A 72,089-nucleotide genomic window follows, 5' to 3' on the forward strand; every position below is an offset into this window, starting at 1 on the left:
ATGTCATTGAATTGCTTTCTGAAAGGTTATATCTACTTACAAGACCACTAGGAGTATGCAACAGAAACAGTTTGAGATATTGGAATGAAACAAACTTTTAAAGGTTTATTTATGTATGTGAATTCACATGTATGTATATGCACATGTATGTATATGTACATGTATGTATATGCATGTGTGTGTATATGTATATATGTGTGTGTGCAAATAGAAACTGGAAGAGGCCATCAGACCTCCTGGAGTTGCATTGTTTCTGGGATATCTGGCCTGTTATATGGGGGCTAAAATCTGGAGTGCCCATGATTATACACCAAGAACTCTTAACCACTTTGCTATCTCTCCAGCTTCCACCCACCCACCAACGCAATTTTTTTTTTTAGAATAGTTATCTATCAGGACATGGTGATACACCATGTAATTTCAGCACTGTGGAGGCAGAGGCAAGATTATTGACCCAAGTTCAAGGCCAACCTGATCTAAAATAGTGAGTCTCAAGCCAACTAGATTGTTGTCTGCACACACATGCATCATTTAATGCACAAAATGAAGACGTTTTAGAAAAAAGTTAAATTCTGCTTAACTCCCTGCTACTCTAGGACTGAAATGCTATGTGCCCTAAAAACATTAACCCAATATTAGTATGGCTGACAGGTTGGTAAGTTAAACCAAGTACAAAAAACCCGAGATGATAATATAGAAAACACTGAAAGGCTTGGTTTAACTGGCGGGGCTTGTGAAGTAAATGTAGTTTAAGTAACATTTTTGATTTCTAATAAGGTTGAGTAATGAGTAAACTTTCATTTACTGATTTTATTTCTTATTCTAGGATACACACACACACACACACACACTTGGGGTACAATGTATGTATAAACATATACTTTATAGTTTGTGGAAACATTGTATGTTCTTATTAAGTAACATAATTGTAAATAATGAAGAGACTAACCCTTTATCATACTGGCTACAGTACTTTGCTTTTACAACATAGATATTTTGTTGTTCTATGTAGCCAAATCTGCCCCTCTCTTCCTCTAACAGTTTCTATATTGCTTCCAAGCAAAACAGAAATTATTTACAATCCTCTCTCCTGAGGCTTGACAAATGGTAGATTAAGTTTTTCTTCTACATTTTTCACAAGGCTTAAAAATAATTATCATGGTAACATATATAATTTATATTGCTATATAATGGAGTATATGATCCTAAGAAGACATTTTCAACTTGATACCATAATTTAAGTGAAATATTCTATGAAGGCAGCACAAGACTGAACCTAAATTAATCTCAAAATGACACTAATGTCCTATTCCATTCACCATTCCTAGCTATCATGTGCATTTAATATGGGTGATCTATAAGCAGTGGCTAACCCCCACCCCCAGTGTTGAAACAGCGGAGAGATGTTCCAGAGACTGACTGGGCCCTATTTGGAATCAGATGGTCTCTCTGGGTCTCATACTGTGTCCCACATTTTTAACTCTCGTAAACTCCCAGAGATCGATATTGCATAGCCAGAGTCACTCTGGAAACTCTGGTGTCTAGGATACCCAGCCTCTAGAATTAACCCCTGGGCTGTCAGGAGCAGCCTCCCTGGCCTTTTTTTTAAAATCCATTGTATCCCATTGTTCATTCTATTAGTCTGTTGATGTTGGAAGCAAGCAATAACTCTCCTGTCTCAACCCAGGGCAGGCAAGCCTTTTCTACACTGCAGTCTGCAGTTGACTGTGTCTTTGTTTGTTTGTTTGTTTGTTTGTTTGTTGGACTCTTCGGACAAGACATGGAGCAAATTCCCTCACATAGAAAGAGCCTTTTCTTAGACTAAGACCTTCTGAATGAGCAGGGGCCTGCCCAATGCCCCCATTTTGAACAGATAAAAGAAATGATGTCATATCCTAGAGTTATGCTGGGACTGAACATCCCCTGAAAATCCACTGGGAAACTGCAGAGAGCACGCGAGTGGCAGACAGCGGTTCACTGAACCGCAGCCCCTCTCACCCCATCCCAATCAAGACGAAGAGGCACGGGGGCCGCAGAGCAGATTCACGGTTGAGGCACCGTCTCCTCCTAAAGGGCACAGGAGCAGGCCAAGGGGGCAGAAGCAGGAAGGAGCCCAGCCTCTCCATCTAAATGAGGCAGGCTCTCCTCGGGGGCTGTCAGAGCACTCAGTGTTTAGTTAAAAACGCTCCAAAAGAAAGAGAGAGCGTTAAGGCAGAGAGCTTGAAGTGGATCCCGAGTAATTAAGTGTATAAATTAATTCTTCCCCCAAGAAATGTGCCTCTCCTATTATTAGATTCTGTTCTCGAAGGAGCTACATCCAAGGAGTGGGTTTCCAAGAGAGATAGAGTGAGAGAGCGAGAGAGCGAGAAGAGAGAAAGAGAGAGAGAGAGAGAGAAAAACACATTCTGGGCTTTGCTGCCTGAAGCCTACATTAAAATAAGTGTGGCATGGTGTGTCTTTAAAAGAGAGATCTGTGGGAAACTAACGGATTGTCTGTCAGAAGGGAGGGAAAAGATGAAATATGGCCACCTCAGCCCACCAAACGAACGGATGAATAGGAAAGCGCTTGTCCAGCCAAGTACCCAAAGGGATAAAGTCCAATGATAGCCTTATCAACTGCTTAGCGCATAATGCATGTGCTGTTTGGATGGTAGTAACGTGTTTTGACTTCTCCCTATCTAGAAGGAATGAATCAAATACGAGGAGAGCTGGAACATGATTTTCAACCCATTGCTTTTGATTAAGTGCCCGAGCAGGCAGGTCCTGAGACTTGCAGTAATACTAATGGGGCATAAAGAGCTATAAAAAGGATGGGGAGCACAGAAAGGATGGGGGGCTACTTTTGTCCAAATGCCATTATCCTGGAATCAGAGACCCTGGGTGTAATATGTCCGCAGTTAACCTTTTTTCTCTGACAGGAAATTTTCCCCGTCTACTCACACCATCAATTACGCAGCATTGGGCCAGAGTGGTGAGTGATCGCTTTATTTCCAGTGGAAAAGACACATATGCCAGGCTCCCAAGCGCAGAACGCCTAAGGCCCCCGAGGGCCTTGGCCAGGGGCGAGCAGGAAGTGAGGGTCTGTTCTACTCAACATCAGGCTTTGGACCAAACTGTTGATTGTTTTCTCTTTGTTCGCTCCTTGGCTTGCTTTGGGAGGCTGAGATGGACTAACCGAAACCAAAATATTATCATTTTGATCCTAAAAGTAGTTGTCTAGCTGAGGCAGGCCACCCAGAGAGGAGCCTGCAGCTAACACTTAATCCAAGAAGCAGGATTAGGCTGGAAGCTTTGAAATGCTGGAATCCGCAGTGTAAGGAGACAAGCTATAGAAGGACCAGTTTTCTGGAATTTTTAGCTGAGCTACCTATTTGGCAGGGGAGGTCATTTGGTATCCATGCCCAGAGAATCAGGAGTCAGACTCTTGCTCTCCTCTTAGCTCTACCCTAAGGAAACGGCTCTACTAGAGATCCTCTGGCTACCACTGCAGCATCCAAACTTCACGGTACATTTTTTCTTTTCTTTTTTTCTTTTGTAATCAGCGAGTTGCAGATTGTCCAACTGTTCTGTCATTTATTGTAAACGGCTGCAAAAAGAAAAAAAAAAAAAAGGAAAAGGAAAAGAAAAAAAATTCCACGACGCTATAACACAGTCCTGAGTGTAAATCAAACATTCCTTGTCATGTTGATAGCTTGTGTTAGTCTAATGTATTTTATATTACTCAAAAGCTTTGAAACCCTGCAGCTTTCTTCATATAGGCCATTATGCGGTTATCATTAAATTGTCTTGCAAAGAACATTATCGGTAATTATAGCAGACACTAAAATCAAATGATCAGAGTGGGACCTTTAACACCAAGAGGAACCATTAGAAGTTAATCAAATAAAAGGATGAGAATAATTATGTTAGGATTAAGCAGTAATATGCCAGAAGTTATATACTTTGCTGACTATATATCTTTACTCCCAGCTTCCTGAATCTCCTTTTCGTTGATGTGTTTTTATATAATACTTTGGCACAGGATGGAAACGGGTAAACGGCAATATTTTTGTCGTGCCACAATTGGGCTCGAAGGTTCATAGGCTGTTCATATCTAAATGCCATCGGAGGCAGGGAGGTAATGACGAAGATAAAAATAATAGTAATAAAAAACATGCAAAGCTGGGAAAAAAAACCATTGGTCAATGAAGCACAGCAAAGATAAAAAAAAATGCCTGCAACAGGCACAGGTGCAGAGAGGGGTAATTGGCTGGCTGCTCCGTCTTGGAGCCTAAGTGGTTTTTATGCAGGCTTTGCAGCAAGCCAGTGGTCCCGTAGACTCTCATCTGCCCCAGCCAATGTTCATGGGAGAATTACAAAGTAGGGGACAGTCATGGTACTAGGGAGAGGAGAGCTTCATAACTCGTCACTCTCAAGTCCATCAAAGCATGCACCTCTGGCACCTTGAAGACAATCAACTCTGCTTTGCAATGAGCTGGCAGGAACACGTGACCTCAGTGACTGAGAACTGGGCTCCTGTGGGAGAAAGGTGCCTCCCCCCAAATATGGCCCATCTTAACAACCACATAAAACTGGAGCCACAGGGCAAATAGTATCCTTGTAAGCAACTAGGAAGACAGAGATTGTTTATAAAATATCCATTAAGAAATAAAAGATAGCACTCCACTTTTGCCCTCTTATACTTAAAAACTGGTTCCTACTAACAGGTTTGCCTGTTTTCTGAGTTAATGATGCACACTGGGATATGTATGTTGATCACAAAACATCCTGCTTAAAATGCTGCTGCTTTAACACAAAGATACACGCGGCACAGTCATTTAAATGTCAGTGCCTGACCTAACACCTGTACAATGTTTATGGCTCGACCTTTTTTGAGGCTTCGTAAGATTTAAAAACGAAGGTACTGTTCCATTACACAGTAGTCAAAACTGAGGTCATTCAGATATGGTTAGAGAGTTGGGAGCAGAGGTCAGAATGAGTCTCTTTTGGGTATGAAGATGGGTTTCTCTGCTACTCTCATATCGGGGGTGGGGAAGGGGAGGTATCCGATCCCAATCCCAGAACTAGCAGTGCATATCACCTTGACCACATGTGGGGTCAAGGCTGTGAGAACTTGAAAGTAGGCTTTTCAAGCCATTGCAGCTATTCTCTGGGGAGAGTGTTTTTCTGTTGCTTTGGATGTTTCCAGGCTACAAACGCATACCTCAGTGTGGGACTCAAGAGAGGGGTCCACCTAGGAAAAGAAGGCAAGGACACACTTTAAGTGGCAGAGGAGAGTGGGCTTGAGTGGATGGTAAGGCTGAACTAGGAGGCTTAGACTCAAAACATCTCCATGACCTGTTTGGCCAAGGAACTGCAAATTGCAAGTCACTCAGGGTAGAAATGAGAATTTAGTGGGGATTTAGACACAAGCATAGGCAGCTAAATGTCACAGCTGATGAAGAGGCCCCTAGTCACATAGTCAAGCATGAACAGATGGTACCTCGCTCAATATTACATGGTACTTAGTCAGATCAAGTCCAGAAACCAGTAAAGAACCAAAGATCTAGGAATCCCAGTCTTATCAACAATAAAGGATGTGTATAGGGAACTCCTTATCAGGGTTCACAACTGTGAGTTCAAAGCAAGTCTTAGGACTGGTCTTGCCTTCGCCTCAGAAGAGCTGGCCTTGGAACTTGAGACACCAGTGTCCAGAAAGAACTGAGAATCCCCCAGTTGTAGCTGCTACGCCAGGCTGCTCTCATCTCGGGCGTCATTGGAGCATCCCAGGCAGGCAGAACACTGAGGGCAGACCTGGAGGTGAGAACCAGAGACCACAGTGGTCAGGACAGACACAATGGAGGGTTGGCCTGGCTACCAAACAGTTCACAGGTAAGGGACAACATCTAGAATGTGGTCTCTGAACTTTGGGGCTGTTCTATTTATTTGGTCTTGGGTGTTTGTTTATGGTGTTATCTTGGTTTTTTTTAAAGAACCGAATAAAATCCCATTTCTCTGTTTGTTAAAGATGATGTAAGAGTGTGGCCAGGAAAATGACAACCATTTCTTAAAATAATCCCCAGAAAGAAAATTAGGTGAGGTAGGGTAATCTAGGGGTTAGGGACAAATATGCCAGATTCTCTGAACCTCAAGAGCAGAAGGAAAATCTGCTTGAGGAATTGCCTTCACTTGAAGGTGTGTCGTTTGGGCTAGGGAGATGGCTCAGCAGGTAAAGACCATTACTGCCAAGCCTGAGTTCAACCCCCAGGACCACATGGTGGAAAGAGAACCAACCGGCTCTGACAAGTTGTTCTCTGACCTCCACAAGTGCATCGTAGCACTAACACGACAACCTCTCCTAACAAAGTAAATAAATGTAAGGGAAATCAAGTATTCTGGGACATGGCTGGGGACACTTTGCTTTGTCACTGGGTTTCAACAACAGAAGCCACAGGAGGGAGAACCAGAGGTTATCTGGGGGCACCTTACAAAGTTTAGCAATCACTTGATCAATCCATCAGACATGGGGGGGGGAGAGAAAGCCCCAACTTCCAGAGAACACTGTGGAAGTTTCCTACCCACCTGAGAGATGGGATGAGCCCAGTTGATGTTCTCCTTAGGCCTCTGTACTTTTACACAGACATAATATTTTATAAATTTAAAAAAATAAAGCTTCTGCCCCATTATTTTATCAAAAATTCACAGTAATCACATTGGATAGAAAGTGACACTTTTATGTCATCTTATAGATGAAGAAACTAAAATGAAGGAGCCAGGGTTCTTTCTCATGGTGACAGCTCATTTTGCCATATAGCAGGGACTGGATTCAACTCTCCTGACCTGCCTCTGACCACTATCTGTCTGGTTTAGTGTGCACACTCCTTGGAGCAGAGCCATCCCTTCCAAGGATAATCTAAACAGGGGATGGTGTCGGGGACGTTAGTATGGGGAGTCTTATTAAATTCAAACCAACTTCAAGCCTCCATCTGCGAATGAATTCTTACATTTAGAAGCATGGCCCTTGAACCGTGGGGTCATTCACCATTCCTTTCTCCTCTGACTCTTTCCCACGACTAACAGTACACAAGTCCAGTTAAGCCGTGACCATGTCACCTGTTCATGTGCTGTTTTCAAGGACACAGCCCTGAAGGCTACTTCCGGATAACAGCCCTGCTATTCAGGGGAATTAGAGGTGGGCAGGAACTCTTGCAGATATGGCCAAGCATCGTTATCTGTGAGGTTGGGGCAGGAGCCAAAAAGGTATCCTATTCGGCCCCTCCCCCACTCCTTCTACTGAGCTCTTAAATTAGCTGTGAAAACCCAGGTGTCAGCTGTCCCCCTGGTACAAGCCAGATGAGCCATTAAAAATGCCAGGAAGAAATGAATACCTAAATCACTGTCTCTCCGAAGCCAGAGGCTTCCCTGATCACATATCCCATCCTGGGTTTTTTTTTTTGTTGTTGTTTTTTTTTTTTTTTTCTTCTGCAGATGGATGTCTTCTTTCAAAATCTGATGGCCACAGTGACAAAGGTATGGCTTTCGCCTTAAATAACCGTTGGAGTCTTAGGCCGATAGATTACCATTTTTTAAGGGTAATATTTGGTTTCATCTTGCAACTACTTGGGGAAATTTAGCACTGAGTCAGAAAGGCAGGCCAACAAGTAGCACTTCATAAATTGCTGGAGCCCTAATCAATACATATTGTCATCCACTCTAGTCCTTCAGGCGGATTTCTCTCTGTCCTGAGTCGTCGGTGTATTTTATGAGGTTGTTGCAGTCTGGGCTTGCATGGCTTGGGCCTAATGAACCTGTCACCGCCGCTATTGATTGACATGCCAGTGTAAGTGAGACAGGCGATTCCGATTGACTTCCTAATTACTGCTGCTGGGCTGCCTCGCCAACTGCTAAGGCCAGAGGTTAATAGTTTTGATGTTCAGCCGCTCCTAGCGATGGAGGCAGGCTCCTCAGTAGTCAATACCCGAATCAGGTTCTCAAGGCTACTGCCGGGCCTGATCAATTAAGGCCTTCACCTTCCTCCGGGTGCTGGTTGACAAGAGGCTGATGGGTGGAGGTCAGAAGCAAATAGTTTAAGGGAGTTTAGCAGGCTCGGGACGCACCACCCATGGTCAAGGACTGGGCCAGTAAGCAGGCTACTATCTGGTGAGAAGTGCTGCGGGGTGGAAGCAACCGGAAGCTGGGGGGTGGGGTGTGGGGGGGTGGAAGCAACCGGAAGCCCTTTGCCAGGTGTTGATTTGCTTTCCTGTGTCCTCACCTTTGCGGCAGACGGACTGAAGATTGAGTGATCATTTTTTCCCTCCCACAACCAGCTCCGCCAGGTGCCACAGACTCTCAGAAACTTAGCAGCCTCGTCCAGGCTGCTCTAACCCTGAGCCATAAACAGACTCTTATTTCTCAGCCCTGGAAGCTGAAGATCAAGGTAGACTGTATCTACGTCATGGCAAGAGGCTTTTGGGTGTTCTCACGTGGCAGAAGGAGGAGGGGAAGGCAGCTGTTTGGGGCCTCTCTTATGAATCATTAATCCCCTGTGACCTTATGACCCCCCCAGGCCCCACCCCGGACATTACCACATCCGTCACTGGGTTTCAACATATAAGTTCAGAGCTGGACACAAACATTAGAATTGTAGGGCGCGTGGAACCTTGTTACCAGGCAGGCATAAGAAACGGTTGGGAGTGGAGCCATTCCCTCCATGCCTCTACCTGCCCTGGAACACGTAACCATGACAACCCATGGAGGACCTTGGGCATTGGGTCATGCAGCATAAACACCTGGAGTTCTTCTCTATGCTAATGAGGTATCTAGACAGCCCGAGCCTTCAGCCAATAAGCTTCCCTTCCTGGGTATTCCTTCCCCGAATAAAGTTCACCTTGAATAAAGTGTATGCATGTACATCCACCATTAAATAAACCAGTATGAACAAGCAAGTGTCGTCTTAGAGAGCTGTTTATTAAGGATGATCACGGGTAAGGCCTTTGTTTTAAATAGCCGCACCTAGAACTCACGAGTAAAGCTTTCTCTCCTCCAGCTGCTTCTTTACATCAGACCCGATTCCAGTTGTGCTGGGCTCTGCCTTTTCTCTCCCCACCTAGCACGCTGACACTGCGAGAGGAAAGGTAGACCTCTGACCTCTGGCTCTCGACTTCCTCTCTCAGTGCTATGCGGGTGGCACTCAGGTACCCAAAGCGGAGACTGGAAATCACTGTGAACCCTGGTTTTGGGACCTTGCTCTGCCACCCACGGCCAGCAAGCTGGCAGCACCCAGGCATCCCAGCAGAGAGGCAGGACACAGTATGACAGAAAATGAAATGACTTACACAGTTTTCATCCATCCAGCGGAAACAGATTGGATATTTACCCTACCCAAGGGAGAGTGGGGGTGTGCTGACTCGCAGTTGGTTTCACTAATCACAACACTTGCTTTCAGCGTTGATGATGCTAATACATCTTTAATAAAAACCTCCCAATACGCCATGCCGTAGGTATGTATAGGAGTCAAATTATCAATTTTTGATGAGAAAATGAAGGCTCAGCAAGAGGCAAGTCATGCGAAGCAAAGATGCCCAATGCCTGCACCTAGCAACTCGCAGACCAATTGAGGCAGGTCAGACTGGTGGACCAGTCTGCCGAGCATCCCTCTAACCACCAGGACCACCAACTGACAAGGGGGTCTCCAAAAGCTAAGGATACAGTCTGAGGAAGAGCAGGAGGCAACATTAGTGCTATTGATGACTTCAAACTCATGGTTGAGAATAAAAGACATTGAAGGATTTTTTGTGACACACCCCCCTTTCCAAAACCGAAACAGTCTAGACAGGAAGCCATTGCAGAGAGGGCCCTTACAAATGTGACAAGGATGCTGAAGTGTATGTAGGTCTTCACCGCTTCTGGCAGTGTGGTGAAGGACGCGAAGTTATGCCAAGGGCTGGCCACAGAGAATTTGACCATGCTCCAGTGGGTACATGGGCAACACAAACTGGAACTGGTGGGGCTTTTGTTTGTTTGTTTGTTTGTTTGTTTGGGGGAAGGGCCCAAGGGTGAGAGTGTAAACCTGGGAAGAATGGGAAATGAGTGTGATCAGTACACATTGTGTAAGATTCCCAAATAATCAATACAAATGTTATGTTGGTTTTTAAAACATAAAGGAGTATGGAGAGCCGGGCAGACGCTTCCAAAAGGCCTCACCCAGCAGAGTCACACAGAACAGACTTAATTTTACAGAAATGAGTTTTGACACTTGTACAAAGTTGTTTATCATGGAGGTGCCCTAGAGACTCAGTGCCCGAGGGGTTTATTGGGAACTGGATTGCCTAGCTAGCGTCTGCCTGGCAATGTCAGATTCCACTAAGGAAAGCAGGTGTTCAGCATAAGCATATAGTTTGTAAGAGCTGCTCAAGAAGGGCTTGGAATGGGGGGAACTCTCCTTTAACTGCGCAGGCCTTGAAAAGGACAGTGGTCTTGGGCCTGAGATAGTAGCTCTCGTCTGCAACCAAGAACAAAGGTGCAAGGTTAGAGATGGGAAGCACCATGAGGAGTGGGGAACACAGCCAGAGCCTCTGGCTCTGGGATGGAAGGCTGCAAAATGAGCAAACACTTACAGAAGGTCTCACCATTGTATCCAGTAGCCCAGTACCTGTTTTACCATGCTACCTCTGTGTGTGCACACATGTATGTGTGTGCATGTGTGAAAGATGGCCTTGGGTACATGGCTAGGCAAGCATTCTACTTTTGAGCTACATCCTCAACTCTTGATTTTCTTAGCTAGGGTTATTTTCACAGTCCAGACTGTCCTTGAACTTGTGACCCTTCTCCTTCACCCTTCCAGGAGCAGGTATGCAGACATGTATCACTTTGTCTATTTTCTATGTTTTTTGAGACTTTCTAGACACTGTCCCTTCTAGGGTGAGAAGTTCTTGGGAGCAATACAGAACTCCCTGTACATACACACACACACACACACACACATGTCTCCTGTCCATATGTGCTAATTCTACCTCTTTTGTGTTACACAGAGCATGGCACGGTGCCTTCCTCATTCTCGTTTGCTCTAACAACCAATGATCATAAAGGGAAACTCCTTATCTGTTTCCCTCTGTAGCTGGATTAATCTGAAATTTAACCAGGCCCATTCCCATGTAAAAGAACAGTAAAGAACTCTGAGCCTTAAAATATGAACTTGGAGAGAAATGCCACTGAAGCTTCAACCCTCCCAAGGTCCTCCTGAAGGAAGACATGTTCCACCCCCCCGAAGTACTCTTCCTGCAAGCTCCCTCCCTCTCCCTCTTTTTCCATATCCAGCTTGATGCAACCTTCACAAGCTTCATTCTTTTATTTAAAAGTAGGAGGAAAAGGAAAAAGAATAGGCCAAGATGGAAGCTAGCCTCTGAATATCAGGTTCTTTGCTGTTATAGGTGATAAGCCAGATTCAGAGACCAACATGTCCTGGAAAACCTGGGACTGTCCTAGTTTTATACTGAAGTCCATGTCCTGGGTATATATGATGGTTTGCACCATAGCCAAGGCAGAGGCACTTGTGCAGAAATGGGAGGATTTTACCTGTTACCCTGGAGAAAGGTGCAAAGAGGGGAAACAGAAGAGAAAGGTGGCTGAAGTGGCTGGGACTGCACAAGAGGGATGCTTGCTCTCATGGTGTGAATGTGTGTGTGTGTACATGTGTGTGTATGTGTGTGTATGTATGTGTATGCATGTGCATATGCATGTGTGTGTATATGTGTGCATGTGTGTATGCATGTGCTTGCATGTGTGTATGCATGTATGTATATGTATGTGTATGCATGTGTGTGCATGTGTGTATGCATGTGTGTATGTGTATGTATGTGTGTATGCATGTGCATGTTGTATGCATGTATGTTTGCATGTGTATAGGTATGTGTGTCCATGTGTGTATGCATGTGTATGCGTGTGTGTTTGCATGTGTGTGTATGCATGTGTGTGTGTGTTCCATCCTCAGCCCTTGCTCGTCTGTTTCAACTAGCTGGTAGATCGGCAGTATACTCCCTTCAATCTCCTTAGCCAGTAATAAGCTTGACACGAATGCTTTCCTCTTTTCCCTTTTCCCTATTTCCTATTTGTGCTCGGTAGACTAAGGAAAAGCCCTGACTTTTTCATTCAGGTTGATGTGGTCTGAAACAAGAACAGCAGACATGAAGATGACCCACAAGTTGGACCAAATCAGTATCAGCGTGATTCGGGGCCAACGTGGCCTCCACAGATGAGCCACCTGGGAAGTCATTTGAACTTCAGTGGATTTTGGACTCTTTTGCAACATGGACAGTGGATGGTCCATGTATACTGACAGCCAACCACTTTAGGGCCAGCTCAGGAAGATGGTGAGACAGGGGGACTAAGCTTAGTGGGACTTACTGCTGCAAGCAGAAAATGTTGCTTTTGACTAAGCTCTTGTTCCCTTAGTGTCTGGTACTTATGGCTCCTCTTCCTGCCCCCCTCCTCCTGCTCCATGGACGCTCAGATAGGTCCAATTTTCTCAACTGATTTTTGACATTTTCCGGGAGCTCAATTTGATCTTACTCTGATTGATTGTAGGAATTCTTGGGGTGACCCAACTGTGCTCTGCACTTCCAAAGCCACACTCATCTGTTCTCTATAGGTTGGGGACCCCTTGAATCCAAGAATGCTCTCTCTGATTCCTAACAAAATCGAGCAGCTCACCATCGGTTTATTGGCCATACAAGGTTTTCTTTCTCTTGAATGGTGTGCTTAAGCTTTATACTAGTGCCTGACTTTTAAATTCTCTTCCTTCCCTAGAGCATTCCACAGTCCATTGTCAGGGATACATAGCATGTATTCAGTAACCAGCTGCATAATTCTTCAGCAACATGAAATCAAGTAAGAGTCCTGCCCACTTTCAAGGCTCCCACCTTGACCAGCAAACCTAGTTTTAACCTTTGTGGTTCAAATATCCCATTATTGGATTATTTCAATCAAGGTTAGATAACTAGGAGACACAGGTAAAAGCCTAAACGTGTTTTATGTCTTCTCTGGCCCAAAAGAATGGGTCCATATTTCTTGTTCTAGTCACACCATAGACTATTTTGCAGCAATAGGAAGGAACCAACCCGTGCTTAAATAAATCAGCTTTTCTGTTTTGGCATAACATCTTTATCAAGATGATAGGAAGCAGAGAATCTCTCTGGGCCTTGGTTTCCTCCAGTCCCAGGCTGCTGCACAATACATATTTTACTCAAGCAGGGCACAGGGCTCCAAATCTTTTAGCAGCTGGAAATGCGATGCTCAGAAAGTACAGCAGTCACAGATGGATGGATACCTTGCGTACTCAGCCACACAGCCAGCAAACACTCCCCTTGGAAGTAACTCTGATCTTCCACATGGGTTCATTTGCCATCCAGAACATGGGGGCCAACCCCAAACCTAAGAACAGCAGTGGATCCAGGTCATCACTGATCACGAGGTGAGAATCTGCGTTGTACACTTTTTCAGGCCCCTGATCTGCCTGCCCCTAGCTCCTTCTCTCATTGTGCCTATGAGGGTTCTGTAGGCTGCCCATCCAAAGGGGCTTAAGGATATTTACTTACTTATTATTAACTGTGTTTTAATCCTAAAGATCATTTTGCAAGACTGCCCCAGAGTTGGTTCATTCAGCATCTTGTGGTCTTGACCTTGTGGTCCTGACATCTCACATGCAGAATCTGGAGAGCAGGCGCTTCTCACTAGTCTTTCACATGAGGGATGCAATCTTCCTCTGACGCTTAGATGGGGCAACACTGGGCATGCGAGACACACTAGCCAAGAGACACACTCACCTGGTATCCTTCTTTGTCTCTTTGTTGCTGTCTTCAAACAGCAACCAGAAACTACTTGGGGAGGAATGGGTTGATTTCATCATGAAGGCCAAGACAGGAAGTCAAGACAGTCACCTGAAGACAAGAGCTGAAGAAGAAACCATGAACAAATGTTACTCACTGGTTTGCTCCCTTTGGTTTTCTTAGCTACCTTTCTTATACAGCAAGGCCCACCTGCATAGGGATGGTACCATCTGCATTGGACTGGGTCCTCCTACAATAGTTAGACCTCAAGGAAATGACCCACAGATATGTCCTCAAGCCAGTGTGGTGGAGGCAATACCTCTTCCAAAGGTCCTTCTTTCCAGGTGTCTCAAATGGACAGCCAAGTCACCACACCTATGGAGACTCTAAGACGCTCACATCTCTTCACTAGAGCTGAAGTCAGGTTTTCCTCCAAGGAACTTGGACAGGATAATTCTGTCTCGCCTTGGACCATCTGCCTCCAAGGAAGGAGGATGACTCAAGTTGGCGGGTTGTTCCAGAGCCTGACATAAACAGCTTCAAGCAGGGAGGAAACTCAGCCTCTTGAGTTTCTGACTTCTCCTTGGTTTAAGGAGCTGTCACGTTTGAATAAGCATCTCTGTACTTGCGTTTTGTATTTGACCAGCAAATCCTTCAGCCAGCTCGGACCGCATGCACCTGCTACTCACTCTCAGCTTGGCCACAGTTGACTTCGTATCTTCCACAACTCCTCACAGCAAACACTGCTTAGTCTGTCTGTGTCAGTTCCCTCCAACACTGAGAATGTGTTAGCCATTAGCAATGGCACACTTGAGGTCTAGCTCATCCAAACGGAGAGGCATGTATAAAATGCTCACTTTGAAAACATGGTAAACTAGCCTGTTAATTTTTATAATGATCACCCATTGGCATTAGATCCTGGCGATAACTACCTGAGCCAAACACTGTTAAAATAAACACTACCTGCTTCTTTTATTATTTTGATGGAGTTACTAGAACATTTTAAAATAACATATGTTTTTCTGTTAATTTTTTTTTTTATTGGACAGCACTGGCCTAGAATAATTCCTTTTCTATCGTGACTATTATGGCCTGAATCTGAAATGTCTGCCAGTCTCATGTGTTGAACTTGGTCCCTGTTTTGTGGTACTACTTTGAAAGCTGTGGAGCCTTCTGGAGGTCTGGCCTGAGTGGTAGAATAGATCAGGAGGAACAACCATTTGAAGTCTATCCCTGCCCCTGGTCCTAGCCAGCTTCCCAGTCAACTGTCATTTGAGTAGTCTCTGCTGCCAACTCAAGCCACCACCAGCTTCACCAGGATGGGCAGAAACCATGAGGCAAAGGAAACATTTTCACTCTTGTTTCTGTTCGGGGTTTAGTCAGAATGACACAAAAGTAGTATACTTCCCATACTTCCCAGCCTTGTGATTTTGGGTTCCTTTCAAGAACAGCCAGGAATTTTTCTGTTCTCTCTTCGCTGACATTTCAACATTTGGGAGACCGGTTGTTTGCCCTTGCACAACACCAGGAACCAACAACTACCTCCTTTCTGCGGCAGCCCGAGCAGCACCTAGGTCTCTGCCCTGGACTTGGTGGGTCTCAGTAAAAGAATTGCTTGTGGGAGCCATGATTCTCCTGATTAATTTCTTTTCCCACTCACTTCCCCTGTCCCTGCTCAGGAAGAAATTTAGGATAGTTGTTTCCAGGAAACTAAAGCTTGGACTCTTTCCTTTGGTAGAGACTCCCGACCTTAGGTGCACCTTGGAAGCCTTTGGAAAGCTTTAAAATGACTGGCACTCAAGTCCCACCCCTAGAGATTTGGATTTAATTGGCCTTGGGTGGAATCTTGACCTAAGGGAGGTTGAGAAGATCCCCCAGCCAAGTGAATTTGCCTTAGGGAACCAAAGGCCCTGCCCTGTTAAGCTTTCCAGCCACTTCTGTTGGGCCTCACGTTACAGAAGATGGAAGAGAGACTGGAGAGCAGCAAACACTGCCTCCAAGACCACACAAGCATCCCTACCATCAAAAGAGACGAGGGTCCGTCCCTTCTATCAGGCCTCTCTCAAGAACCCCCTCCTGCCACATCGTAAGAACTCTGCTGGGCCACTGTTGTATTTTGCAGATGCCACCAAGCAGCCGTCAACTGGTAATGATTTCTGGTCAGATGCAAACAATTAAGTTAGGGAAAAAAAGAATCCACATTCCATTATAAACCCCCCGAAATGACTCGCTCCCTGGCCTAATTGCCTTCTGAGTTCCCCTGACAGCAATGGCTAATAAGGCAAGTGCCCCAAAGAGCCAAAACTTCAACTTAGAAGGAAAAGAGGCTGGAGGGGGTCTGAATGTTCAGTCAGTCACAGAGGTGAGCCAGGAGCTCTGCCGGCCCAGCAAGGATGTGCAAAGTCACTGAACGCCTCCACTCTGCACCATCCAGCTCTCTATTTCCCAAACTCTTCTCCTCCCCTTTCATCTCTTCCCCCCCAAAATCTCAAGGCAACGGCAGCCCCATTTTTGATGGATTGGCCACTGTGTTTTATTCGACAATGTATATCACTCTGCCAATATGAATTTGCAAGATGGTAAAAATACAACCCCCCCCTGAAAAGATTACATGAAAGGGGAAAAATCATTAGGCAATTAAGAATGGCAATAATTCACTCATATCTATGCTTTGGGAAGAAATATTGCCCCAGGGAATTAGCTCTGCGTATCACTCTGTCATCTGTCTGGGTAGGAGTGAGCAGAGGTTCCGTATGCAGCACTCATGGTCTCGTGCAGTGCTTCTAAGCGTGATCAAAATAAATGCCAGGCTTTTAATAGAACTCTGTCTCTCCTGGGGTAGCCATAATTTGTACATATGAAGCCAAGTTACTAAATTAACTAAATACATGCATTCTTTAAACACCTCTACACAAATCCCTTTCATAAATCCTAAAGAAGAAATTTGGAGGCTGGGTAAGACCTTAGAGGTCATTGACCAGTCTTCTCATTTAATGAATGAGGTCATTTGAGGCCTTTGCAAAGAAAAAAAGATAATTCTTTAAAGGTCACACATCCCACACAGACACAAAGATATGGTTCGTGTATCTGCAACTCTCATGAGTCCTCGACCTGAACAGCTTCTTGTCCTTCCCATATACTCTGTGGCTATGTCCCTGACCAGCCTCCAGCTACTCTGGCTGTTCTGTTTGTCCACTCTCGGCAGCACTTGGTCTGTGTCACTCTTGCCAGGATTATGTTACTAACAATCACACCTTGTTTGCACTTGTCACATGTGTGATATTGATATCCCAGTAAGAGTGTGAGTACTTCAAGATGGGACAAGTTACCTTCTATATATCACAGAGCATCTTCTATATAAATCGATCAGTCAAACAAGGAGGGTATTCATTGAATAACTGGGACTTAAAAAAATAAGTCCCACACCTCCAGAGGACCTCTCCAGTAATCCATGGGTGGGCTGGGCAATCCATTAGCACTGCAGGTCTCCTACGGCAGCCCAGAGACAGGAGAGTGAAGCGATCCCTGCACAATCAACTAGCGCTGTCCCAGAAACCTGGTAAGAGTGCTGCAGCAGGCTGTATTCTATAAAAATGGCCGCAGCCATATTTCTGATCCCACATTTGGAGTCCACATAGTCTACTCCCACCTGGCAATTAGGATAACCTTTGTGGCCGCTTCAAAGAACAGATAGCGACCAGGCAGCAGTGTCTGCTAGCTGAAGTTAGGTTGTGAAAGATAGGCTGGCTTCCGCCCAGATGCCCCTCTCATGACAGGTTTGACCTTGGAGTCCTGAAGCCACATCTTGAGGAAGCAGAACCTCACAGAAGAGTCACATTAGGGAATTCTTACAGTGACTTTAGCTTAGATCCCATTTTTGCAGCAGCATCAGTCCCGGGACATAAGAGGGAACTGACCTTCAGACACTCCAACTCCCTGTCCTCCAAGCTGCCTCAAGTGATGCTGAGGACAGAACAGCAAGAGATAGGCTGTCTGCATCTTCCCAGGCTCCATGTTAAGTCATGAAGTTATGAGGCAGTTTGTAATTAGTTTACCCAACAGGTGTTTACCAAACAAGGTGCTGTTCCCCTCGTGTGACAGTCTGGTGTGCTGTACCCAAAGAACAGACTTGCCTTTCTTTCTCCTGAACTGCCCCTAATGATCACGTGACTTTGCTGTCTGTCTTCGTTACGCTTCTATGGCTGTGATGAAGCACGATGACCAAGGCAACTTTTAGAACGAAAAGTTTGTTTACGCCCATAGTTCCAGGGTCCTCCGTGGCAAAACAAAGGCCTGAGTAGAAAGTGGAGGCTCACATCTTAGACCATAATAGTGAAACAAAGAACACACTAGGAATGCATGAGGCTTTGAAAACTCCAAACCCACCCCCCTGAAACATTTGGATCGAGTAGTCATGCATCTGGGCCTGTAGAGGCCATTCTTGCTCAAACTTCCACAGTTCTGAGGGCTTCTTTCCTTTTTAGACCTTTATTAACAGGCAGTTGCAGTTTGTTGACTCTTGGGGAAAAAAAATCAAGCTGTAAACTTTTATTACAAGCTAAAAATCTAGTTCTTAAGAATCTCAACTTGAGCAGATATGAAAGAATTTAAAAACTCCTAAAAGAAAAAAGCAGGCTTAAAAAAAAAACATGTTTGTCATTTCCAAAAAGAGACATCTTTAGGCTATGATGATAATAATAATAATAATAATAATACCTATGCTACAAGGATAATGCAGATAGCCCTAATATATCTGGATAATGGGCAAAAACCAAATTTCCATGGCTTCATTTCTAGTCTTTGTTCATCTCTTATTGCTGTTGGAAGACCGAGACTATGGTCTTGGCATTTACTCAGCCTTGGGTGGAGACTCTCAGTGGATGGATTGGTTGCTCTTGTCTCTGCCATCTTATGATTCAGGAATCTCTGGGTTTCTTCCTCAGTAACTGAAGCATCATTGACCCTGAGGTGGCTGCTGACGTTGGGTCTCATCTCCTTGATTTTCAGTGTCTTCTCCACTGCTGTCCTAGGCTGTCTTTGCCAAGGAAGAATCGTATAAAATCATGGTATGTAATCCCAACACCTGATAGCCCCTCTGCTAATCATGGGATGAGGGTTTGTATGTGTCTTTCCAGAAGGAGCAGATAAGACCATTTGGGTTCCGGGCAGATCCATCAAGCCTTTCAGCCATGGCAGCAGCTGAGGACAGTCTTGCAGAAGGACCACCTCTCACAGAGCATCCTCCTCCTGGCAGCTGACCTACAAGAGGAGGCCTACATCCAAGACAATGACAAGGAAGTCCCTAGTCAACCACTCCAGTGACCTAGCAGGGAGCCTTTTGTAAACTAGGTGCAGAGATTGTCTCCAAAAGGACCAGAGATAGGATTGCATACCCATTTCTAATTCTCAAGTGCATGCTCAGCTACTCTTGTGGGCTGCCATCAGAAATCTGCCCATTTTCCTCCCTGTTAGTTGCAATTCATGTTGCCTATATCATGTACAGTGACATTCCAGAAGTGGGAGAGAAACAATTCCCTGTCAACTTTACCCTGATACTTCCATTTAACAGGTCAGTCATTCAACCTGGGATGGTGGGTTTTTGTCTAACAAAAAATATATGCCCAGAGGATTTCATCCTACTGGCTCAGGTGGTTGCCGGGACTTCTCCAGTTGGGTTAAGGCTCATCGAGAGGTGGTGGCCAATATGCTTTTCCTCCATCTCCCTCCAAAGGGGAACCCCAACAGACACTTACCAACAGGGATAATTGGGACATTTCCCATCCCTTGAAATGTCAAGGCTCAGCAATTGTGCACCAAGGCACTCCTCTTGGAAGTCCTTAGCCTTGAAATAAAAACAGAAGGGAGACCTGTGGGGGATGTGGACGTCAACCTTATAAAGGGAAAATGGAATGGAGAGCGAGGTGCCACACACAGCATTATATCTAAAATGGCTCCTGGTGCAGCAGTGAGAAACAGAAAGGAACTGAGGCCCCAGGCAGCACTTCTTCCGTGTTCCCGGAAGTCCACACACAGGATGATATCTCTCCCCACTCCTTCTGAGCTACCTCATTAGGCAGGGCTTTCATTGGGGAATGGTGAGAGTGTGGGCGAGATATGATTGGCCAAGGATTTAGAGGCTTGCGATTGGCTTAAACTCTGTATATGGGTAGGGCAATAAACACAGATCTGCACCCGATGCTGGTCTCTGGAGTCGGATTTTCTGGGATTCGCCACATTACTCTGTTGTCTATCACCCCCAAACTCCATCCTGTTCCCACACCTTCTCCCATAGGAGAGTTGGGAAAACGTGGTCAGTATACACAGGGTCTCTGCATTATGGGGGTGTGTGGGGGGGTGGGAACCTTTGCCTGCAGTAGGGCTGGTAGGGCAGGCATTATTGTTGGGCTAGGCTTCAGGAGCCTCTCCAATCCCTCGTTCTTTGACTCACTCTCAGTATCCTGGAAATTTTGCAGGCAATTGTTTGAACAACCCCTACCATGTGGATAACGCCTTGTAATGGTTAAGGTCCACTGCATATTTACTGACTTGAACTGGAACTCCACCAGGTTTGTAACATTTGAGGCCTCTGCCCATCCTACCGTCTCACCATTCCCTAAGCTGGGAAAGTAGTTCCTGGGGTTATTTTAGAGCAGTCTGATGTACAAACATGTCTTCCTAGGTGTCTTTCCTGTTGATGAAACTGTATCTGTTCTGTTCCTGACATTGAACAGTTTTACTGTCCCCAAAATCTTCCTTGCAATGACCTTCTTGTCCCCAAGGATAGGGCCTTGCTCTAAATTAGCACTGAGTATCATTACTCCTGCCCATTTGCTTAGTCATTGCTTTTTCCCTGTTTAGGTGCAATATTTATGGGCTGAGGTTTATTTTGCTTTGATGTACAGTTCATTTCTAATGCATCTTTCTAGTGCCACCAGCAATGAGCCAACATTCAGATGCATGGTAGAGCAAGAGGCAGCGCCCCATTCCTGCCACTCATGAATCTCCGCTTTGGTCAAAGAACATCACTCAGTTTGCATCCTAGCCCATGCACATGCTTAACCCTGTTTGAGCCTCTGGGGCAATAGCTGAGTTTCCTGTTACAAACACATCCGCAGTTAAAGGTAATATATTGTGGAATTTAATTTGAATTGTCAACTTGGGTGGGCCATAATGGCCAGAAATGTGTCACACATTTTGAATGTGTCTATGATGTGCCTTCACATGAGAGTAACATGTAAACTGGTTGACTTGGAAGGTACACAACTCTTCCATAAAGTGTATAGGTCTCATCCAATTAGTATTGCAGGTCTGAATGGAAGATGGGTCTGGGTTTTCTCTGAGCAAGCAGGGACTCTTCTGGCAGAACCAGTGTCTTGACTCAGACTGCGGCTCTACCCAGCCTGCTGGCCCACCTGCAGATTGTACTTGTCAAGCCTTGCCAATCCATGCGCCAATTCTTAAAATAAGACTCAAATAATTCCCCCATCTCTCCTTGTCTTTCTTTCTCCCTCTAGAATCTATGACTGTATCTATAAGGAGTTGTCACTAGAAACCCCTATGACTACCAGGATCTACAGATGTTCAAGTTCAGTATCTTTAAGCACATTACATCATCCCAGCCTCTTCTGTCAATGCCTTATAGTGCCTAATGCAGTGTCAAGGCAGGGTAGGTAGTTGCTATACTGTATTTTGGAGAAGTAATGACAAGAGCACCTTTTGACTATTTGGTAAAGCCATGTGGATGTGTATACGTAAGTGTGAACGTGTGCTAAGGAGCACACAAAGGCTACAGGCTGAGCTGGATGTCTTTCTCCACCTTACCTTTTTAAAAATGAGAATTTCATACATGCATAAGATAGGTTTTGAACATATTTACACCCTCCCCCTCTCCCTAACTCCTCCCCGAGCTCTCTTCCACTTCCTTACCTTTCTCTCCTTCATGGCTTCCTTTTGTTTTAACCCACAGAGGAGCTCTGTTTGTGCTTCTCATATACTCATAGGTGAGGGGCCAGTCACTGGAACTTGGTCGACCTACTAGGGACCCAATAAGAAAACTGGCAGCAGCTGACAATTGTCAATAGCTTCTTGGCTATAGGTGAAGGGTCATGAACCCACCACCACCATCTCCGTGCTACAATGTTGACTGGATTAATTCTGTGCTGGTCTTCTGCAGGCAAACACCGCTGTTGTGAATTCATGACCTCGGGGATCCAGTCACATCCAGGGGACACTGTCTCTTTCCACCCCCTCTTTTACAATAGTCCATGAGTCTTGGGAGGAGAGGTATCATGTAGATGTACCATACCTGTCCATCTGCATAAGGAACCCCTCGACGAGCATTCTGTACTTGGCTCAGTTGTGAATCCCTATATTAATTACTTTCTTCCTGATGAGGTCTGAAAATGATACTAATGTGTTCCACCTCATCTTTTAAGACAGATGCGCGTTCTCTCTCTCTCTCTCTCTCACACACACACACACACACACACACACACACACACACACAAAGTGGAGCTCATTGGCTGCCTACACTAGTTAGTCATGGAACTCTGGGGACCCTCCCCATCTGTAAGACTAGGATTACAGTCCATGCAACTATGCCTAGCTTTTACATATGTAGTAAGGATCTGAACTCAGCTTCTCATGTTGTGTGCACTCAGTTTATGAGCTTTGCCATCTCCTCAACCCCAAATAACATGTTAAATAAATATTTCTGACCATACATGTAACACACACACACACACACAGAGAGAGAGAGAGAGAGAAAGAAAGAGAGAGAGAGCTTGTTTCTCTGTAGAATCCTCACTAAAATATGCATCAAGATTCTTTAAAGTAACCCTTTCTTGAAATGCCAAATCAAAAAGAACACTTTCTCTGCCACCCTTTACTTTTCTATTGTGGTGGAACTGCATTAGGAATTAGGGAAACGATCATGAAGACAGGCCAGGCTCTGCTCATGAGGTTCTCATCTATGGACTGGGTCACAAAACAACTAGCATGTCTTAAAGTGTGATCCACAGCTGGAATATGTTCCTTGGCAGAAGGTCTCTTGGTCTGAGAAGTCTGGGAAACACTACTTGTAGAGATTTGAATTCAGTTGGCCACATGCCCTAGAGGGTGGGATGGTTCCAGTTTGTACCTGTTATCACTCTGTGTCACCACTAATGTCATTTCTCAGTGTCGTAGTGAGGGTTTTACTGCTGTGCACAGACACCATGACCAAGGCAACTCTTATAAAGGACAACATTTAGTTGGGCCTGGCTTACAGGTTCAGAGGTTCAGTCCATGATCATCATGGCGAGAAGCATGGTAGTGTCCAGGAAGGCATGGTGGTGGTGGAGCTAAGACTTCTACATTTTGTTCTGATGGCAAACAGGAGAAGACTGGCATCCTCAGGCAGCTAGGAGGAAGCTCTCAAACCTTACCCCCACAGTGACACACTTCCTCCAACAAGGCCACACCTTCCAATAGTGCAACTCTCTGAGCCAAGCATATTCAAATGACCATACTAAGCATCCTCAGTTGGTTCATAAATAATAGTCAGTCCCCGAGTATAAGTATATGAATGAAGTAAAGGTTCTGAGTCAACTTGCCTCAAAGACAAGAAACTCGTTTAAGTTGGTAAGTGAGGTGCTTCCAGAACATCTGGGTGACAAAGACATGGCTTTTTCAATTGGTGTCTATTAACTCTTTAGGATCAGTGTTCTAAAGAACATCAACTTGGACGAAAGCAGCAACCTACACACACACACACACACACACACACACACACACACACACACACAGCAAGTTATAAGAGGCAGAGGGCAAGAGAAAGGAGGTCTCTTAACAGAAAGGACTTGTTTTGGAAGAAAGGAAATAGAAGCTCTGTGTGGAAAAGTAGCAGTGACTAAAATCTGTTGAGTGTAAGAGAGAGACTTGGCATGTGGGCTCAGCTGGAAGAAAAGATGTCTCTCTTCCCATCCAGATACCTTGCTGGAATCACGGCTGTTACTGCAGCTTCTGCACCTCCTTCCAGTGGTCAACCGCAGGCATGCAGCAGAACCCAGCACATAGTTACTGACAGATAGACAGACAGACTCGAAAGGAGTTGCCGCTGCAACAGTTAACCCAGCTGCCTAGGATTCACAGAGTCTCACAGTTAGCTCCCATCATGCCCAGCTTCTGGAATCTCTGTAACTGTAGGCTGATGGATGACAGGGAGCCAGGAATGGCCACATCAGCAAGTAGCGGAATCTGCTGCAGTGATTAAAACCTACCAATGGCCTCACTCGTCTGAGTGCTGCAGGCACCCCGTGCTGGGCTTTGGAAGATGTTATGCCTCAGCATCTGCTTCTCAAATGCAGGGAAGGCTAGAAGCTATGAGGTCACTACCTTCCCGATGATGTCAGCAAGCTGGAGTGTGTGGCTTTGGCTTTGCTCTGACCCATTGGGTTTTCTTTGAGAGCAGAAAGTCAGGGGGCAAATGGGTTTTTTTATAGTTGTAACCTAACACTCAGCTAATTAATTAATTAGGTTATTTGCTAATTAATGAATTAAGTAGCGCTGAGGCGTGAACCCAGGGCTTTACACTTGTTTGGCAAATGTTCTGCTGAGCTACAAATCCAACCCGTCAGCAAAATAAGGTGAAACAAGCCTTAAGTCCATGCAACAGCTCTAAGTGTCATCCACTGAGTCACTAAAACAGGTTAACAGTTCTTCGAAGGCAATGCTTTTGGTGACTGAGAGATCAGTTGGGTGTTCCTGCTTCCCTTACCAGGTAGTTTAGATTGATTGGAGTTCTTTTTCTATAGATGTGAGTGAAGCTTAAGATTCCTAAGAATTATCGCTTCTCGGCCTTTTGGCTAAGATCAAGTGAAGATTCCTAAGAATTCTGCCCTTCCTCATTCCTAAGCCCACTGAAGTAGCTCTGTTTGGGGATCCCACCCAGTCCCGCGGCACCATCTCCACAGCAGTTTACTGGGCCTAAGACGCAGAGTGAGGTTTGTTGTGATTTCAGGCCTACTGTGCACACAAGGCATTTAGCCGTGGAAAGGCCTTTCTTGGTGCCGGAGGGGAGGTAGAGAGAGATTTCAACCACAGTGAACAACTCAGATCAACAGCAGACTTAATTAAATGCAGCAGGTCAGAGAAAAGAGACATGAAAGTAGGAAGTGGGCTTGTTGGGAAGCAGGGGGTTGTGGGAATGGGAAGAAGAGAAAGGATAATGAGGAGTGAGTATGACCAAAAACTTTATATTATGAAATTATGAAAGAATACCTTGAAGAAGGAGGAAGAGGAAGAGGAGAAGGGAAAGGGGAGGAGGAGGAGGGAGATGGGAAGAAGAGGAGGAGAAGGAAAAGGAGGGGGGGAGGAAGAGGGGGAGCAGGAGGAGGAAGGGGGAGGAAGAGGAGAAAGGGGAGAGGAAGGAGGAGGAGGAGGAAGGGGAGAGGAAGAAGGAAGAGGAAGGGGAGAGGAAGGAGAAGAAAGAGAAAGGGGAAGGGAGGAGGAGGGGAAAGGGGAGGAGGAGAGGGAGGAGGAGGAGGAAGAAGGGGAGGATTATTAGAGGACCTAGCTCATTCCTATGATCCAGGCTCTAGACTAGCTAGCCCTTAGCTTTCCCTCCTTCTGCTCAGTTGTCTCTTTTGGCTTTTTCTCTTTTAAGAGCAAGCAGCCACTTTCTCCAATCTCCTCCAGCAGAGCCATTCTGTTCTTTCCTTACCCAAATTCTGACCCTGACCCCTTTTGCAGTCAAGGTTTGTTGTGGTGGTTTTATGGTGTTTGTTTGCATGCGACCATGTCTGTCTGTGTCGTCCTGGTTGTTCTGGAGCTTAACATGTAGATCTGGATGGTTTTAGATTTACAGATGTCCTCCAGAGTTCTGGGATTAAAGGCATATGCCAAAAACACCTTTCAGGGGTTTCTTTCTTTCTTTTTTTTTTTTTTTAAGATTTATTTATTTATTATATGTGAGTACAGTGTAGCTGTCTTCAGACGCACCAGAAGAGCGAGTCAGATCTCGTTAAGGATGGTTGTGAGCCACCATGTGGTTGCTGGGACTTGAAGTCGGGACCTTTGGAAAAGCAGTCGGTGCTCTTACCTGCTGAGCCATCTCACCAGCCCCTTCAGGGGTTTCTTGAGGCCAGATTAGTTTCCCTTCCCTTCCCTTACCCCATCCCCTCCCCTCCCCTCCCCTCCCCTTCCCAATACTTTTTCAACTGAGGATTGAATCCAAGGCCTTACCCACATTAGGCAAGCACTCTGCCACCAAGGGACACGTCAGGCCCATTCCCTATATTTTTGAGCAGATCTCTACAATCCCTCTTCTCCAAATACTACATGTCTTTGAGAAGATTCTCCAGACTTAAAGCATGAAACAAAAACTTGGATGCGGGTCATTTTACTTGGGAAAAGAACCCACTGAATAAACAACCCAGGGACAGCGAAGCCTTGCGTTTCTGTTCTGCACCTGGCTAACTGGTGAGCAAATTCCTTCTTGGAGAGGCATGAGCTGGAATCCCGTGCATTCCTGGTATGAGGACAATGTGTGTGCCAGCTCAGGAGGAGCTGTCCTTGAATTAGAGGTGAGTCACCGGGACCGGTGTGGGGCACCAGGCTCTTCTACTGCACTTACCAGACAATAAAGTGGCTTAGTCATGGGTTACTTGGCTAAAGCCTTTGCCCATGTGAAACCTGTGCAAGGTTAAGATTACGCTTTCAAGGATAACTATAACCTAGTCTATATTCCTGCCGCCATCATTCAGCTTTTGCTCAAATGTTTGGTCGTCTGGTCTTGGTCACATGGTAGAGAGTGCAAGGGCATAGGACTTAACAAGAGGCAGGGGCACTTCGGTTAATCACTCTATGTCTTAGTCAGGGTTTCTATTCCTGCACAAACATCATGACCAAGAAGCAAGTTGGGGAGGAAAGGATTTATTCGGCTTACACTTCCATGTTGCTGTTTATCACCAAGGAAATCAGGACTGGAACTCAAACAGGTCAGGAAGCAGGAGCTGATGCAGAGGCCATGGAGGGATGTTACTTACTGGCTTGCCTCCCGTGGCTTGCTCAGCCTGCTCTCTTATAGAACCAAGACTACCAGCCCAGGAATGGCACCACCCACAAGGGGCCTCTCCCCCTTGATCACTAATTGAGAAAATGCCTTACAGTTGGATCTCATGGAGGCATTTCCTCAACTGAAGCTCCTTTCTCTGTGATAACTCCAGGTGTGTCAAGTTGACACAAAACTAGCCAGTACACTCTACCATCCAGTGTGTGACTCACTGTCTCCGTCCCCTGCTTCTGCAGTCATGGAAACACAAATTGAGACAGGTATTCCATAGACTTAGATCCCTGTGTTATACAAAGCACAGAGTCCCTTGCTGATACCCAACAGGGATTTAGCTGAGAGTTTGGGAAAATGCACTGAGATTGGGCGGCTGTTTCTTACTATCGCATCAGAAATACTGGACACCATATACCTCTGGAAACAACACGTATAGAATTCGCCTCGTATCGTTTAAATTGCTTATAGATGGAATAGAGTTGAGTCAAAGAAAATTCCATGCCTTTAGAAAAGAAAACCTATCGCAATAGAACTAAAAGCACACAGTGTGGCTAGAACTTGGTTAACGTGTTTGTCTTCCTCCTCAGGATCATCCCAATCCCAAATTTCAGTGTCTTCATGCCCTCTCGTCGGAAAGTAGTACCAAAAGAAAGTCACGTGACATGTAAAAGAACCTGTGGCTCAGCAGGTCACCGGTCCTACTGGAGAACTTACTGCCATTGCTCTGTTAATGGTACCAAACCAACTCCTGATGGCCTCCCATAGACTAGCACACCTCTCAACTTTATCAGGGGTACTTCTTTTACCAGAAACCCATAACTTGTCAACATTGCAGAGAATACGCCTTGGAGTGGCCAGCCCTAAATGGGATATCTCTTATCGCAGGCTTTCTGCTCCAGGCTCAGGGAGCATCGTGGGTGAAGATTATAAGAGTCAAAGGCAATGGACTACCAAAATGAAACCGTGTTTTCTGGACACAGTCTGTCAGTGGCACACACGAACTCACAGCCATTGTGACCGCATGCACAAAACTCGTGCAAGATCAAGGCATACACGATCCCAGCAGGGAGACGCAGAGATGGTCAGAAAACCCCAACCCTAGCTGAGGAACTACTGCTGGCAAGAGGAGTGGTGGGGAGAGTCAGTTTTCTTCAGGGATGTGGGATGCCCAGGTTCCAGGAGATGCTTGCTCGTATTGGCTGCCCTAAGTGTGCTTGGTGGGTTTGAAATCACAGAGCACATCTTGTTTGAAAAACAAAACAATAACAACGCAGCAAGCAGGGAGGGAAGAGTGGTGGGCTGCTGCACGTTTCTGGCTTCCCATCCTAACTTAAAGGGAGACAGAGACATTTGCGCAGATGCGCTGCTCATGAAGATGTCCTCAAAGTCCTCGCTACAGCCGCCGCCACAGCCAACCAACCTTTGGAAAAGTAGGAAGAAGGAAAAGGGACAGCACCACTTGTCACACATCTGGGAGGACCTGGGAGAAGCTTCCATTGACAGCCCAACATAATATTAAGTAATTAAGAACTGTGCTGGTAGATGCTGGCGAGGATGTGGAGAAAGAGGAACACTCCTTCATTGCTGGTGGGATTGCAAGCTTGTACAGCCACTCAGGAAATCAGTCTGGCGGTTCCTCAGAAAATTGGACATAGTACTACCGGAAGATCCAGCAATACCTCTCCTGGGCATATATCCAGAAGATGTTCCAACTGGTAAGAAGGACACGTGCTCCACTATGTTCATAGCAGCCTCATTTATAATGGCCAGAAGCTGGAAAGAACCCAGATGTCCCTCAACAGAGGAATGGATACAGAAAATGTGGTACATTTACACAATGGAGTACCAATCAGCTATTAAAAATAATGAATTTATGAATTTCTTGGGCAAATGGATGTATCTGGAGGATATCATCCTTAGTGAGGTAACCCAATCACAAAAGAAGTCACTTGATATGCACTCACTGATAAGTGGATATTAGCCTAGAAACTTAGAATACCCAAGATACAATTTGCAAAACACAAGAAAATCAAGAAGAAGGAAGACCAAAGTGTGGATACTTCATTCCTCCTTAGAATAGGGAACAAAATACCCATGGAAGGAGTTACAGAGACAAAGGTTGGAGCTGAGATGAAAGGATGGACCATCCAGAGATTACCCTACCTGGGGATCCATCCCATAATCAGCCACCAAACGCAGACACTATTGCATATGCCAGCAAGATTTTGCTGAAAGGACCCTGATATAGCTGTCTCTTGTGAGGCTATGCCAGTGCCTGGCAAATACAGAAGTGGATGCTCGCAGTCATCTATAGGATGGAACACAGGGCTCCCAATGGAGGAGCTAGAAAAAGTACCCAAGGAGCTGAAGGGGTCTGCAACCCTATAGGTAGAACAACAATATGAACTAACCAGTACCCCTGGAGCTCGTGTCTCTAGCTGCATATGTAGCAGAAGATGGCCTAGTCGGACATCACTGGGAAAAGAGGCCCCTTGGTCTTGCAAACTTTATATGCCCCAGTACAGGGGGGAATGCCAGGGACAAGAAGTGGGAGTGGGTGGGTAGGGGAGCAGAGCTGGGGGAGGGTATAGGGAACTTTCGGGATAGCATTTGAAATGTAAATAAAGAAAATATCTAATTTTAAAAAGGCAAAAAAATTAAAAATTAAAACAACAACAAAAAGAACTGTGCTGGGGTTGGTGTCACATCTTCCAGGAATCCTGACAGTGGAGTGTGCTGAAGTTTGTCCCTGCTACTGACTGAACCTACTCTAATTGCTGATTGGCTTCACTCCTGGGACCTCCACAATAAAACAGGCAGTCTCCTGGGAGCCACATCTTCTGGTAAAAACCAACACTAGCACTGACACCTGAACATTATAGCACCGTGTGTGTGTGAGTGTGTGTGTGTGTGTGTGTGTGTGCGCGCGCGCGCGCGCGTGCCTGCGTGCCTGCGTGCGTGTGTGCGTGTGTGTGTGTGTGTGTGCGTGCGTGCGTGAGTGTGTGTGTGTGTGTGTGTGTGAAGATAGTGAGGAGAATAAAAAGAGTAACGTGCTGCAAGGATGTTTCCCATGGCCAATGAGGAATTTCAGGGCAAGCTGACCACACCAGCTCCACAGTCCACTCCACATAGCCTAGGATGGGCAGACTGGTCTGCAGGTGAGCAAGTGCTCACTGTGTCTATCCAGTGGTTTCTAAATAGAAGGACCCAGACACCCACTGAAGCCTTGCCTGCAGATTCTGTGGCCCAGGCTGTTGGATAGATGAAAACAACCACAGTGTGGACGTAAGCTGTTCTCTGCAGACACTTAAGCGAAATGGAAAGAAATTGGACAGAAAAAAAAAAAAAAAAAGCTTTCCTTGGAGATCAGCACTCTGACCCTATTTAGACACGAGGAAATGCCTGCAGACAACGCTTTTGCACAGAGATTACAGAACCCTGCCTTGAATCTTGAACCTAAATGCACAGCTGGTTAACCAAGTGGTTAGTCAACAGTAGAAAACAGTCCCAGAAAGATCCAGGAACAGGGCCTTTTGGTCAGCATCCCACATCCACGAAAGATCCGAAATCAAGCCGAAGTTGGAGCCTAATCTCAAAGGAAAATTGTCTGAGTGGGGTGGAGGGTGAGCCTGGAGGCTTCAGAGATACGAGTTTACCAGTCAGAAGGCATCTAGCTTGCTCTTCTGCCTAGGAGAGGGGAGAGAGCAGGGCTGAAAGATGCTGGAATGTGCTTTTCTAATAGCAGTAGTGGAGAACGGCTACTTGGAGAGCCACCTTGCCCACCTGCTCCAGATGGTGTGGTCAAGCGTGAAGTTTGCACCGAGATCAGCCAATGAGCGTTCCTAACTCAGGGAGAGCAGCCAATGAGCAGGTTTTGTGCGTTCCTGATTCAGGGAGAGCAGCCAATGAGCAGGTCCTGTGCGTTCCTCTCTCAGGGAGAGCAGCCAATGAGCGTTCCTAACTTAGGGAGAGCAGCCAATGAGCATGCTCCTGTGCTTTCCTCACTCAGGGAGAGCAGCCAATGAGCAGGTCCTGTGCGTTCCTCTCTCAGGGAGAGCAGCCAATGAGCACGCCTCTGTGCTTTTTTCACTCAGGGCCACCATTGGCATCAGAACGCGGACCACTGGATACCACACAGTTCAATGGGCCCCACCTGTATTTGCTTCTTTCCTTACATGTCAGGTGGCACTTCCCACAAACGACAGATGATGTACCTGGAAATGGCCACCTGGCCCTAGTTTCACTGAAGGCAAGGAAGCCTAGTAGTCTATTGTAGAGGCTCCTTAGGCTGCTGACCTAGCACAGGACCACAGCCAAAGGGATCCACGTTTCCCCTCTTCGGAAACCTTACCCTCCCACCTTCTCTCCATCCCTCCAAAAAGAGGGGAAAATCAATTTCAATCAGCGTGGAATGTAATATTATCAAATGTCAGCTGCTGAGGTCATGTGCTTTGAAAATTATCTTTGACAGCTTCTGGTCGACTTAATTAAGTGCTCCCCAAAAAGGGGGTGGGGGGCAAGAACGCTGATTGCTGGCTGCTCTGCCTTTGTGCTTTAGAGCTCCTATTGACAACCCCGTGCAAGATTGCCTTAGGGGGTTTTATTGATAGATTCTCGCCTGATATTGGAATGATTCTTGCACAGATAAATCACATTTAGATTTGTTGGTAATTGAGGAGAATTGATTGGCAAAGGGGGGAAGCCCCCAAGGGGTGGCCTCCTTGTCCTCATTGTAGGAAGCTCTGGGGAAGGGAGGGAGGGGTGTCATTAAAGAGCCCAGAGCCTGCAGAGGGACTCCAGCCTCCTTGTTTACCTGTCAGTTCTGCCTTCCTCTGAGCCCTGATGTACCTCATGTCCTTCTGAGGTGGCACGGGTAGGGGTGGGATGGGGTGGAGTCAGAAGCAGGAAAAGGTTGTCCCAGGCAATTTTGGAGGTGACCCAGGAGAGTATTGGGTCATGCGGTTCTTACTTTGGCCTGGATCTCCGTTTTCATTCCACACCTGTGTTCCCTTGCTTAAGATACTTCAAAGACTTCTAGAGCTCAGATGCAAAGACGAGTGGGCTGCAAACATCTCCACTCTTCCTCTTTCCAATGTGTGAGCTCATCCCTTTGGGCCAGTTTTCTCCTGGCACCTCTGGGAAGCACGCCAGCACAGGCCTTTGATTGCCTAAAGTGCTGCCTGTCTTTCCGCTCCCCAGCATCTTAGCAGCTCCTGCCTGGCCTTTTAGTGTGACATTCTTAAGACACGTTAGTGACCTGTATCAGATTAGACGTTGTGAAGCAATGACACCTGTTAATTACTGTCATTCCTAAACACTAGTGCTCCTCCTTCTAGAAAGGGTGATACTCAGCCTTGATTGTCAACTTGCCAGGGTTTTGAACCACCTAGAAGACACATCTTTGGACATTATCTGGGAGGTGTTCAAGAGATAAGTGGGTGATGCCTTCTAGCAAGCAACCCAGGTATAAAGCGATCCAGGAACCAGCCTAACTTCACTTCTTTCAAAACAAATATATCACTCTGATGTCACCCTCCAGTGACATCATATTCTATCTTCTTTGGCCTTCCAATATGACTAAATGCCAATGACACTCCAGGAATGTTCCAGATCTTCAGGACCACATCGGGACTGCTGAGTCAGGCAGCCTCATGAGCTGAGTGGCTGTGGAGTTCTCAGTGTAGACAGCCATCAGTGAACTCCCTAGTCCCTAATGAGTGAGCCAGCCTACAGAAATCCCTCTTCTTAATATGAATACATCCTATTGACTGTGCTTGTCTAGGGAACCATGTCCAATACAGGGAGGTTATAAGTCTCCACCCTTCTGAATTTAGGAGGGCTGTGCAGCCTGCACCAGTCACTAAAACAAGAATGGAAGTAACATGAGTCACTTCTGGGCTGAAACTTACATCGTTTTCCATGTTGCTTCCCCTTGCCCCATCCCAGAACTGGAGTGTACCCATGGACTTAATGAACAAGGTGAGGTGACCAAAATGAGTAGGGCTCTTGCATAAAGAGCACAAACTCTGATGTTTGAAAGCATTCATTACTGCATCCTAGCCTGGCTCAGATCTGAACACCTAACTGTTCTTTCTGAGGACACAAAGCATGACTTACTTCTGAACTCTACAAGCCGTGGCTACAGAAATGGCAAACCATGAGACTCCAGGAGCCAGCAGAGAGCTACGAAAAGGAGGTGAAGAATGTCTGGGATAGAGGAGTAGATGGTGTGACAAAGGGAACTCGGGAACAGCTCCTCCTGAGCCCAGCTGGTTGTCACCACGCAGTACTGGTTCATTCCTGCTGTACCAGATATCTTAATTTTCCAAGATGCAGAGATCTGTAATTCTTTATTCTTTGATAGTGTTATGCATGTATACACTGCACTTGGCTCATATCCACCCATGCCTCCCTCTGACTTCTTCAGTACCCTGTCCATATTCCCCTCCCAATTCCATGTTCTCCTCCTCCTCCTCCTCCTCCTGCTCCTCTTCCTCTTCTTCTTCTTCTTTTTTAATTTTTTAAATTAGCTTTTACAATTCACTGGGACAAATTAATGCTACCCACATGTGCCTGGCATGGATGTAAGGTTGTCCACTGGAATATGGGCATCCTACCAGGGGCCACATCCCCAAAGAAAAGTGGCTTTACCTTCTCCAGGAGGCATTCACTGCAAAGAGTTCTTCAGGCAGGGGTGGAGCCTTGTGAGACCCTCTCCTGGGAGATCTGTACTTTTTCACAAAGAACTCCTCTCTTAATTGGCAATCCAAATCACCTCTGAAGATACTGAAGATATCTTTAGAACCAGAGCGGTGGACATATTTGGAGGCTGCAGGGCCCTGATGGGAAACCTGTGATATGGACCTTGCCCATGGCTGTTGAGCCTGCCAAATTCTCTCCATGTGGTAGGGGTGAATAGCAGTCACAGTGATGACAGCGATGTGCAAAATCCACGGCTTCCATTGTCTCATGGAATGATGATTCCCACTTGACAGACGAGACACTTTAAAGCCTCTTTGAACTCATCCCCAAGATTCTGGAAGACCTTGACCACACCCTCTTGAGGGATCTCACAAAGTGTATTTTTTTCTTTTATTCTGTGCTTCTTCTCTGTTCTTTTGACCTGTGCTCTGCCAGACCTCTTACTTTCACAGGGAGAAAGCTGAAGTTCAAAGGGACCAGGCAACTAAGTTCTCACCAAAAGACACGAATGCTAGGAATGCCAGCTCCTTTCAGGAAGTGGCCAGGGTTTCAGAGATGGCACCTGGCCTGAAATTAGACTGTGCTCTGCTCTTGCAGATTCAACTAAGCTCTCAAACTGCTGAACACTGACAGCTGAGAGCAGGAGGCGCCCTTTCCAATTGGCCCATTCTAGGAGCTTGGGAAATGCAGTTGTACTGTGAGTTAGCTATGATCCTGAAGGAACAGGGATCTCCCTATGTCCTTCATGCAGAGTCCTCCGCCAAGGGCCAGCCCAGCTACCTAAACATTACTACCTGCCTGCCACCCTGCCACCCTGCCTTCCATTAGGAATTGGCTCCTGTTCCTTGCCTTTCTGTTCCTGCGAGGCTCCCTGAGCTAGACAGTTGGTAAAACCACACATGTGAAGATGTCTTAATATTAAATATAATTAGATATTATACCACATGCAGGGCTGTATGATTAGTGAAATATATGATCATTAGTTATTAGATTAATGTGTCTACTTGTGTAACTGAAAGCCATTTGCAAGCCGAAATGAAATAGCTCAATTTGCTGTAATTGACTGATCTCCCAGAGAGAGAGTCGTACATTCGCTTATGTACAAGGCGATTTCTTCAGATGTCATTCCAGATGCAAGACAAAGAGCGGGCTCTCTCTGTGCCCCAAACTGTAACTCTCCCACTGACCAGCTGTTTAGTGGTAAGTCACCTGTGGGTATGATTGGGGGTTCCCACAGAACAGCAGTCTATCGGTGGAAGCCATGCTTGCTTCTCAAGGAAGGGTTACTTTCACACAACTTCTTCAAGTGCCCCCAAGGGAACACTGGCATCCTGCTGGTCAAAGACAAATTGAGCTGCCTGGCAGACACTTTACCCTGGCCCCAGCCCCATTTTTCTTCCTGTTTGGGTGCATATTGGTTTCCAGGACAACTGAGCTGCAACAAACTAATAAAAACGATTGCAAAGCACTCTGCAAATAAAAGATACAACTGGAGTACTTATTATTGTGGTTATGGTCTAATAATAACCAGATGCTAACGAGGGCAGCATGAGATTAAATTAAAAATAGGCAAGCTGTCAGGCAGGCCTAGATGGTTCTCAGAGAGCATGCTCACTCCTCCTTCTGCATTTCACTCATGGTAGGTACTTCCTGGCCCTGCAGGTGACACTGGCTTCATTTTCAAATAGAGAATAGAGCATCAGGGAATGTGCCTTGTGGCCAGGGAGCCCTCTGTCTTCTCTGGAAACTCAGGGAAGAGCTACTGAAAGGAGCTACGTGGGTGGAAGTCCATCTCTTCAATGGTCCAGCTCTCCCATACGTCTCTCTTCATCCTCTTACATTCGTAATAAGTGGCTTTGGGGCTAACCCATCCCTTTTAACAGATCCGAGAAGCAAGTCCACACACACAAAAAAAAAACAACCTTCATGCTTGGTGTACCGTCATCCCCTCTGGATCCCTGTGTCCTGGGGAATATGGTATGTTCACACTTGGTGTTCTTATTATGGAAGCAGAATTACTAGTGCCCTAATTTTGCTTCTAAAGATGTTTTCCCCTTTGCAGAGTGTTTAGTAATCAGAGCCTTGGAAAAACTCCTTAAGAGACTTTAACTAGAGGTTTCACTTGCAATTTTATTTATGAATCATGCAATCCATCACATTAACAAGTATTTATTGACTGTCTAACAGAGCTGAGTGTGATGCTACGAAAGAATGAGAAACAGAAGCCCAGGATGCTGGCCGGTCCTCAGGACAGTGGAGGACAGCCATGCATAGGAGGAGCCTCCTTCTGTCCACAGCACAGTGCCAGTGCCAAGCACAGGGGAGCACCCTTCATGTTCCCAAATAAGACAAGGTTACATAGTAAGGTAAGGGGTGAAGGGGCACAGAAAAGACTGCCAGGAAAGCAGGGGTGGGGGATGAAAAGGGCTGTGTGGCAGCTCTCTTGACAGTTCACTTAGGGTCTGTGACATGTGCTGTTCCCTTGCTGCCTCGTCTTCTCCTCCGATGTATTAACATTTTGTTTATCTGCCTTGTTTTGTTTCGCAGTTAAAATTGTTAGCCCCACAGACAGGGCAGAGATCTGGGGCTGCCTGGTGCGTGGCTGTATCTTTGGAGCCTGGCACACAGTAGGTGTTCCACAAATGGTGCATAAATGACTAGATAAGTGCCTTTCTGTGTTCCCACTAGCCATCAACATCTCTTCGGGGTAACTGTAGAAATCTCACAGTAGGATTCTTTTTTCAGAAGTCCTGGACCCTGCCTTGAATTCTTCATGTTAGTTTGCCACACTCTATCCAAGTTTACTCCCAGTCTCCTGATAGTGAAGTTTGTCTTCTCAATAAACTAATGTATTCTCTGTACTTCCTAGGAGCCAGGCATGGGAAATCTAAAATAGTATAGCTGCCAGTAGCCTCCATTCAGTCTTGGTTAGCAATGGGGAACATGAATGAGCAGACGGTGGGAATGAGGACATTCCTAATGAGGCATTCCAGGACAGGATGATCCTACCCGAGAGAGAACGTTAGAGGCAGAGACCACCCTAAACTGATCCCAGCAGGGGACTTCAGGATGTTGGGAAGACTCGCCCAAAGGCCCAGGAGTCAGTATGCAGAGGAAGAGCTGAGCCCAGAGGAGGCAAGCAGGCATGCTAGATCTAGTCTTCCTGGACTTCAGAGGAACAGGGAGAGGAAGACTCTTGATTGACAAGAAAGAGAGAGAACCATGGGATCATGAGAAGGTCTTCATGACTTTTCAACTCCATAGGAAGAGATTGGTCTCTTCCCATTGTTGACAGGGAAGAAATGGGGCACAGAATGGCATCAACCACATTTGTCTCTTCCTTGCTTAGCATTCTCCTCAGTGCCCACCCCACTGTGGACCTGTATTGCCTATGAGGGAAGATGAACACATGCAGCTATGTATTCATTTAACAGTGAAGCCTCTGGCCTGCCTGCTGAAATGAGTGCATCTACCAGGAGGGACCAGGTTCACGTCATCTCTGCTCAAATGCACCAGTCTCCCTGCAAACAAGCACAATAAGAAGACAAGCAGAGAAGACGGCTTACTCTGTAGGTTTCTTGGAGACTAACTTTGAGAGAAAATGCCTTGGACAGTGGAGAACCCTATTACTTCCTTTTCAGAGAGCAGCTCTTTCCCCAGAAGTAGCCCTTCAGACTCCTACCCTGATCATCGAGAGGTGCTGAGCATAAGGCATCAGAGGGATGGCAGAAGGGCCAGCCATGGTTGCTTTAAACCAATCAGGTTTCACTACATCAATCCCCATATAGCGCTGGAGTTTTGATTAGCAAAGAAGGGGCAAAATGGCTAATGGGGGGGGGGGTGCTGGAGAGATCGCTTAATTGGTAAAGTATATGCTGTGGGCGTTCCAGGATCTGCGTTTGCTCCCCTGGCACTCAGACAACAAGGCAGACATAGTGGCACATGCTTACAACCCCTGTGCTGAGGAAGCAGAGACAGGAAGATCAATGGGGCTCAGTGGTCAGTCAGCCTAGCATAACTGGCAAGCCCCAGGTCCCAGTCAGAGACCCTGTCTCCAAAACCGAGGTGGAGAGCTCCTGAAGGGTTACACCTAAGAGTGACTGACCTCTGGCTTGGAAATGGGCACACAAACAGGAGTAGGGGGAGGGGGGCGGAGGGGAGAGAAACAGCCATTATGAGCAACTCATAGCGTCTGCTTGCGAACTCTACTTGGATGCCGACATGCAAATGTGTCTGCATTCTTTGTCTGTCAAGACTGAATGGCAGCCATTCTGAACTATTTCCACATTAGACTGATGAGAGCATAGAGCTGAGTACAGTTGCCACAGGGGCGGCTCAGTGCCTCCTATCAGCACCCAGCTGAGCTGCCTGCTCCCCATTGCTGGCCATCCCACTGATGAGTGGTAGGCTTTGGGCAAGTTAGTTAACCTTCCTGCACCTCAATTTGTTCACCTAAAAGCAGGGATAATAGCATCTTCCTCAGAGGTGGCTGTAAGGATGAAAGGAGTCCAGTCGGATAAAGCACACGGGGTTCATTTGGTTCTAGGCATTTCCTGCCACTACGTCCTGTGTCAGACTGTGTCAGACCGAGTGCAATTCTTAAAACAACCCATGCATTGTGTGATCTTATATTGCTTTTACAGAAAGAAGGCGAGGTTCCAAGGGATTAACAGATGTCACAAAGCCGAAAGCTGCTGTGGGGTTTGAACCCATCTCAATCCAAAGTTCAGCTCTAAGAGGGGCATGCTCTCTTGTTTGAGAGGCTCCCTTTTCTTGTCACAAAACAGTGACAAGTCAGCCACAGACCTCTGCCCTTCTGACTTTCCGTCTGACTCCCTGTGCCCATAGCTACGGTTGGAGAGCATTAGCAACCCCTGAAACCACAATTGTATCAGACAGATCTCGGAAGCCCAGGTTCTACAGGCCACATAATTCATTATGTTCTTACATGACACAAGAGCTTTCCTGGTCCCTGTGTGTTGTAGTTCTTGGATACATCATTCTTATTGGCCTTCCAGGTGCAGTGGGCAGTGCTTTGTGTTCGCAAGTCTTATTTCTAGAAAAGTATTTGTGAACACAAAAAATGGTGAGTAGCACATATGCCTTCTGGGTCTCAGAATCTGAATTAGTCTTGGGCAATATCTGTCTCTATGATGGGTGTGTGTGTGTGTGTGTGTGTGTGTGTGTGTGTGTGTGTGTAAGAGAGAGGGGGGATGGAGAGTTGTGCCTCCTTCTTAAGGTAGGTCAGATGCATGGATAACCTTTGATCTTTTCAACATGGTGACAGTTCTACCTGCTCCCCACTGCATCCTATCTTCTCCTCATCTGTGAAAATCTAAACCATCATTGCTGTCCCATCAGAACAAATGGGCTTGGACCACTGCAGACCATGCCCCTGCCTGAGTCACCTATTTTCTCACATGGGCAGAGCCTGGAGCTGTCTCCTCTGTTTTAGGCTGTCTTAAGACCTGGCCTGTTTCAGCTCCTCCAGAAATGATTGTAGGGGCATTTCCTTCAGAGCTTCTCAAGATACAGGGTAAGGATTGAGAAATGAGCTGTGAAAAAAACAAAACAAAACACAGAAGCCTTCAGTGTTAGGATCCAGAGAGCCTGGATACAATGTTAGGATCCAGAGAGCCTGGATACAATGTTAGGATCCAGAGAGCCTGGATACAATGTTAGGATCCAGAGAGCCTGGATACAATGTTAGGATCTAAAGAGCCTGGATACAATGTTAGGATCCAGAAAGCCTAGATACAATGCTAGGATCTAGAGAGCCTAGATACAATGCTAGAATCTAGAGAGCCTGACTACAAGGCCTGACTCCATTGGGGGCAGGGGCAACATTAACTATCCCCTGTGGGAGGGCAGTGTTAACCATCTCTACTGCAGGTGTGATGGATGCCAGGGTATCCTCTTGTGGAGATTATGAATCCCACCACTGAATGTTTAGTGGTGGGATGACTTTGGTGTGTGTGTGATGGCTGCATCAGCTGTCCTGATAGGGAATCACATCCAGAAAGCAGAAACAAATTCTGCCGGCACTGCAGGTACATACAGCGATTAAGGTACACAAACCAGCTTTCAAGAGCTAATAAGCCACGCTGAGAACAACAGAAACGTACCCCCCCCACACACACACACACTTCGAGGATAAAGAAGTGAAGAAAACTGAGGACCTGAATCTTTAAGTGACCAATCAGAGTTAACAGCTGGAGATGGTGAAGTGGAGAAGTCCACCCAGGTGACCTGACTCCAGAGTCCATTCTCAGCTTCACAGTAGCAGTGCCTTTCCAGGATTCCAGAATCCTTGGCATGCATTGTTCACAAAAGTCTTCTGTCAGGACACACTGTTCACCTCTTTAGTTTTGAACTCCTGAATGGCTCCCACTCCTTCCATGCACATCCCTCTGCCTGCTTTGCTGTTTGCTGCCATTGTGTAGTTGTGCATTCTGTGTTCATCCTGCCCACAAACTCCTTGACATTGCCAGAAACAAATGCAGCATACCCAATCAGCACCCGCACTGCATCACCCTGCACCAGCCAAGGTTGGTCCAACTCAAAGATGTCAGACAGCTAGTGCTGGACCCAGGTAGATCATGCAGTCCCCAAGCCACCCTGAGCCTTAAAAACTTGACGTGTGGGTCTATTTCCAGGGCTCACTTATTTTGCCTGAGATACAGATATCTGTGGGATAGCATCCAACTATCCACCCATTCATCGAATTTATACATTAGCCACGGCAACGAAGAAAGCCGTTCAGACTGAAATGAGCAGAGCTGAACAATAACCTAAAACACGCCTAGAGCAAGTCAAGCAATAAACAGGTTTTTAATTTTTTCCCCTTCCGTCTCTTGAATGTCTGCCTCTGATGGATGATGTGACAGAGGAAGGCAGCCCCATAAATTCTGGGTTTGGAATACTAAATCAGCGAGTGGCAGCCGCGCTGGGTGCTGGCTCCCCCTCTTCTTGCAGTCGCTGTTTTATGGGAACTCTGTGACCTAGCCTTGCCCCTCTCAAGATCCAGCCCCTGATAGGAACCATGAACAGACAGCAGGGTCATGGCATCGCAGCAGTCCATGATGGTAGCATTTGAGTCCCTAACACATAGGAAATGTGACTCAGAAAAGAGAGAGATGGGAGGGGGTGCTGAGTTTGTCTGCAGTGGGGGTGTGGGTTCTTAGGTCTCAGCATGGTCATATATCAAGGTTGTTCCCCCCTTTTGTAGATGAGAGAAAGGAGGTTTCAATCAGTTAGGCAGCTTTCCAGTACAGCCAGCAAGTGGAGGAGATGGGACTGGATGCCAGATAGACAGACCACATCCAGAGTTCACACTGTGCACTGCAGAGAGTCCCAAACATGGTTCAGAGTGGTACATGAACACAGTTGCAGTATTTATGCTGAATACTGAGGAAGACTGGAAATGATCTGGAAGCCTTTCTGTGGGGCTCCAGAAAACATTTTTATTACCTTTCCCTCCTGTTATAGAATTGTAGTAAGAAAAATAAGTATTGGAGACAATATTAAATATTGAAGATGTATAAATTTTTCAAATAAAATCCTTTCAGGTTTGTAAGGAGAAGCCTGACCTCATCTCCATGTTTCTGTATTTCTTCGTGTTTGAAATGGCCACTCACTGATTCTTGATCGATATCATCTAATGATGGCTGTCTTCAAATCTTCCATAAGCCCTATACAGAAGAAGCGCCGTTGCACAAGGAGGTATTAAAATTTTTGAAATCATTTCTTATAGACAGTTAAAAATTTTATAAGAGTTGAAATGATAGTTTAACAATGCAACAACTCTTCCTGTTCTTTCATTGATAATTTTATTGTTGACATTTCCTGGGATGTTACATTTGAATTTCTAATTGAACTGGCTTTGCCTATTGAATGTTTCAACATAATGATGAGAGCTGACAGAGGTTGTGTGTGCAATATTGAGCAGTCACCCACTTGGAAGTTAGCTCAGCCTTCCCAAGAGGATGTAACAGCAGAGGAAATAGATTGCCCAACAAATGGAAGGCAGAGTCTCCTACACCGCTGGGCCTGTGTGTTGTGTTTGTTGGGTACTTAGAAAAGTGCCCCAGCAGAACTTAAGGCTTCTCTGCTCAGTGCAGGACCATCTCTAGATTAGGCAGGCAGGTAGCAAAACACATCATGACAATTGCAGTGTGATGTAGGGTGATAGTGTCTGCACTATGGGTGCTTGTGATGGTTTGTCTATGTTTGGCCCAGAAAGTGGCACTATTAGGAGGTGTGGCCTTGTTGGAGTATGTGTGGTCTTGTTGGAGTAGGTGTGTCACTGTGGGTGTTGGCTTTAGGACTCTCCTCCTGCCTGCCTGGAAGCCAGTCTTCTCCTATCTGCTTTCCAAACAAGAGGTAGAACTCTCAGTTCCTCCAGTCCCATGTCTGCCTGGATGCTGCCATGCTCCTACCTTTATGATAATGGACTGAACCTCTGAACCTGTAAGCCAGCCCAAATTAAATGTCTTTATAAGAGTTGCCTTGGTCATGGTGACTGTTCACTGCCCTAAAATCCTCGCTTTGACAATGCTGTACTTCTATACTTCTGATAAGGAGCAACAGGCGGACCCTCTGCAAGTTCTTCTCCAGTCTTGATGGCTTTAGCACTCTTCCCTTCTTTACTGAACAGGTAGGTCTCCAGGGAGGCCAGCTGGAAAGAGCTGGGAATGTGGTGCCATTTCTTAGCTTACAACTCTAGGTAATGTTTTTGGAATTCTTTAGCGGAGCATCAATGCATTCCAGATTCAAAATAGTTAGAAGAGGGGAAATTGAATGGAGTCACCAAAAGAAATGATAGACATTTAAGGTGACAGATATGCTAATTACCCCCGAGAAGATCAATGCCTAATGTCTATACGAATGAAAGCATCACATTATAACTTTAAAATAGGCACACATGTTATATTGTTCAAAGTTTTAAGCCTGAAGAAAGTCCTTAGCAGAATGGAGTAGTGAAAGCAAGATGTTTAATGAAAGAAATTTTTGTAGCATTTCAAAGGTGGGCTGTGAGCTAAGCATAGGCTTTAAATATGGACAAGAGACTAGAACAAGGAAAACGTCATTTTATTAACCACGTGTCTTCTCAGCCCCCAGGCTCAGAAGAGTAACCCAGTGTATTAGTTAGGGTTTTACTGCTGTGAACAGACACCATGACCAAGGCAAGTCTTATAAAAAACAACATTTAATTGGGGCTGGCTTACAGGTTCAGAGGTTCAGTCCATTATCTTCAAGGTGGGAGAATGGCAGTATCCAGGCAGGCATGGCGCAGGAGGAGCTGAGAGTTCTATGTCTTCATCCAAAGGCTGCTAGTGGAAGACTGACTTCCAGGCAACTAGGGTGAGGATCTTATACCCACACCCACAGTGACACACCCATTCCAACCAGGTCACACCTATTCCAACAAGGCCACACCTTCAGATGGTGCCACTCCCTGGTCCAAGGATATACAAACCATCACATTCCACTCCCTGGTCCCCATAGACTTGTTCAAAAACATGAGTCTATGGGGGCCATACTTAAACATAGCATAATGCAAAATGCATTTAGTCCAACTTTCAAAGTCCTCATAGTCTATAGCAGTCACAACAATGTTAAAAGTACAAAGTTCAAGGTCTCTTCTGAGATTCATCCAACTTAATTAACTGTAATCTCCAAAGCAAGGCAGGAAACCAGCTGGGCAAACTCCAAACTCTGCATCTCCATGGCTGATGTCAAAGCAGTCTTCAGATCTCCACTCCTTTTTCATCTTTGTTGACTGCAACAAACTGCTTTCTCCTGGGCTGGTTCCACTCCCTGTTAGCAGCTTTCCTCAGCATGTGTCCCATGGCTCTGGCATCTTTAACATCTTTGAGTCTCCAAGGCAATTTCAATGTTACAGCTTCTTCTTTCAATGTCTGGGATTCCACTTGATCTTTTGGACTCCTCCTAAGGTCTGGCATTACTTCTCCATCTCTGTCCTCTGTAGCACTCTATGCTCAGGTTGATCCACTCCATTACGGCTGCTGTTCTTGGTGATCATCCCATGGTACTGACATCTCCAATACACTGGGGTGTTCCACTCCAACTAGGCTTCACCAATAGCCTCTCATAGGCTCTCTTCAGGGTGCCAAGCCTCAAATCCTTTGCATGACCCCTTCAATCCTGGGCCATCAACTACAGCTGAGGCTTCACCTTCTCCAATGGGCTTCCCTGGCCTCTCACAGTGCTAAGCCTCAGCTTCTCTCCATGATCCTTTCATTCCTTCACAAGCAGTACCACCTGAGTGACTCTTACACATTACCAAGTCCAGCCGCAGCATGAGGCACAACCTTGGTTATCTCTGGAACACAGCTTTTTGTGCTCCCAGAAAACAACTTCCAGAAGATTTCACCTCAACGATGCTGGTCTCTTCTTAATCACCGCTAATTCCTTAGCTCCAGCTAACCAGCATCAATTTTCCCAGTAGTTCCTTCCATTCTTAACTCTAGAGCCAGAGGCACATGGCTGAAGCTGCCGAGTTCTGCTGCTTACAGGAACTAGAACATGATTCCCTTGTATTTTTACATTATCACTAGCTTTATGTTTTCTAAATCTTTCACTGCCTAAGCTTGGCTATCCTGGTTCTTGCTCTGTAGATTGACCTTGAATGTAGAGATCAGCATGCTTGTCTCATGGGATTAAAGGTGTGTACCACCATGCCTGGATCTAATTTAGCTGGGTAGGATCTTGCCCCAAGGTCCCACTCCCTTAATCTTTATCTCCTAAAACACAAGATTTTGCTCCATTTCACTTCCTGGTACTCCTTTAATACTCAAACCATATATTTTATATTTTTCCTTTCTAAGCTTGCTATGCTTGTTCAAACTTTTCTTCATAAGACTTAACCAGAGAACAAAGTCTCTGCTGGGCTTTTTTGAAACTTCTTTTGCCAATGCAATTAATCCAAGTCTCTTCACCTTAGCCTCAGGCAAACTTTTCAGACAAGGGCAAAAAGTAGCCACATTCTTCACCAAAATACCACAAAACCAGTCTTTATGCCACATTCTGAAATTCTTCTCCTTTGAAATCTCTTGGGCCAGGCCAACACAGTTCAAATTACTCCCAGCAACAAAATCTTCCATATTCCTACTAGGATGACCCATTAAGCCCCATTTAAAGCATTCCACTGCTTTCCAAATCCAAAGTCCCAAAATCCACATTCTTTCAAATAAAAGCATGGTCAGGCCTATCACAGCAATACCCCACTCCTGGTACCAACTTCTGTATTAGTTAGGGTTTTACTGCTGTGAACAGACACCATGACCAAGGCAAGTCTTATAAAAAACAACATTTAATTGGGGCTGGCTTACAGGTTCAGAGGTTCAGTCCATTATCTTCAAGGTGGGAGAATGGCAGTATCCAGGCAGGCATGGCGCAGGAGGAGCTGAGAGTTCTATGTCTTCATCCAAAGGCTGCTAGTAGAAGACTGACTTCCAGGCAACTAGGGTGAGGATCTTATACCCACACCCACAGTGACACACCCATTCCAACCAGGTCACACCTATTCCAACAAGGCCACACCTTCAGATGGTGCCACTCCCTGGTCCAAGGATATACAAACCATCACACCCAGCAAGTGAGAAAAATCCAGCCAGGTAAAACTGGAGATTCAGTGAGCAGGCCCTCCGTGAAGTCTATAACAGAGACTGTGGGATATGGGAAGGATGTTGGGGGATGGAAATGAAATGGGGGGTGGGAGAGGGGATGAAGAAGGACTGAAGTCCGGATTACAGATCTCAATTAGGCATGGGGAATATGAGAGCCAAAGGAAGTCAGGAGAGCCGGTACTCCCTAGTCAACCTGATGTCTGAGCAGAAGTGTGGGACCTTGAGGGGTAGCCTGGTTCCCAGCTGAGCTAAGGCTAGAAGCCCTAGTGACCCCGAAGGGATGGTAGGCACTTAGCCTGATTCCTGGGCAACAGGACCCTGTCACTAGCCGCATTGCCCCATTGATTTATGGCTATCAGTCAAGTAAGGGCAATGCCCCAAGCCCCTCCACAGGTAGAAGATGTGTAGGCTCAAGACAGGATCTCTATCTTAATGAGGTACCTAGAGGCCTGGGAGGCTTACCCAACAAGCTTTCCTTCCCAGACACTCCTCCCTGCAAAGGGTATTTAACCTCAGGCCCACACTGAGAAGTGGGGGTACGGTTTTCCACATCCACTTTCCGCCATGACTACAAACACCTTAAAACCACGGACTTTTCAGATCGTTTGTGGGAAGCCATGGAGAAGGCCCTCGCCTACAGAGCCACGGTCTAATCTCCTGTAGAAGGCCTCTCTTCACTCCAAGTCAAGCTCAAGACTGCCTGCCACTAAGCCAAGGACTCTCCTACCCACACACACACATCAGCTGGAGCACCCCCTCTTCCCACTTTCCCCGGGTTAGATCCCCACTCCATTCTCGGCTCTTCCACGGCTCCCAGTGGCACCTGGGTGTCCAAGAGTCTAAGAACCAGATGGCCCCAGCCTTGTTACAGGCCTAGGGATCCCCAAGCAAGCTCCGGCTGTCCCAAGCCTCCTCACCTACGGAGCAGTGTCCCGGGGCTCTCCTACAGCTCAACATCTGCCAGTTGACAGAGCGGTCAGCTCCCCGCACCCGCCTCCCCAGCGGTGGTGCCTGCGGTGGAGCGGACACAGAACCCACAACCCTAGGTGGAAAGGTAGTAATATTGAGACCGCACAGGTGAGTGTTGAGATCAGCACCTATGGCTTGGTGTCCATGGGAGAAGTCCAGCACTACTTGCTCCCCAGATACAGAGAAGTTCTAGTTTGGTTTTCTGTAATTGTGATAAAAATACTGACTCTCTTGGAAGACAGAAAGTTTGTTTGGCCTATCACTGAGGGAAGCCAAGGCTTATGGGTAGCAGCCCATCACTGAGGGAAGCTAAGGCTTATGGGTAGCAGCCCATCATTGAGGGAAGCTAAAGCAGAAATTCCAGACAGAAGCCCAAAGGCAGAAACTGAAGCTAAGATCTTGGAAGAATGTCTATTACGAGCTTGCTCTTGGCTCTCACTCGGCCATCTTTCTTACACAGCCCACGCTCACCTGCCCAGTGGCACCGCCCACGGTGGCCTGGTCCCTCGACATCAATTAATAATCCATAAAGTGCCCTCCTCCCCTAGACCTGCTCACAAGACAATCTAACGGGAGCAATTCTTCAGTTAATTTTTCCTCTTCCCAATTTGACAACCAAGACGAGCCATCAGAAAGTGGCCTTCTCAAACAGCTGGGGACGAAGCTTCAAATCTTCCCAGGTGGCACAAGGAGACAGTCAGGGGCGTTGAGCTGGCCACCGAGACCTGTAGGAACCAAGGTCGTGTGCTGCAGAAGCAACAGGGTGGAATCAACACCCAGGACTCACAGGACGATGGACACTGCAATAGGCTGCAAGGTACACACTCCTTGTGGTTGGAAGGCACTAAAGCCATGCATTATCATTGGTTGGCTACATTTGTTTCTCACCTCTGGGGGAAATGACGGTAGTAAACGAAGGTAAATTCCACAGGAAGTTACTCTGGCACATCTAAGGATATGATATACACACAATTCACACCTCCTGCAGAAACCATAAAGCGACTTCTCTTCACTTCTGCGCATAGCCACCATGTATATGATCAGTAAACACTACCGATGAAACAAATTATGACTGAAACTCAGCGGGTGCAAGAGGGGGTTACTCGCTTTATAAAATGATCCTACCGTGTATAAAACATGGCACCTCTAAAGCCTTCTATCTGGCCAGACATCGTTAAAGTGGTTGCAGTCATACTGACTTCGGCAAGGCTCATTCATCTTCCTGGTAGCCATCCCAACACAATGCTGAAGAGGCCTGTCCTGGTTCACTGTCATCAAAGCTTCCGTTGACTGGTCTCATGCCAGCTCATGAAGAAGAGAGAAGAGTTGGCACAGATGGACGAATGGACAGATGGGCATGCTGACACCAGACAGTCAAGTGTCTTGAACTGTAGTCTCTACCGTACAATGAAGGTGCTGTGGGACCTTCCCTTCTTGACTTCTTGAAAGGGGTGACCAGATTCTTACAGCTCTGTCGTCAAACACTCGCCCCAGGCCTTGGGTTACAGACTGCCCTATTTGTGTTCTTGTAGATAAGAATATAGACCTCACAGCAGTGGTTCTCAACCTTCCTGTGGCTGTGACCCTTTTATACAGTTCCTCATGTTGTGGTGACTGCCCCCCCACACACCATAAAATTATTTTGTTGCTACTTCAAAACTGTAATTTTCCGACTGTTATGGATTGTGACATAAATATATATGAAGGATAGCTGATATGTGACCTCTGTGGGGGTCATGACCTACAGGTCGAGAGGTACCATAAGGAATATGACAATGGTTTGGAGCTATAGTTACATGCTAAATCCATCTCACAACAGACTATTTACTGCCCACTGTATACCAGCTACCTGCTACTCACAAAGATTCCTGCCCCACCTTCCTGCTCAGGGAAGATAGAATTCCTTAAACAGATCAAGAAGAGAACCAAACGGCATTCCTTGAGCATTCAGGTGACTGTGGGTCCAAGGGACGCAGAAAGTCATTGTAATTGTGACTCCTGTAAAGACCATAAACAAAACAACAGGGAAAAAAAGATTGATTAGTAAACTATGGATTTAGATCAATACCTGAGAGGTGCGGGCCCAACAGTTTCTTAGGTGATCTTACGGTATGAATATGGTGGGTTCACATTGTGGTTCAGTTTCAGGTACTCATTGCCTCCAAGATAATGACTTTGTGTTGGAGACTGTTCTCCCAACTAGTCTTCATTAAATGGAGAATGAGTCCTGGGGGTACTAATTTCATCAGTGGGCTATTAGAAGGGGGTGATTGGAGTGTGTAGGATCACTAGGTCATATCTTTGGATAGTATATCTTGCTCTTGGCCCTTCCTGTGTATCTCTTTCTTCCTCCTGGATACCATGAGGCGACCAGCATCTATTCTATCACATATCTCCGCTGCCATAATACTCTGCTTTGCCCAGCCGACCTTGAACTGGTCAGGGACTGGGAGTCAAAATAATGTCTTCCTTGGCTATCTGTCACTGAGAGGAAAAAACTCACACAGTTAGATGGTGTGAAGACACTGTGATCACAGTAATTGGGAAGCCAAGGCAGGAGAATCATGAGGACTCATCTGGCTTATACTTCCAGGTAACAATCCATTACAAAGGGAAGGCAGGATCAGAACCTCAAGCAGACACCACAGAGGGACACTGTCGGTTGGTTTGCTCTCCATGGCTTGCTCATGGCCAGCCTTCTTATAGCACCCAGGACCACCTGCCCAGAAGTGACACCACCCACAGTGGGCTGGGCCTGTCACATCCATCATTAGTCAGCAAAATGCACCCACAGAGCAGTTGAGTGAAGGTAATTCTTCAGCTGATATCCTCTCTTCCCAGACATATTTAGGTTTGTGCCAAGTTTATCACAGGAGATGCATAAGTTGGTCATACAAAAGCTCTGGGTATGATGGACAGATTCCTAAAAATAACATAGGAGAAGAACTTCAACAACAAAATTAGTGGTATGAATTTCTATTACATGGGAATCATGAAGGGAGAGGATTGAAGACATTCAGATGATTTTAGCATATTGTGTCAGAAAGAATAAACTCAAGTGAGCCCAAAACTCATTTGACACTAAAGCCTGATACCGTTTTTGTCTCCCTGTCTTAGTTAGGGTTTGTGTTGCTGTGATAAGACACCATGACCAAAAGGAACCTGGGAAGGAAAGGGTTTGTTCCAGGTTCCAATTCTCAGGTTACACTCCATCACTGAGTGAATTCAGGGCAGGAACCTGGGGACAGAGGCTGATGCAGATGCAATGGAGGCATGCTGCTTACTGGCTTGCTCAGCTTGCTTTCTTGTAGCACCGACCAGTGGCTGGCATCATCCATGAGCTGGAGACGCCCACATCAATCACCAGTCAAGAAAATGTTCATAGGTATGTCCACGGGCCAATCTAACAAGAGAATTTCCTCAATTGAGGTTCCTTCTCCCAGAATGATTATAGCTTGGATCAAACGGACATAAAATTAGCTAGCACACACTCTCTGTCTTAGGCCAAATTGATTTGATCCTGATAGTGTTAAAAAACGTGAAATATTAGGTGCGGAAGAGATGGCTCAGCAGTTAAGAGCACTTGCTGCTCTGGTCGAGCACCAGAATTCAGATCCCAGCATCCATGTGGAGGAGCTGATAGCCACCTAGAACTCCAGCTCCGGGATATCAAATGCCCTGCTCCAGTTTCCATAAGCACTCACATCATATGCATGCATGTATACACACACATGTGTGTGTGCACATACACACATATATATTTAAATACATGGCATTAAGCTATAGGTGAAAGTGGTGAAATTAGCCATATATTAATGTTAATATGTTTATTTATCCATTTATTAGAACTGATAATAAGACAATAGCCAGGGTAACTTTAGGTGAACAATGGCTGTCATTGCTTCAAGCTCACCATTTACACATGTTTTGAATTGGTGCCCTGTAATCTGAGTGGCAGGAGCTGCGCTTTGGTCCCACAGCCTAGGCAGAGTTTTCAGAAGGTGGAGAAGCTGTGAACAGGTGTCAGGTGGCACTGCAGCTGTGAACAGATGTCAGGTGGCATTGCTCAGCTTTCTGTGCAGTAGGTGAAGGCCACAGCCCTACATAAAGCATAGCCTAGGCTTCCAGAGGGGAACTTACACAGCTTCTGATAGAGGATGGAAGAGGATGAGACTGGGCAGGGAGGAATTCCCACCCTCAGACACAACTGAGGCTCTGTCCATTATCTGTTTCCTCCTTTCTGCAGCCATGGTCCTGAGTATCTCCACAGCGCATCAGGAGCAAAATGCTCGTTCCTCTCATGGAGGGAAGAAAAGAATCTGAGTTTTCACCACTGAGCAAATAAATCTCTCCCACTTCTGTCAACAAGCCGGTCTTCCTACATTTTAGCTTTATGAATAATTTATGCATTGTCATTTCAAACAAACTTAAGGAACATAAGATAAAAGTCAGAAATGAAATAAAATAAGCAGATTAAAGTAGAAAGGGCCAATCAGGAGGAGCTAGAGAGCTCAGCTCCATCCAGAGAAATAAGGAAGGCCAGGTCAAAGTTAGTCTTGATTTTGTTGAACTACATTTAGCTGTGAGCTTCCTAAGAGAAGCCAAAGAAAAGAAGAGAAAATGGCATATAGCCGTATAGCTGATGTATAGCTGGTAAAGCGAATATTCATGTGCAGATAAAAACCAGCCTTTCAGAACTGAATCAAGCTCTCTGGATGCTCAGAGAACAGAGCAGGGGTTTGAGAGTATGAGGGATTTGATAGAAATTGACTGTGATTGCTAACTTTATGTTAGCTCGACACATGCCAGAGTCATCTGAGAGGAAGGAACCTCAACTGAGACAATGTCCCTACTAGATTGGTTTGTGGGAAAGACTAGATGGCATTTGCTTGACTAGCAATCAATGCAGAGGTGCCCAGCCCATTGTGGGTGGTACTTCCCTGGGCTGATGGTTCTGAGTTCTATAAGAAAGCAAGCTGAGTAAATCATGAGGAGCAAGCCAGTCAGCAGCCCTCTGTGGCTTCTGCGTCAGCTCCTGCCTCCAGGGTCCTGCCCTAAGTTTCTGCCTTGACTTCCCTCAGTGATGGACTTACAAGCTGTAAGGTGAAGCAAACCTTTTAATTCCCAAGTTATTTTGGGGCACGCTGTTTTACGATAGCAACACAAACTCTAATACACTGGCTTTGATTGCTCTGCTAAGTAAAATATATCGAAATCATTAGTGTAATTACCAGGCACTTGCTGTTATAGGAGCTTTCTAGAAAATTCTGTAGGGCAGAAGAAGACATAAGGAACAATCGTTGTCCTAAGCCGATAAGAGAGATGCCACAGGCTGCAAAACAAGCATATAATAACAGATATTAAAATCCACTTTCTAACAGTCCTGTAGAAGGCTGGCAATTTCCATTTCTCTAAGGTTGAAAGAAAGAAGTACCCAAATAGAGCCTAGATGTATGTAATGTATGTATGTATGTATGCATGCATATATGTACATGTGTATGTATACACATATTATATATAATTATATATGTATATAGTATACATATATGTATATAATGTGTATGTATGTGTATATATATGTGTGTGTGTATATACATATACATATACATATACATATACATATACATATACATATACATATACACACACACACATTCACTCCAAAAAGCACCCCTCCATGGCTTCTGTGTCAGCTCCATCCACTCCAAAAGCTTAAATCTAACTGTCTAAAGAGTGTACCACATTTGCCTATACATACAAAAGAGCTTGGGAAGAAGTGTGAGTTGAACTCAGCATCAGCTGGGATGTAATTAGGCCTGGTCTAGTCGTGACTATGTTTTACAAAAACATCGATTAGGTGCCCAATCTATAAAAGTTTTTCAGGCAGCCCTTCCGTGTGGCCACAAGCCAGTTATAGCTGACTCCTTACATTTAAACAGACACAAAATGGAGGCTGTTAGCCACGAGCCTTTGCTTGGACATTGCATAACCTCTAGTGGAAGCCAGGCCAGGGCTCCCTGGTCCCTTGCCATTTTGTGAGCATGAGTCTCTCTCTCTCTCTCTCTCTCTCTCTCTCTCTCTCTCTCTCTCTCTCTCTCTCTCTCTCTGAGTGTGTGTGTGTGTGTGTGTGTGTGTGTGTGTGTGTATCTAAAGGCATGGATGCTTTTGGTTGTGTACACTGAGAGCTATGCACGACCCTTGTACGAAACACAAAAGTCACCTTCCAAGCAAACCACAGGAGGGGAACCTTGAAACTGTTGGGGCAGGAGGGGAACCTTGAAACTGTTGGGGAGTAGAGCCAAACGTAGTCAATCGCAGGAACCCACTTCGTACAAATCATGCCCGACGAATTTAATTGCTTTTAAAAAAAAATCTGTGGAAATGCCAGATGAGGAGATAAAAGGAAAAGGGTGGGTGTCATATGCTCTCTTTTAGGAGAACGAGTAAGGAAAACAACTTGGGCAATGTTCTGAGTCAAAATGACTAACAGCAATTCAAGCCAGCCTGGAGCAGCGCTGACCTGGGTACCTGAGACCCACACACTGGCCAGAGCCTAGTGTCCTACTGAGGTCTTCGTCACAGTCTGTGGGAATCTTCCCATGCAGAGTGCTCTGGAGCAGTAGGGATGCTGGGAAATCTTACCAGAAATATCGATTACCAGAAATACCACCCCGCACAGCCTGAATATCTACCTGAGACAAAATGTAGAGGGAATTATCGCATAGTGAGCTCCAGAAATACAATGGACGTTGCAGTGCATTCACATCCCAACACTAATCAGATGCTGTCTCTCCTCTGCTCTCAGCCTGCTCTCCAGCAGGCTACCCAGAAGTCACAGTGTATCCAGCTCTCCAGCAGGTATCCAGAAGTCACAGTGTATCCAGCTCTCCAGCAGGCTACCCAGAAGTCACAGTGTATCCAGCTCTCCAGCAGGCTACCCAGAAGTCACAGTGTATCCAGCTCTCCAGCAGGCTACCCAGAAGTCACAGTGTATCCAGCTCTCCAGCAGGTATCCAGAAGTCACAGTGTATCCAGCTCTCCAGCAGGCTACCCAGAAGTCACAGTGTATCCAGCTCTCCAGCAGGCTACCCAGAAGTCACAGTGTATCCAGCTCTCCAGCAGGCTACCCAGAAGTCACAGTGTATCCAGCTCTCCAGCAGGCTACCCAGAAGTCACAGTGTATCCAGAGGGCACAGTGATCCTCCAGGCCTTCTGCTACAAAAGTCACCTTCTCCCACCACTGGCTTGGAGACAGTCTATTCTCCAGATATTCTCAGCCAGACTGGGTCATTCACACCATGGGGATAGTTTATTGCCTTTTTAAGGTTAAGAACCAAATTAGTGAGGTTAATGGAGGATTTCAGGCCACAAAACATTGTGTGTGTGTGTGGGGGGGTATATCCATGATTAGGTACCCCCTCTGGGAAATCAAGGATGAAAACTTGGATTGGGTGCTATCTTGGACCTGTCTCCATACTGAGTGTTTTGTTTTTATTGTTGTTTCTGTTTTTCGCAATGTCTGACATTGAACATAGGCCATACAAAGGCTAGGCAGGCTGTCTGCCCTCTGAGCCACCCCCTCCACAACCCCGGCTCTTGTCTGATTCCCGTCAATTCTGAAAATTTACATTATTCACCTCTTTACAAGAAAGGAGCTGGAAACCGAAATGTTAGCTGGTCCCAGATGACGCAGCCAGAGGGGGCAGAATGAGGATGCCCTCCATAGGCAGGAGTCTCCTGTATACCCTGGCACTCCTCTTTACCCACCTATGTCTACTGTAACCTTGTCTACTTCGTTAGGGTGGCTGTGAACAGTGGTGAGATCTCAGAGCCTGAAGACATTCCCACACCAACTCTGGGTCACTGGGTCAGGGCAGAGGCTCTAGAGGTAAAAAGAGGAGAGAAATGTCTGTCGATTACCTACAGATTAAACGTCATCTTCCCACCCTATTTATGTCAAAATCATCAGACGTAAAACTTTCAGGATAAATCCCATCTATATTAATCTCTGTATAATAATTAACCAACGAGGATTTCCCAGGGGAAGCTCACTCCTACCAAACACAAACTTAGCTTTAGGTTTCCTAAGCGCCAAGGCAAAAAAAAAAAAAAAAAAAAAAAAAAGCAAGATGCCTTTTTTTCTCTCAATAGATGTGAGCCCATTTTACAGCACAGCCAGTTTTCCCTTAGTGTTTTATGAGTGTGTCTCAGGAAGCCAAAGGCTGGCCCCGGAAGGAGTGAGGGAACAGGAGCTACACCTGGGGTGAGGAGCCATTAGAATGCGATTACTCCAAATGAGATTCAACTTGCGAGGCATCAGGGCAAGGAGGGAAACTAATCAGGAAACAGGAATGGATTCAGTAAATGATGGCAGGAGGGCAGCAGGCCTCAACTGTGGGCGGGGTTCCACCAAGAAAGATGCAGTCCCAGAGCTGAGCACAGACTAGGTGAAGTGTGGCCAATGGGAAGCCAACAGAGCAATCAATAAGGAAGGCTGGGTGAGTTAGGGATGCATATGCAGGGGCTGGGACACAAAGCCAAAAGGAAATTATCTCTGGGGGTAAGACGGAGTCTGGGCTATTGCGGCCAGCCCGGTGATGGGCATCTCATTACCCAACGGAGGTAGGCAAGGTGGAAAGGGTTCAGAGTAGGGCACCGGACATGATTAGGTAGCAGGAGAGATTAATTTATGAGGAAAGATTAAAAAGCTAAAATATGAAAGTTGGCTGAGAGAAGGCTGGCTCCCGGTTGGCACAGAGAGAGTGTGAGAGACAGTGAGAGAGTCTGGGAGGCAGGCGGTTGGTAGGGGGTGGCGCTTGGCCTAGGCTAAGGCTGTATAGGAAGTGGGTCAGTGTGTTAGGGTAGAGGTGCAGTGGGTTTGACCTGTGGGGGGTCAGAATGTGAAATGAGTAACCTAGCCACAGATCCACAGGCCAAGTGGTCATTCTCAGAAGCCAGAATGATCACAGGGAACAAGACGTTCTCTCCAGTCTGGCCTCTGTCTGAGCTGAAATAGATGGGACTGGGGGCTCCTGTTCATTTGCTCAGCGTTAGGCATCTGCTGTGTGTTGGAATATGGGCTAAACATGGAAAAAGTCCTGTCAGATACCATCCTTGATTTCAAGAGACTCGGGAAAGCCAGTGGGTCAACTCGTAGGTTTAGAAAACTAGGAAGAGAGTGCTGGGTGTTGCTTAGCTTTCATCAGCTTGACACAAGCTGGCATCCTCTGGGAAGAGGCAAGGACAACTGGGAAAATACCCTTATCAGATTGGCCTGTTGACAAGTCTATGGGGCATGTCTTGTTAATGATTGACAGGGGATGAGGGTGGGACAGCCCATTGTGGATGATATCACCCCTGAGCAAGTGTCCTGGACCGTATTTAAAAAAAAAAAAAAAACAAGCTGAAGGAGCCATGGGGTCAAGCCAAGCAGCACTCTTCCGTGGCTTCTGCTTCAGTTCCTGCTTCCAGGTTCCTGCCTTCAGTCTCTGCTGTGACTCCACCTTCATGATGGATTGTGTAAGCTCAGTAAACACTTTCCTTTTGAGGTTTCTTCTGGTCATGGTGCTTTATCATAGCAATAGAAAGCAAACAGGACTACACTTGGAGCCAGACTGAAGAGACGGCGTGTGAACTTAGCTGTGGAAGCGGTGGCTGGTGAGATATCAGGAGGAGGGAGAGCGAGTATAGAGATACAGAGGTCAGAAACATCGTGACATGTTCAAAGGCTCCAAGTTGGCTGGAATAAGATGCAGAGAGGGAAAGAAATGAGCTATCAGTCTAAGCCAAGTGCGGGCTACGAGAAGCCTCCCGGGCAGGAGCTCCGAAATGGCCTCCAGTCAAAAGCACTGCAGGATCAGCAATGGGAGGTGTTTACATAGAGGCCTGAGGAGAGCTACTGTGGATCTTTAAATGCCCATCCTTGTTGGGATGGGAACATGCATTTGAGAGGAGGGGTGGTGTAGAGACAAAGTCACTATCGTTTTGGGCACTGTATCCACAATCTGAGGAAGAACCTGCTTGAGCCAGAACTGGGGTAGTGGCCTCGGACAGGCAAGAGGTAGCAGGCTTTTCTGGAATGGGTGAGCAAGAAGGCAGAGTCTAGTGATGGGTGGAAGTTTGTGTTCCTGGCTCGGTGATGTTTGCCACTGAGCTGGGTAACGGGTTAACACACTTGTGTAACAGCTTGACAACAGACAGAGGGCAGTTTGCTATTCTGTCCAGACTCAGTTTTACCAGCTGTTATGGTTTGCATGTGGGCTCAGGTGTCTTTGAAAATTGTCTACAGCTGGTGGCACTGATTTGAGAGACCTGAGGACCTTTCAAAGATGAGGCTTAGGTAGAGGATGTAGGCTCCTTGATGGGAGGCCCCTTAAGCTGGCTTCTGGCCCCAGCCTCTCTCTGTGCTTCTTGTGTCACTGAGATGTGAGTGAACCCCTGCCTGCGATACTCCTGTCACTGTGGAGTTGCTCACCTCCATGCCTTACCTTCTCCACCATGACTGAATGCACTCTCTCAAACCAGGAGCCAAAGTACGTCTTCCCTCCCTTAAGCTGCTTCCTGTCAAGTATTTAGCCACAGCGACACGGTGACGAGAAAAACAACTGATACATCAATAACTAACTGATATATCTGCTAACGGAGGCTGCCGATGAGCCCCTCAAGGGAGGCACATTTGGGAGAGCTTATGTGTGGAACATGTTTAGGAGTAAAATGTGCCACACTCCATCACTAAGAAGACAACATCAAAGTTCATGCCAACCACAACTCTTGTTCTCTGCCCACCCTCTCAGACTGGCACAAAGATCAAATGCCCACATGACATCTGATAAAGGCTCTGGTCCCTTGGAGATCCCGGCTTTATGTAAGAGCTATAAAGGGAGGCAGAATTGCTATCTACAGCTTTAACATGCTGACAGATACCTGTCCAAAGGAGAAACAATACCAGCTTTCCCAACTCAGTCCAGGCAACGTTAGCAGAGGTTACCTCTGAAAGCACTAAGCTCAGGATGGAGCGATGGTTTAGAGGTAAGGAATGCTTCCTTTTCCTGCAGAAGCCTGGGGTTCCCTTCCCAGCATTCACTTTGGGTAACTCACAACCACTTATAGCTCCAGCTCCAAGGGATCTAATGCCCTCTGGCCTCTACACACACACACACACACACACACACACACACACACACACACAAAGAAAGAGAGACAGAGAATAAATAAAAGTCTGAAAATTTTTTAAAAGACAATTCTAAGATTCCCATGGGTAGGGATTTTGTTTCATTTGCTCTCTGAACCTCAAAACAAGCATACAGTGGGTACTTAATAAAATGGGAGCAGGAGTACCCATGAAGGCTTCATGTAATGCAGGACTGGCAAACCCGCATGAAGCCTTAACATGTCTCCTACTTGCTTCACTCAGCTTCATGAAAGCTATCCTTTCCTCAGGAGATGCCACTATTGCTTGGTTGTATAAATGTGTTCACTCACTTCCTCAAATTATTTAAGAGCAATCCCTGCACTGGGGTACACTCTGAGGACGGAGACCCCTTAACTCTCATGAAAGTCCACGACTCTCCCTCAGAAGATAGGTCACGATAAATCAATAGATAAACTAGTGCAATGTCTTCACATGTAGTCTACAGATTACTCAGACAGGTCAGGAGAGGTTAACAGAGTCAGGCTGAGTCAGCTCAGAAGTGGGCTGAACTAAAGAAGCGCCACCAGGCAGTGGAATTCTGAGACTGCATTGGGTAGCAGCAACCTCGCAAGTGTCCCCCCTCCTCCTCCCTGCCCCCTCCCATACCCTTCATATTTACTTCCTTATCCATTGCTTTTTTTCTCTCATATTCTTTTGATATTCAGTTACTTACAGCCACTGGGATCTCCTGCTTGGATTCTTTTTTTTTTTTTTTTTCAACTATTCAGCGAAGATTTCTTTCTTTTTTTTTAATTTTTAATATTTTTATTACATATTTTCCTCAATTACATTTCCAATGTTATCCCAAAAGTCCCCCATAGCGCCCCCCACTTCCCTACCCACCCATTCCCATTCTTTTGGCCCTGGCATTCCCCTATATTGGGGCATATAAAGTTTGCAAGTCCAATGGGCCTCTCTTTCCATTGATGGCCGACTAGACCATCTTTCGATACATATGCAGCTAGAGACAAGAGCTCCGGGGTTCTGGTTAGTACATCATGTTGTTCCAACAATAGGGTTGCAGATCCCTTTAGCTCCTTGGGTACTTTCTCTAGCTTCTCCATAGGGAGCCCTGTGATACATCCAATAGCTGACTGTGAACATCCACTCCTGAGTTTGCTAGGCCCCGGCATCGTCTCACAAGAGACAGCTATATTTGGGTCCTTTCAGCAAAATCTTGCTAGTGTATGCAATGGTGTCAGCGTTTAGAAGCTGCTTATGGGATGGATCCCTGGATACGGCAGTCTCTAAATGGTCCATCCTTTCATCACAGCTACGAACTTTGTCTCTGTAACTCCTTCCCTGGGTGTTTTGTTCCCAATTCTAAGAAGGGGCACAGTGTCCACACTTTGGTCTTCATTCTTCTTGCGTTTCATGCGTTTAGCAAATTGTATCTCATATCTTGGGTATCCTAAGTTTTGGGCTAATATCCACTTATCAGTGAATACATATTGTGTGAGTTCTTTTGTGATTGTGTTACTTCACTCAAGATGATGCCCTCCAGGTCCATCCATTTGGCTAGGAATTTCATAAATTCATTCTTTTTAATAGCTGAGTAGTACTCCATTGTGTAAATGTACCATAATTTCTGTATCCATTCCTCTGTTGAGGGACATCTGGGTTCTTTCCAGCTTCTGGCTATTATAAATAGGGCTGCTATGAACATAGTGGAGCTCCTGCTTGGATTCTAGATAAACGTCCTTTCCTCTTTTGCACCCTTCTATGCAGGGTGGGGCTGTAGCTCAGTGGTAGAGTGCTCCTCTAGCATGCATGAGGTCTTAGGTTCAATCCCTAGTACTCCCAGGGGGAGGAAAAAGAAGTCATTGACTTGAAACACTATTCGAGTCCACTTTCCAAGTCATGGCCAGTGTGACTTTTGCAAGATGGATATTAGTTCTTTGGAGTGTCTTGATAATTAAAGTGTTGTGTCTCTTTAAATGAAGATGGCTTCCATGCCAGGCTAAACAGCTCTCAGAAGAGTGTCTCCTTCCTCTATTTAGTCAAGGCTTGTGGGTAGTTGTGCCATCTTGGGATCTGGGCCACATGGCCCACCAGCCCTGAGAACTCTCCGGCTGGTAGGGGTCAGAGCTGATTCTTCCCCTTGGTCAGCAGGGCTCAGGACAGTCTGTCTGTGACAATCTTGTCTAGTACATCTCATCCCCAGTCTTTTCCAGCCCGGGCACCACGTGGCCTTCTTGCACACACAGCACACTTGCACATGGCCAGAGCACTCTTCAGCTTTCTCTTTACACCCTTGTCAGTCTTCACACTTCTATCTTAGGAGACAGCTTTCCCCTGGAGTCTATCATGGACAACTTCCAGTTACTGCATGGTGAGACTCACATTTCCCCTCCAGAGCTCTGTTAGGATTGTTCCATCCAATGAGCATAGGACCCGTGTCTGTTTCTAAACACCCTGGTAACTCGAGTACTACAGGAAACTGAGGTAAAGTAGGCTCTCAGTTTATAACCTTTGGGTGAGTGAATGAATGAATGAATGAATGAATGAATGAAATAATAGGCATTACTTTTTCAGAAAGGAAAGTACGTAGCCTCTGTTCTTATGTGAGACCCATCAGCTTAGGGACCTGGAAATGCCAAATATTATGAATAAACTACTCCCAGGTCTCAGCTCAGATCCCAAGATGGCACAACTACCCACAAGCCTAGACTAAACAGAGGAAGGAGACACTCTTCTGAGAGCTGTTTAGCCTGGCATGGAAGCCAACTTCATTTAAAGAGACACAACACTTTAATTATCAAGACACTCCCAAGGACTAATAGACCTGAGAACTAAGGACTGGCTAGGCTGCCTGGATGAGGCCAGTGAATGCTCCAGAAAGCTGACCTGTTAGTACAGGGAGACGATGGCACTATGAATTAGTATGCCAGCAACATCTGAAACATATTCATTGTGTTAATAGAAATGTCTGCTATATTAGACATTTTTGGGGCTTATTATTCATATTAGTTATAATATGAAAATCACATTTTATTTCTAAATTGCAATCAAATGATATTTTCTATTAAAACTTTAATAGCAAACCAAATTAAGCAATGCTATGGGTTACATATTAGGAATCCAGTTTGGTTATAACTCATCATAGTTTTTTACTTTGTTATAAATCACCAAGGAGATGAAATAAAGCAAGATGTTTCCCAAAATGAGCTAAAAGAAATTTGTGTGTGTGTGTGTGTGTGTGTGTGTGTGTGTGTGTGTGTGAGAGAGAGAGAGAGAGAGAGAGAGAGAGAGAGAGAGAAACAGGGAAGTGGCTTAGTTTGAATTAGCATCCTGTGTCAGTGAAACAAACACAGACAAGCCTCGGCCACAAAGCTTCACTTTATGAAAACAATGTATCTTGTCCTCCTGCTGCTGAGCTACAGAATAGGTCAGTTAACCAATCCTCCTCGTCGGGATTAAACTATGGGAAATCTTCCCATAAAGACTGATGCCTCCCTAAGAACCAATCACAACTAATCCCCTGCCCCATCGCCCAAGGGCCTTCCCTCGAACACGTTTGAGTCTCTTCACCATCATCATACGAGTAGCTGGTACTCAATAGATGTTGGTTAGATTGGCCTAAGTAGCTAACCATGTGCTAATCACTCAAAGACATTTTGATATGATTTTAAATATATAATTTACCCCCATACAGATTTGGCACACTGAAGGTGTGCAAAAAAAAAAAAAAACCCCACAAAATTTTATTTGTTTGCTTTTGAGATAGGTCCTATGTAGTCTTGGCTGTCATAGAACTCACTATGAAGCCCAGGCTAGCCTGAAACTCAGAGATCTGCCTGTTTCTGTCTCCCAAGTAAGATCTATTTTTCTTAATATGGAAAGATCAAGGCAACAGCTATTTCCTTGGTCAATCTGAACATCCTTATGTTAATAATAATAATAATAATATAGACTGAGCGGCTGTTGTGTGCAGAGCCCAATGGAGCTCCTCATACATACCAGCACGTTTGTTACTAGCAATGATCACAGACATGGGTTATCATATCAATTATATGGGAGCAATTAAGAGAGTTGCTTACTGACTTGCCAAGTTGCTAATGATGGAGTCAGACTGATCCAGTGGCCCAGTACTGTCATGGGTGCTCTAGCCACTTGACAATATTGCCATCTTCCTCCCAGATACTTGAGGGTATAGGGAATGCCTTCTCAGAAGTCCTGAGAGAAAAAGCTCTAGGACCACCAGTGTATACAAAGATCTTGTACCTGGCGTTATATAGTGTGGTTTAAATGTGAGATGCCCACACTGCATGCTTACACTAGTTGCCTGCCCTGATACCATTTTTATATGGCTTTGAGCCTTTGGGAGATGGGTCCTGGATGGTGGAAGAAAATTGTTAGTGATGGGCGTCTGTTTTCAGTGTCCTATTGCTATGAAAAGACACCATGACAACAGAAACTCTTATAAAGGAAAACATTTAGTTGGGGCTGGCTTACACCTTCAGATATTTAATCCATTATCAGCATGGTACAAGGTCTCTGCACACATGGATAGAGACATAAGCTGTGATCATGGCAGGAATCACAGACAGCCAATGATCCAACTGCTCATACCATCTTAACTCATTTAACCCTGTGATGGCCCTGGGTAGCTCCTGTTATTACCCCCATCTTATTGATGAAAACTCTGGGTTACAAAGAATTTCCTGCCCTTACCCCAGTTCTTGCAGTGCAGTCCTGTGGTCAGTGTCTCACCAGTTACCAAAGTACCTCTCCTTGGGGGAGACTTTCGATGTCTTATGAAAAATCCAAATTCTCCAAGGGACAGTGCAAGGAGTTTTGGGCACATTTCTTGAACCTTGCCCATTTGCCACACCCAGCTTTTGGGCCTTCTCCTGGGCCCCAGAGACCAACTTCCTCACCTCTGGGCCAGCCACTTCCCACCACAGGCAAGTGGCCTCAGAGCATCAAAGTCATCAAGGAGAATGGTACCTCCTTTGGTTGATGCTGTGGCTGTTCCCTTTAGGCTGTTGTTCATCTGCGTAAGATGGGACACTGTGATAATAAAAACTGTGTATCTTCACAGGAAAGAATGCAAAATTGTATAGAAGCATGGGAAGCCAATAATTAAAACCTCTGCCCTAGACAGTGAGATGGCTCAGAGAGTAAAGGTATTTAACCAATACCAAGCCTGACAATCAGTTCTCTCTCCAGGACCCACACGATGGAAGGACAGAACTGACTCCCGTGAGTTGTCCTTGGTCCTCTGCAGGTATGAGGTGGCACACATGCTCACATACACATATTATCCACCCAAATAAATAAATGAATAAAAATTTAAAAGTCGATTCATGGACTTTCAAATAAGATATGTCATAATCTAAATTAGTTTTAAAATAACCTTCCCATGTTTTACTTCCCCCTCCATCCCTGTTCTAGGCCAGAGAAGTAAAGTCCGTGGCTGTATGCAGTCAGTTTCTGTTGAAAAGCTAATACTGCCCCCCAAGAAAGCACCTTTGCATGGTATTTCACTTTCCCTTGAGTGAGGGAAATGAGTCACACACACACTCACACACACACACACACACACACACACACACCTGCATACACACACGCAAACACATACATGCACACATACCGGTCATCCTGGGAAGAGGTTACTAAAGGCCCCAAGGAGATAACTCAAGGCTCTGAGCCTGGGTGAGGGCAGGAGTGGGGTAGCGTTAAGTGGGTTCCAGATGCTGCAATGGAGCATAACTATAGACAAAGTGTGCAACCTTCCTACTTTGAGGTGGAGGGAGAGAGAGGAAGGAAGGGAATCTGCCGGAAGTCTGGATCTGACCAAAGATGGCCAGAAACTCAGAGGGCTCAAAAAGGGCCTGGAATCTGGCAGCTGACATTCTCCACAGGTCCCAGGAGTGCCCGCAACCGGTGGCAAGACACTACGAAAGCTTTCTCCAATCTTCCGTCTTTACCCTTTCCCTCTCTGCGTCTGTTTGTTCTCTGTTGTGTTCTTTGTTCTCTCTCATCTCTTCCTTCTCCTCTCTCTTCTTCCCTCCGTTTCCCCCCTAATACTGGCGATTCCTTATTGTGAAGAAGCTTTTAGATCTAAAAACTACCCGCCCCTTGGCTAAGCTGCCTGTCTGTGTTCTCTCATGGGTTAACACTCTGGGCTGAGGAGGCATGGCATGGTGTTGAAAGTATACTTGGCTGATTCTCCCACTATTAGCCCACAGAGAGAATCACTATGTATAACCAGCCCTCCCCTCCTGCTCCCCGGAAACAAACAAAAAGCCAACCTTGTCATCTGCTCCTTCCCAAGGGCCCACTGTGTTTCCCTGCAGAATCAGGAGTAAATTATCTCCAAAGAAGGGTTCATTAAGAATAAATAATAATTTGCACTTCAAATGCACCTTTTGTCTAAGTATCTCAAAGCAATCTACTTAATTAATTAATTAAGAGAATTAATTAATTTGGGGGGGGTGGAACCCTCCTGTAGGAAGGGAAGGCAAATTTACAATGAGGCGCAAAGCAATGGGCTCAAGGTCCTAACAGGACAGTGGACGAATGAGGTCACGATATGAAAGTAAAACAAAGTCGCCCCACAGTGTGAAAATAGTAAATAAAAGGCAGGGTAAGCGGGGCGGGGCGGGTGCAGGCTGGGCAGGGTGAGTAGGCGGGGCAAGTGAGGCAGGGCAGGGCGGGTAGGCGGGGCAAGTGAGGCGGGGCAGGGCGGGTAGGCGGGGCAAGTGAGGCGGGCAGGGCAGGCCCAAGAGGAAGGAAGACAGAAGGTTGAAGTCCGAGCTGAAGTCCGGTGCAATGAGGTTAAGAAACTCAGTCTCAGCTTAGGCCGTGGGCCAAGGAAAGTCTTTAGGAAGAGCTAGAACAGAGAAGTTGGGTGCCTTAGACCCTACCCAAGCTGGGGGACTCCAAAAAAGGCTCTGACCCCTTTGTAGGCCACGTCAGGCTACTGTGGAGACACAGAGCCATGGCTCCACAGGAAAGCTGGGAATCAAAGCGCACAATCGAGGGCCTTGTGCTTGGAGCCCTGAGCCCTCTCTTCCATGCTCCCTGATGGGATAAGAGCCCAGTGGATATAAGGCTCTCTGTCTGCCATGAAATCAAGGTGTTCACCTAACTAGATAGGAAGCAGGCAGGGAGCTGGGTACTTCTTGAATTCTCTTCCTGAGCCTATGCGTTGGGATTCCCAGCCTCTTATCCACATCCTGGTCTCTCCCCTAAAACTGCACCGGGATTCAAGCCCGAACACTGCCTGACTGACCTTGGTCCAAACAAGAGATAATACAACTCCCAATAGTCCCCAACTCCTTCTGTGTCCGTTTTGGGTCAGTCCAGTCCTTTGCCTCCAACCTGCTAACCCTCAGTCATCCGTGATTCCAGGCAGCACCAATTAAGCCACATGTGCGCCCTCAGATTCACACATACCCATCCAGACCCCCGAACACTCGCAGTACTACAAATTAACAACCCAAGCTTGTCTTCATTGTGCTTTTATTATGATGCTCCTCAGTGATGTCTTTAAATGAATTTTGAATAGTCCCCGTAATTTGGTTTGTTCTACGTTGCGACGCAAGTGTGAGGGCCCCGCAGGAATTTCTGCAAGGGAGACAATATTACGGGAACATGGCTTCTGCTTCTCTTCTTCCTGCTTTCTCATAATTAAGCTTTATTGAGTTGTAAAATGAATAACAATTAAAAAAACCTGTTTATTGATCCAGGTGCATCATGCAGCTAGAGGAAACTTTCTCCCACCCCTGACCCTACCGAGTTATTCCTCCTTAATCTTGCTTTCCCCCACCCCCAGCCCACCTCTTCCCTCCCTGAACAGTGGGCCATTTCACTGCAGGTAGCAAGCACTTTCTTGGATGCAGTGAAGCGAACTGCTGGTGTCTGAAGTGCGGAGAGACCCTAGCCAGAACTAGTCAGGGAAAACATCTCTCAAAGACCTATTACCTTATGTCTTCTCAATGCCTACAAACCCTGCAAAGTTTACCATTTTGGGTTAATATACTGCCCCCACCAAGACACAATTAACCCATGAGGGAATTGTACGTTACAGTCTTACGGAATAGGATAGCCTAAAAGGACTCCAGCTATCAGATTCTTTTAGGGAGAAAGTCTCTGTCAGAAGTTAAACTCTACCCATGTAGAACATAGTGGCTGAAGGAATGGCTCAATCTTCCTAACACTGCGACCCTTTAATACAGGTCTTCAGGTTGTGGTGGCCCCCGCACCATAAAAGTAATCCATTGCTACTTCATAACTGTAATCTTGCTACTGCTATGAATCATAATGTAAATGTCTGACACGCAGGATATCTGGCATGGGACTCCCAAAGAGGTCATGACCCATGAGTTAAGCAGCACTGTCTGGCAGTGGCCAGGGGAAGCAACTTCAAATGATATGGAAGCCAGCAAGAGAATAAGGGAAGGGGACCAGATGGGCTGCAAGGAAGGCAAGGAAGGGCCCAGTAGACCTCACTTCTCCAGTTTTCAGCCCAGCAGCAGGTTCCTAAGAAAACCAACAAGCTTGGTCGGCTGGGGAATCTGGTTTCCTGTTACTTCAGAACTAGTAATGAGCAGTCCTGACCTCCAGGTCAAAACTAGGTTCCCAACCTAGACCCAGCCCAGCAGTCACCTTATTAAACAAGCCGTCAGTGGTGTCAGAAAAACTGCACAGAGAACCACACTTACCAGGTTAAGAGGGACCCCTCACAACTAGGGAAGGGAACAGCTCTGAACAGAAGTGTGGGTTCAATCTGCTCCCACACTAGCAATGTCTAGCCAGGAAGCAAAGGCTTCCGTCTTTCATGGCTCTGGGCAGGTTCTCTCCTGTTCAACACGATCTTCCCTCTACTACAGCTGAGAACTTTACATCGGGTTCAGTCCACGCCCCTTGGGAGTCCTGGGGGGTGGGGTTGCTGTTCTCTGCAGGTAATAGTGCTTTAAGGCAAGAGCCGGCCACGACTGTGGAGGCTCCTGGTTGGTCAGATGCTGTGGGAGGAGCTGGTGGCCAGGGCTCAAGGTGGTTCCTAGGGGTACACACTGCTTTGCTCAGTCCAGCAGTTGCTCAAGGGACTACCACTCAGAGGAGGAGCATAAGCCAAGATTAAGGTACCTGTGGGAGGGTCCTCTTTGGGTCTTGTTGACAGTATCTTATTTTCTGTGTTCACAGGGCAGAGAAGTTCTGGTGCTTTAGGCATTAATCCTACTATAGGGCTTCACCTTCATGAACTCACGTATCCTTAGTCACCTCCTAAAGTCACCACCTCCAAATCCCATCATATGGGGGTTAGAATGCCAACCTATGAACTTGGGGGGCGGGGTATAAATGTTCAGTCCACAATTCCACTCATCAGCAGCATAAGCACTTCTCGAGTTTCTACCCTGTCACATCATCACCAAGACAAGTTGTTGGTGAAGGAGTCTGTCCTTGTCTTCCCAGTCCCTCAGAGCTGTTATTTCCCCTTCTTTGCCTCTCTAAGGCTACGGCTAACAATTACGTTGTCATGAGTAGCAGCGAGCTTTACATGGTGAATTAACTTAGACGCTCACATGTCGCTTCCCCACCAGAGCTAAGCCCCACCCTCTGTGAACCACCTAGAGTGTGTACCTCGTGCTGTGGTCTGCCTGAGTTCCCACATTCCTGTGTCACCTTCTGATTAGTTGTGTAGCAATCTGACTGCTCAGTATCAGATTTGACTCCTAGTCAAGATGGTGGATGACTGCCCTGCCCAGGCATTCAGCCAAAGCTGGTACCGACTCCAAGCTCCAGGAGGGTAAACGGTCGTCAGGTGCATATGGGATTCACTAGGTGTGTTTCTGCTGTTTGCCTGCATAGGAAGGAGGCCTAGATGTCACAGCTACCATCAGCTGTATTTCCCCCTTCCCTGAGGCTTCAAGGAAATACCTGAGGATTTTGAAGAATGAAGGCCTTCAAACGTGGCCTACTACATTCTCTTCAGGAACCTGAAGCCCAGGCTCAGCATATGAATGAGGGGCAGCTCAAGGTGAGCCACTCAGGATCTGCTGGACTCCCCAGCTCCGCGAGGTCTTAACTTTTGTACAGACAGGGTACTTTGTATTTGCATCCCATCTGATAGTAAGACCTACCAGTCATTGAGCACTACCATTGAGACAGGCGCTATACTAACACCTAATCCTTTAGCTTTAGCCCTCAACAACCCTGGGACAAGAATCCACTAGCCCCATTTTAAGTGTGGGCTGAGACTTAAGTAGATAAGAACATACCCAAAGTCAGCCTGTTCATCTAACCCAGACTACATGCCATCCTGCTTCTGTTTGCTCTTCTGGATGTGGTTGTCACTTCATAATCACAAGAGACCCTTGCCCATCCATCTTCCTCCATTGGTTGAACTCAATGCAAGCTAGGTGGTCATCCCAAGGACCAGGACAGCTGTCACTGGTTTAACTGCAAGGCTGACTTCTTAGATAGGGAGAACAGAGTATCTGGTCACTGGCTTCCTGTTTGTAAGTCTTAACTGTAAAAGATAGCAGTGTGCCTGTGCTAGCTACATCTGGCAATTAATTTGGAATGAAGGTCCATGGAATTCAAGGAACCTGATAGCTGAATCTCTGAACACACCAAAACTAAATTTCTATAACCAGCCGCTTGCAATGCCATGAGTGAAATAAGGGAGAGGGACATTACAGAAAGTGAGGAAAGGTGGGATGTATCCTTAAGATCAGAGTGTGCATCGTATGTACAAACAGGCACACCCTCACTCTGGACAACACACAGCTCATAGCCAAGCGCCTGGAGTTCTGTAGACATCTGAAGATTGCTATAGAGCTAGTAGCCTGTAAGAGCCCCAAGGACACTATAGTAAGGAAGGGGCCTGACGTTAAGGCCATAGGGGCCCGTAAGCCTGGTGAGCTGGGGCATCTGGGCTGGCCTCAGGAGGCTCCCCAGAGAAGCAGAGGTCACAAGCATTAGGCATAGTCTGAGCTGGAAGCTGAGGCAAGAGAGAAGGTCGATACACAAATAGATCTGAGGGTGTGAATCCCCTGGGGACACTTTCCATCCTCAGCCTCCAGATTCATCCTCGGGGAGTTTGAAAGAGGCAGACACATAGATTTATAAGCTGCCTGACAGGGAGGCCTTGAGTGGTGTTTTTGTAACTAGCAATGTAATGTTCTCTTTGGTTCTCCTGATCATGAGAAAACTGACACTTCTATGGGGTTTTTCCAGGTCACAGTAGGAATAAGAGTAGCCCAGCACACTGTCCGTTTTCAGGAATGTCTGCTGAATGAATCATTGGATGGATAGATAGATAGATAGATAGATAGATAGATAGATAGATAGATAGATAGATAGATAGACAGGATACATACATAGGATACATACATAGATACATAGATACATACATACATACATTATATAGATACATAGATACATGCGAGGGAAGAAACAGAAAAGATGAATTGAGTGAATAAGAGTCCGTTTTGAAGTTTGTGTTTGTGAGTGTCTGTGTATATTTGTGTGTCTGTATATATGTGTGTGTTTATATGTGTGCGTGATGGTACGTGATACCTCAGTGGATGGATAGGGGTCAGCCCTTGGTATTGGTTTAGCCTTCTGCCTTGCTTGGAACAGAGTCTCTTCTTTGCAGTTTGCTAGCTGGCTTAACAGACTCCAGAGATTCTCCGGTCTCTGCCGTCCATGTCATTGTAAAAACACCCAGATAGCAGACATGCAGTACTCTGCCTTACTTTACACGGGCTTAGGGATTCTAGCACAGGTCCTCACATTTGTGTGGGAAGCTCTTTACCACTGACCCATCTCCCCAGCCCACCTCCCCAATCAATTCTGCGTTTTAAATGGTCTAAGCCTTTATTTTTTAATAAGAGGATGAGATAACTAGTAGACATAAAATCATGAAAGATTAGGGAGCTGGCCTTTCTTTGCCTAGAGAGCAGAAGGCGGCACTGAAGGAGAATACGTGTAAAGGCTGTCTATGATTCATACTTGATATGCTTGTATATAAAGGGGAGTTCTTTGCTGACAATTTTTTGATGATATGACTGATGTCCTGGGTAAGGATAGAACTTTAGGTTGTCTGGGGAGATGGCTCAGTGGTCAAGAGCCATGCTGCTCCTGCAGTTGATGTAGGTTTGGTTCCCAGCACCTACACAGTGACTCATGATCATCTATAACTCTAGTTGCAAGGGATCTGGTGCCCTCTTCTGACCTCTGCAGGCACCAGGCACGCACACTGTGTGCTTAGACACATGCAGGTAAAATACCCATTCACGTAAAATAAAGCAGGTAAATCTTTTAAAAATCACTACAGTGAAAGATCTTCTGAGCTAGGGAGAGCTGTAGCAAATTATGAGTAACTGTGGTTGACACATTGATTCTATAAATCCAGTCTACACTGAGCTGGGATCTGTGGCAAGGCCACAGTGAGCCGCTCTGATCTGACTGAACCCTGAAGGAGCCTGTGGTGCTAAGCATGTTCGCTGATGTTACAATCAAGTGTGAGCTTTCAGGAGGCCAAGATGGATGTACGATAAAGAGTAGGGGTGGGGGGGGGGTTAGAGAAGCCAAAAGACAATTCTGAGTGCTGTGATCTGGATTCTGAGTGTCCCCAAAGACCCATGTGCTATAGAAAGGGGGGGAGCGCGGTGAGGAAGTGTTTGGTCAATGGGTGTGTGCACTCCTAGGGTTAATATGACCCTGACTCTTGCTTCTCCCTTAGCCATGGGTAAGTGATTGATTTAGCCTATTGCATGTTTCAGCTGTTCTCTGCTGCCATGGGCTTAAAGCAACAGGCCTGGGAAATCATGGAGGAAATCTGAAGCTGTGGGCAGAAGTAAACCTTCTCTTTTTTATAGTTTGATTATATCAAGTGACAGAGAGCTGCTATACTCTGTGGTGTGTGTGTGGTGTGTGTGTGTGTGTGTGTGTGTGTGTGTGTGTGGTGTGTGTGTGTGTATGGTGTGTGTGTGTGTGTGTGTGGTATATGTATATTTGTGTGTTGCATGTGTATGTATATGTATAAGTATGTATATTGTGTATGTTGTATATGTATTATGTGCTGTGTATGTAGTGTATATATATTTGTGTGTGTATGCATGTATATATGTGTGTGTTGTTTATGTTATATATGTATGTGTGTATGTATGTATGTGTTATGAGTTGTATGTGTATGTGTGTTGTATGTGCATAAGTGTATATGTTGTATGTTGTGCTTGTATAAGTGTGTGTGTTGTGTGTCTGTTGTATGTGTTATGTGTGTCTGTTGTGTGTGTATAAATGTGTGTGTTGTGTGTGTGTTGTATATGGTGTATGTGTGTTGTGTGTGTATGTTGTGTGTGTGACTGTGTGTGTATAAGTGTGTGTGTATGTTGCATGTATAAGTGTGTATGTGTGTATGGTATGTGGTATGTGTCTGTTGTGTGTGTCTTCTGCAGTAGGAGTCTGAGCCCTATATATAGCTTTACGAAGTGTATCTCACGTGACAAACATTGCTGCTATCGTTTCCTACCCACTCAGCTCTTCATCATTCTGAAATTTTTCATTGAAGAGCCATAGATGAGATTGCCATAAAAGTTAAGTGTTCAGGCTAGGATACTTAAACGGAGCAGTCAAAGGCTGTGGCCAGAGGACAGAAATGCATTGTCTTACCTGACTCGGACACTGGTGAGTTACTCATGCTCCCGCGGACAGCTTCACACCCACGCCCCTGTGAACGGCCCTGGTTAAACCCAGCATGTCATAAGCAAAAGCACAAAACAAGCAGAGGTGAAGTGGAAGGCTCACTCACTGGAAGGCTGGTGAGCACAGGAGGGTGGTACCAGACAACGGAGGATACGTGTAAACAGAATGCCATGCTGCATGTCCGTGGATGCAATTATCAGAGAATAAATCAATTTTTTAAAAAGGTGACTGTGGGCACTATTGACCACTGCCCTGGACAACTGACAGAACCTGGGATTATCCTGGCCGAATTGTGGCTTGGGGCCACCCTGGCATACAGAGGTTAGCAGGTCCGGGTGGTCCCAATTTCCTCTGTTGAGGGAGCTCGTTTCCTGATATCCACCATCCAGAGTACAGCAACTCCGTCTCTCTCAGCAGTGAGCTGACCCCTGGTGATGGCTGTGAGTGGAGGGAAGACCCCTGGGAGACAAGGCTCCAGAGCTTCAACTGCCTGTCTTCCTGTACTGGCGCTCCGTGCCCTCTGCGGTCTAGGGTCTAGGAGCCCGCTGAGCTGCCTGTGATTCTAACACTCCATCCACATGCGCACCGCCTTTCCCCGCCCTTGCCAGCCCGGGCAGGCGGCTCTAATGGATTGCTTACATTATCTCCCTCATCACTGCTTAAATATTTATCAAACCATTATGTATTTAGTGTCTAGGAGTAGGCAGGGGAAGAGGCAGGAGGCGGCGAGGCTCTGGCCAGATGCAAGGGTTAATTACAGATGGGATAAATCCCCCTGATTTAAAAATTAAACCAACAAGCAGGCTTGGGAGAGAGACGGGAATGGTTAGTTACATGTAAGCAAGCGCAGAGCAACCTCACCAGGTTTTACAGTCTTCCGGTGGCCGCCTGGCTCCACGTTCTTTCTGTTTGCCTCCCCTCTCTGCCAGCCTGTGGGCCACCTGAGCCCTAAACCAGCTTCTAATTAAAAACTTTGCTTAGGTTTTCTGCTCCTCAAGCAATCCGAGTGTGGGAAAACTCTTCTACAACCCGAGTCAACATCCGCCTCATAAAAAGAAGTTCTGAAG

This window comes from Mus caroli, unplaced genomic scaffold, assembly GCF_978045245.1.
Source record: "Mus caroli unplaced genomic scaffold, Mus_caroli_1 scaffold_19, whole genome shotgun sequence".
NCBI classification, from domain to species: domain Eukaryota; kingdom Metazoa; phylum Chordata; class Mammalia; order Rodentia; family Muridae; genus Mus; species Mus caroli.